This window comes from Amphiura filiformis, chromosome 4 (assembly GCF_039555335.1).
Source record: "Amphiura filiformis chromosome 4, Afil_fr2py, whole genome shotgun sequence".
Lineage (NCBI taxonomy): Eukaryota > Metazoa > Echinodermata > Ophiuroidea > Amphilepidida > Amphiuridae > Amphiura > Amphiura filiformis.
In genome coordinates this window covers 66,221,523-66,282,470 of record NC_092631.1, presented here as the reverse complement: position 1 = coordinate 66,282,470, position 60,948 = coordinate 66,221,523, and the positions used below count along the sequence as shown (strand labels likewise).

At 36.3% G+C, this 60,948-nt stretch overlaps 1 protein-coding gene across 2 annotated transcripts; it reads right to left on the bottom strand.

Annotated features, from left to right (window-relative positions):
• Window positions 1-2,287: 2,287 nt before the first annotated feature.
• On the bottom strand, window positions 2,288-42,990 carry LOC140151225 (sorting nexin-14-like). 2 transcript variants are annotated; one of them, XM_072173490.1, is made up of 32 exons: window positions 42,856-42,990; window positions 41,078-41,284; window positions 40,180-40,258; window positions 39,780-39,823; window positions 38,697-38,784; window positions 37,362-37,446; window positions 33,040-33,196; window positions 32,171-32,246; window positions 29,967-30,011; window positions 29,008-29,094; window positions 28,722-28,836; window positions 27,880-28,035; window positions 27,162-27,219; window positions 26,785-26,851; window positions 25,443-25,498; window positions 24,291-24,347; window positions 18,727-18,812; window positions 17,721-17,785; window positions 16,165-16,373; window positions 15,292-15,341; window positions 14,669-14,769; window positions 13,998-14,109; window positions 13,491-13,531; window positions 12,310-12,380; window positions 11,038-11,086; window positions 10,338-10,467; window positions 9,280-9,373; window positions 8,261-8,331; window positions 7,156-7,251; window positions 6,170-6,261; window positions 5,213-5,269; window positions 2,288-4,096 (listed from the first exon to the last, which is right to left on the bottom strand). In XM_072173490.1, the coding sequence occupies exons 1-32, from the start codon at window positions 42,966-42,968 to the stop codon at window positions 4,046-4,048; spliced, it is 2,865 nt and encodes a 954-aa protein (XP_072029591.1). In that variant the 5' UTR covers window positions 42,969-42,990; the 3' UTR covers window positions 2,288-4,045. The 2 variants fall into 2 exon arrangements, with proteins under 2 accessions (XP_072029591.1, XP_072029592.1); XM_072173491.1 differs by lacking the exon at window positions 24,291-24,347.
• Between the last annotated feature and the right edge of the window lie 17,958 nt (window positions 42,991-60,948).

The window sequence follows — 60,948 nt, the reverse complement described above, 5'->3', positions numbered from 1 at the left end:
GTGTGTTAAACATTTTGAATGAAAATGTATTGTAAATGTTGAAATACCATAGTCGCAAACATTTTATGGCAACAGGTGAAAATGTTTTGAAAATATTTCTGAACGGTTTGTTACATTTATCTTAATGTTTTCTGGCAGCCTTTGTACACCCATTTGAAAATGTGACGCCAGTGTTTGCTGGGTAGACAAGAACAGCTTAGACATTCTGTGCTTAAAAGCTAACTCTCACACCCCCATTTGATTATGGATATTGTGAACCAATGTAGTTTAGTGGTATGCTTGCAATTTACAAGTGTAATTTATAAATATTTTCCTGGATATTGTAAGTGCTTATATAACTTAAGATTTATATATTTTACATTTCAGTGTTTGTATATTTTTTTATAACTTAATATTTCTGTGTATTTCAATATGGAAAGCAGTGGTTTGTTCACTGACCTGGGCTACCCTCTATAAAGATGACATTAATAATAACCTATTGTAAAAAGATCTTTGATCTACTATTTGGAACTAGCAAAGAAAAATCAACCATTTTCGCTAAGTTTTTGTAATATGTTGTAATTCCATTCAATGCCGAAGAACAAAAATAGCCGTATACCCTGGGAGCAGACCATGATTCAAACAGCCGTCTATCTTTCTAACACAATATGCTACTGTTTTGGAAGTAGGCCCAGTATATTACATGTAATTACTCCAGAATCCTTGGTAGGCCTATCATGGTCTGTCAATTACAATGTGTGTCACCAGTGTTGCCCTACATTTCTTTTGTTATACATGGCAAAAAAATTTCAATGGTTGTATATTTTCAACACAATTACACCAAATACTTTCTTGGCACTAGCACAAGGCTTTGAAGGTTATGTGAAAATTTCATCCATGATTAAAACTCCACAGACTAATATTGCTTGCAGTGGTCTCTTAAAAATCTTTGCTAGATCAGTCAATCGACATCCAGAAGGACATGATTTGTGGAAGTGTCATCCAAATGTTTTGTTATCCTGAATTGGACACACAAAAGGGTTCATTAGGTCTTATACTAAGCTGCAATGCACATTCAATGGAATTACAAATCACTAAAACCAAACGAAAACTAAATGAAAACTAGATCAAATACTTGAATCAAACTCTTTTACAACTCTGTGTACCATTCCAGGAAATTCCTTGTATTGAATTGTAACACAACAGGACTAGACGAGTTTATTTACCTCAAGTTTTTCTCAGGAAAGATGCCAAATCAAACACTGATCCTTGTCTTAAACAATGGACATTTCAAAAGTTAGTGTAACCCTGCTGTAACTTATTTCTTGTTTATAGCTCTGTAACCAACATGCTATGCAGTGGACCAGAGCATTAAATAGAATTCACATGTTTTTATCTCCAATAAGCTTGTTACTATATCCAGTGGTGAATCATGATATATGAAGGACTATTATAGATCGGAATTTGCTCGAAAATGAGATCACATGGACTTTGAGCAACACGTCTACGATCCAAGACTTGTATTCAAAAGCACTTCAATTTAAGGCCAGCCCTGCTGTTGCATGAGAAATGTGTGAACAATATTGTTTTGAAGATATATTCACATATTGTTGATCCAAGGAGAAAGGTGAAAAATATTCTTTAGGAGATTGATGTGTTTCACTTACCATTGTACGAAAGTGCCTCTCTCATCCATAATTGACTGTGCGAAAGTTCATCATGGTTATGATGCATGTTACACATTGGAACTTCGCACTGTACATGATGCTGAAGCGGTATTTTTTCTGTACACACACTTGGGGAAATTATTTCATGCTTCGTATTCAATCGGAATGCATCATTAAAAGTCAGTTTGAAGAGGTGTAGTATATACACACCTGTATTATAGGTCAAACTCAGGCCATGTAGACAGGTGGTGTAATGTGTCAAATCGGACTTGTGTACAAGATATGCCCTATTAAGCCATTATGCCATGAGAGGGCATATTTTGAGCAAAATGAATGTTTGACATCCTAATAATACCTAGCGGGCACATTGACATTATATAAATGTTAAAAAAATGTCAAAATTTCAACATTGAAATCATGTTGTATTTGCAAATTGACAACAATGATATAATGTTGAAATTTCAACCCATTTCAAGCAACATATAGGACGAAATCAGGTTACGTGGCTTGAACTTCAAAATTGTATTAACGTTGATACAATGAAATCGTAACCTGTGCCCACTGGTTATGCTGCACATACATTGTAACACAGATTTTTTTTGTTATACAAGACACATAGACACCATGGGAGACATCATGGATATTGTTTTTAAATCCTTATAGTTTTATTGCACAGTTTCCAAAATATACAGTTTATAATATCTCTTTCTTTATAGCAATCTGAATCTGATTAATTTTCATTTAATTCAATGCAGATTAGTGGCATTATTTCCTTTTGACATTAGGAGATGGGGTTAAAAAAAACTTTCTAGAAGTATAGTGAATCCAGCACCTTTTTGCGACTGAATAAGTTTATGGTACAAATGCGTGCGACACACATTTTTTTGCCATATTGAAGCTAAAATGGTAAAATATGGTGAAAAAATGTAACTATTCCAGTTGAAATCCATACACTCCAATGGAAGACATGACCTTAATCTCCCGCAAAGGGTATTTCAAATGGAGTCATCCATTCAGATTTTTTTAAAAAGGGCAGTGATTTATAGTGCACTACGCACAGGCACAACGCCTAGACTAAATATTCACGTCACAGCGTACATTTAAATCAATGTAACCCAGGATTTGAAAGTTGCAGTAAATTCTATTGATTTGTATTTAGTATAATGGAAGGAGATCTGTGTAATGATATCTGAGTGTTTTTGTATTGTTGTAAGTGCAACTTTTAAATCTGGACCTCACTACATTAAATTGACTGGTGTTTTATTGTTTTCTGGTCTGTCATATCAAATGAGGTGTCAAAATGCGCAGAAATAAATTCTGATTCCAACAGATTTTACAGATTTGTAATACAATAGCCTGTTTCTGAATAATTGCCATTATTTAAGGGGGTTATTTACTTTTTTTTTTTTTTGTTTATTTTGCTCCTAACCAACTCTAAAATGTAAAGGAAAACATAACAAATGGCCCTCAAGCATATATGTTTAAAATGTGATACAGCACATCAAAAGGATGAACTTTGCAGCAAAATGCTTTTCAAGATATAGATTAAAATAGACAGAAAAAATTAGGAAAGAATTTGGGATGCTTTAGCAAATGAGGTGTCATTTTAAAGCTTGCAAAATGTTTTCAAAGCAGAAATACGGAACTCAAAATTGACTTCACCTGCAAAGTTCCCCTTTTGATGTGCTGTATCACAAATGTGTTTTCCCCTTTTTGGCCAACAAATAAGTCGAGAGCCCTTGTGTAGAGAGAGAGTATACATCACACCTGAAAGTACTTTGTGGTACAAAACAAAAATCATCTGAAGACATCATTATTTTCTGTTAAGTCGCATGTACAGGGTGTATCAAAATGATTGGTACCCATCAATATCCAGTGAGCATGGCCATGACTGCCACATCAAAATAGAGCATATCATCTACCAAATTGGTAGATTTATGTAATATAAGGTCATAACATACAAACGACAGTCATTTTCAAGAGGATCTAATGCTAAATTTGGGAGAAGCAGCCGTTTCATTAGACAACAAAACTGATGGGTACCAATCATTTTGATACACCTTGTACAGCTGTAGGCATATGTTATATCATCATGACATTTGTCAGATTTCGTCTTTAGATTTTTTCATGTAGCCATTTACACCATGTATTAGCACAAATGTTGTTCAAAAAATACCAAAATCTGAATTTTGATCAATTTCAGGGTGTCCTAGATTAGCACTGTGTGCCCAATTCAAATCAAATCGCCGAAATATGATCTGTGTCCCTTAATCAGGCTCAGTGCTTCCCCCTGAATCAAATAACTCGTGCTACACTTTTGAAATAGACTTGCAATTCACATTTTTGTTTCATCTGTCATGGAGTACTTCACTTTTCAGCTTGATTTAGTTCTTTAAGTTTCACGTTTTTGTTTCATCTTCTTTTTGGCCATCCTCTAACTTTTCCCAATCCTGAAAAGAACAAATATAATGTACAATTAATTTGTAAATTGTTGTTAAGGATGTGACCTGGACTAGTAATACACTTTCCTTCTTTTTACATTTTACTTTGAATTAAATGGTATCATTTTACAAAATATTGTATTATTTTTTGAACAAGTTCTGAAATACATATTTGAATATGAATATATTAAACTTTTACCATCCATTCAAGAAAATTCTCAAGAAGTCTCAGCTATCTTGATTTCTTTACCAATACTTTAGGTCCACACCACACACTGTCCTATACAATTTATCTAGCATGTTGTTTATCATAGCATACTTCATTTTCACTCAACTCCTACCTTGCCCAAACTCCTCTTGTAACAATTATTTTTAATTTTTGGAAAACACTTATTCCAATCTGTTACGACCAATTATCAAAATTAACCAAAATGTTAAAATAATGAGCAAATTCATAGCCTATACTCAAATGCTTGGATGCTTAAAACTTGGCAAGTCTTTGAATTTTGTGACTGCAATGGTAAGAAAACATGTAAAATTGCATGTTTTGGGCCCATTTTCCCTTAAATTGAAAAAAATATCAAAATTGACTTTTATTGCCAGTTAGTATGAACTCAAGGATTAGAATGTTTCATTTGGCAAAACAGGATTTTGTTTTTTTATTCCAAAAAATGAGTGCTGCATTTTTCTGGAATTCAGAGTAAATGTACCATTGATGTCACACATTCAGTGGCGTAGCTAGGAGTTGTGTCCCCCATGGCTAAGGATGCATAATGGTGCACCCCTCAATTCTTGAAACAAATGAGCATGGAGTGCATAAAAATTTGGACAAATAGGGCCTACCACTAATTAATTTTGGTTATAATGAAGTTGAATGTCAGTCTTAAAATAATCTTCCAAATGATTTCGTGGGGAAATGTGTGTGAAGCACACACAAATCTTGACTTTCACCGCTTTTTTGGAGGGGGCGCAGATTCGATGCTGAGTAGGTCAATCCGGCACCCTCCTAAAGGTGGCACCCAGGGCACATGCCCCCTTGCTATGCCACTGCACACATTAACCATATCCATATATGAAAAAATCCTACTCTAATTAATTGTCTTAATTTGGAAGGGCAAAACTTACATGAGCTATTTCAGGAAACACTTCTTGGAGAATAATATCAAGCAGTACATAAGACAGCTGAAATAAATAGTAAAAATACACAATGTAAGACTAAGTAATTTGTCTTTATAATACCATCAGAATAACCATAGAAAGTTAATAATTAGCCTTGGCCTTGGAGCAAACTTAGCCACCTGGTCATTGTTATATTTTCTATAAACAGGTAGTTTGCTACTGGGGTGGGCAAAGTGTGTTTCTTCAAAATATGCAAAATCATAATAATAGTGGCTGAAGGTTACAAACTAAACAAGTAAAGAACTCACAAAAAGTAACTCGGCCATTATAAATATGCCTGTAAATTAGAAATTATTAGCTGTATTTGGTATCTGAAACCACCAGGGGAAACAAAATTTAATTACGGTGTGACATATTTGTGACATCTCATTTGTTACAAATGATTGAGTATTGTATTCTCAGTTTACGTTTGAAGATGACCAAAATTTCATTTTTGATAAACATTGGTCGCTGCGAATGCCACTTTCAATTGTTTTTTTTCTTTACAAGCACTGTTGTATTATGTACAAAATTGGGCGACTCTGAATGGGGTATCAAAATACGAGTAAACAAACCATCTTTCTATGTTAAATTATTGTGAATACGATGATTAATTCTGAAGTTATACATGTAGGTGTATTTGTAACAGCCGACATACTTTTTGTGAGGTCTTTAGATACAGCAACATATATTTGAACTCAAGGGATCCACAGCAGGTTGGAGAAATCCAGTCTATGATTTTAAGGTCAATTATGCAGACTATAGGCACTTTTTAAAATTCCTAGCTCAATAAAGCAGCAGCTGCCATCGCCTTTGGAAATGGCACTTCATAAGTGTGCTAATGTCATGTAATTAACTAACAAGCATTAACAGCATTTGACAATTAAAGTTTCACCGATTCTCAGTTTATTGTACTCCAATTACCTGTTTGTTGAGTTTTGGATATTGCAAACCATCAAACACGACCTTGCAGCCACTGTAAAACTTGTCTTCACCCAATATCTGAGGTATGACACCTGTATGAAGAAGATATGGTATGTTACTTTCTATTCAAACTGGTATATTATTCACACTGGTATAGCCATCCTTTGGTTTGGATAATATCAATTGTGTGGAATGGGAAGTAAAGCTATTGTTGGTAACAAGGAATGTGTACATGTATGTCCTGATATTCATCATCTACTGTATATGGCCCACAATTCAAATGAGAAACTGAGAGAGCGGATAATTGAATGTGAATTCTGCCCCAGCCAGGGATTGAACCGGGGACCTCCTGCACTAGAGTACAAGACCTAAACCAAAGCTTTTGCCAAGCAGGTATTATACATCAGTGAATCATTAAAACCATGCATCAAATATTTACTACAACACTTTTTAATTATTTCAGTGTTTGGTAGTGATGTAGGAGTCTATTTCATTTGTCGCAGTATCAATCATGCGTGCTAACTGAATACATATGCAATGCGTATGTTTGTATATGCGTATTACGCATATACAAACATTCAAGGATGATTTGTTGGCAACCTTGTGACACAACCCTGCAAAACCACTGATGTCACTACTTTAGGGGAAACAAAATGTGGTATTTTGCATATTATATATCAAATTTGCTTCTGCATGCCAATTTTATTATAGGTTGGGCTACATTAGCAAAATTATGAATTATGTTACAGACATAATTGGTGTTGTGTTGGCAAATTAATATTAAGTACTCTTGAAAAGTAATAATATTTACAAGAAAAACATTAACTGTCCGGCAAGTGAAATGGGAAAATCCATCTTTTGCCAATTGATTTTATTTCACCTATATACACTCATAGACAGCTGATATTTGTAGCTAACATTATTGGTATCTACTTGAGCTATTCACGAATAGAAAAATAAAAGTGCCAATAGTGATCTAAGCTTACTTGGAAAAAACTTGGTCATTTCTTGGAATGCTTCTTTTTTACGAGCCTCTTTCTGGTCTTCAGTTCTTGGTGGGTCGGTATCAAAAAATAATGCATCTGGAAAAATTAGAAACAGAAATGTTTCAAAAATCATTAATATTGTAATAAAGAGTCATGGTTACAAAGGTTTTGCCAATGCCTTACATTACATCAAAGTTGTAACATTACAGTCTGAGCCGAAAATACCAACAGGGATCGGAAGCATGACCCATTCACCCGTGTGCAATGAGCCAGGTCTGTTACGGCTTTATGTGCATGCTCAGATCAAAACAAACTTGACAGGATGGACAAATTTGTGATTCAAACTACATATTAATGCAAAAACTTAGGTAAATTTAAAGCTGTCCATGACATAGTGTATTATTTCCTTAATGCATTGCAATGGTAAAAATCATGATGTAAGTCTCAATAATATGTAGTTTAAAGCACAAGTTTGTTCCTAATTCACATACACATCGTCCATCCTGTTACATTTGTTTTGATCCAAGCGAGGTCATTTTAAATGTCGCGTCAGTGCAGTCTAATTGGACTGCTCATGCATATTAGGTACAATTAGTTATTGAAGCGGAAAATTGGGTTGATTGATCTGAGCAAGCACATAAAGCCGTAACAGACCTGGCTCATTGCACACGGGTGAATTAGGTTGTGCTTCCGATCCCTGTTGGTATTTTCATCTCAGATTATATTATTACACCTCAAAAATATTCATGAGCAAATCATGCTACTTTATTGGTCAATCGCAAATGACACATCCTACTTCTCCTTGCGATAGTTTTCCCTATCTACAAGACAACCTCATTCCCCATCGTCTAAGTTTGGTGTAATACAACACATACTATACAATAGTTCATATCGGGGAAATAGGGCAACTATTTTCCCGCTGTACTTGCTATGGGCCTATGGGTGATAGGCCCATAGCCATTACCCCAGGAAAAATTGTTTGCTCTATTTCCCTTCTAACCATGTGGTATTTGTATAATACATGGCATTCTTTAACAGTTGCAGTGAGAAATAGATCTGGTGGGGAACGCTAAACACTATGTGCAAAAACTGACTACCTACATACCTCTGAGTAAATGGATAATCATTTCTAATTTCTCTTCTTCTTGTACTTGGTCCAACTTGCCTGCTAAATAGCTGAAATAAAATAAGTCATGCAGATTGTGAGCAAATCATGAACAAATCAAATTGTAATCTGATCAACTTAATTTGTATTTCCCCATTTTAACAGCCTTAGTACTTAACAATGGCGTAGTGTCATGAGGGCATGAAAATTTAGAAAATCCCAGGAAAATTGCCGAAAAATGGCTTGTGTCCCAATCATGCCCATTGCCCAACCAATATGACACAATTTCAGGGTTCATTAATAGACTTGAGAGCATGATTGATGATTATTTTATTACCATCTTCAATATCAACGGAAATGCAATTATGCAAAGAGAAATTGTCTCTCTATGGCCAGTATCTCATATTGTACAAATAATGTTGCAACGGTTGTGGTATTTGTTAAACAGTTCCATTTATATATATTTCTGAATTATTTCCTATGACAAATGTCTGTTTGACTGTCATAACAATGTTAAAAACTAAGTATGATAACATCCAAAATGTGGGTTGAAAAGACAAAAGGCCTGTACTCAATGAATAGTTTTAACAACTATTTTCCTTAGCTGTTTTTAACATTGATTTTACATGGCTGTATACATTTTTTAAATCTTTAGATCCATCCAAAGTGCCCCTGCTGGTCAGTTTATAGTATTTTGATGTAAACCTTGGCCGAGAGCGTATTGTAAGTGTACATTGTGTATTTACTATGTTGAAATGCACTGGTCTCTGATTGGCTACTGAGGCGATCTAATGTTGCCGAGTGAAAATTTATGAGTGAAAATTTATGAACAAACTTTGTGCCAAACACGTTGTTAGCTCAAACTTTGCAAAATCACGGTAGTACGTACTCGTCGAAGGTTTACTGCAAAATATTGTAGTTTGCCTTTTAGCTTCCATTACAGAACAAATAATATTAATTGTCCTCTTGAAATGTCTGAAGAGCCGGGGCACTAATTTGGTTGAATATAGTATTTCTACCTGTCAACAAATGTCTCCAATGAATTCTTGAAGAGTTTTCTGATCATGATGAGACCATGATGTACCCATGGAGTTACCTCAAACAAAACACGAGCTGTAAAGAATGCAGATATTCAAATCAATATGAACAAAATACTTAACATTTATGACAACAAATATTATGCAACTGATACATATATTTGAGTCTGTCATCTAATTGTTTGAACTAGAGCAAACTGTCCACCGTTTTCAGATATCACACCACCAAATAAATCCCCATAGAGATATGTAGTAAATATAAATTCGCCTCAAGAATCCACTAGTTCTTCAAAAGCTACGCATGGCGATTTTGTTCGAGATAGGCCGAACGACTCAGGCTAAGCATACATGTATCACTTACACGATGAGATACCGCAGCGTTTCCATTCATACGCGTATATACGATCTGCGCATGCTCAGTACCCCATATAGCATTGCTATTACAAGAACACTAACTGGAAATTCAATACACTCAGCTGAGATTTCTGTTTTCTTTAAACACATATATTTAACTGCATTTTCACCGTAACGTTTTTAAAACGGTGGACAGTTTGCTCTAGTTCAAACAATTAGATAACAGAAATATATGATATATTCAACTGTTTGAGAATATTATCATTATGAAAAGAACAGCATAGTCCATTCAGCTCAGACCATGCTGTCAGCACTGGCTATAGAATATTAAATACCAAGTCTATAATACAATGCACCATACAACTTTCTTTATCTGCGTCAATAATAGAATATTGATTTAAATGGAATTTAATACATCTCTACATCTGAGTTTGTACTATATCACTGAGCGATCTAGCGATCGCTTTCTAGCCAATCAGATAGGACTCCTTTTCTTGCCTTCGGAAAGGCGAGGTATCTTATTGGTGAAATACCAATCGCCAGTCACTCACCAATGGAGTAATAGGACGCGATTCATTGCAGGGAAAAATATTTATTTAGAGGCTGTCGACACTGTGCCTTGCAATATGCTTAGCACATTTCTAATGAGATGAAGCATAGAAACAGAAATATAAAATCCAACCCACCTGCATATAGTATATAATCAAAGACCCCATTGAGTGGCAAGTAGTCGGCTTCAGGGTTTGGTCCCGTCTCATGGAGACTTGTCCTGTCTATCTCTTGTCCTAGGTTGTTGTTAAATAATGCATTACTTGCCTACAACACACAAATAAAGCAAATTGTTATAATAAAACTCAGGAATAAGAAACTAGATCGTGTCTGAAGATCCTATCATTCAAACTCTATATGGCCTGTGATTGGTTAGTAGAGCCTAAAAGGGAGGTTGATTCATCTGGTGCTTTCATCGGAGAAAAGGAATCACAGAAAATGGCGGTAATTTTACAACATTCATAAAAAGCAACTATTTTAGGCATTGTTGACATGGTGCCTTCAGCAAAGAAAGTTTCCTATTATTAAAACCTAACTTTGGAGATGGTTTGTATGTTTGAAGGTGAAAAACTAACCATAGGGTTATTTCACTGCATCTGAAATTTCAATCATCACAACAAATCGTAAACCGTATCAGAGTTTGATTGACAGGTGACATCACACACAAACCTGTTTCTTTATTTCTAGCTTTTATTATAAGGAAAGATTTGTACAAAGATGTTTTCTGATTTTTCTCACACAAAACTGAACTATTTATCATCAGACCAGATTAAAAAACAATTACCTAATTTTTTATCATGGTAAATTTAAACTTTCTTCCCTTAATGTTGTAATTACCTTGTCTTCTACCATCTGCATGGGGTTCATTTCTTCATTTTCAGCTTTGCTGGAAAGAAAATAAACAAGTCATCCAGTAAATATTTTTTTCACCAAAAGCCTGACATAAAAGTGTATACTAAATCAGTTTGACAGATACACTGACATATACACAGATCATGTTGCTAGCAGACAATAAAAGAAGAAATTGTACCGTAAAACCTCGTCTATAAGCATATAGAGTGCTTTTGATGAAAGCTAAATTCATTCACACGCCATCCATCAACTAAATTATAATACATGTATTATGGAGTTTGAGCAAATTAATTACCAATACAAACATATACAAACAAGTACTACTGTAAGACTAATCTATTGTATTGGCATATTTACGGATGTCTCATTTCAATTTAGCCTTCATCAAAAACACACTATATGCTTGTAGACGAGGTTTTACGGTATTGCCCTAGAGTTCGAAACTCAATTTGAAAATCATTTGTTTCAAAATCAATTACGAATTATAAACAGGCAAAATATTTAGCAAATTTTACAAACAAAATATAAAAATTCAAAGATGAACAAATAGACCTAAAGGTTTAGAAATTTTTTCATGTTCATTTTAAACCCACATATAAATGTTAAAACGTTTATACAAATTTGTGAAATAATAAATTGTTTTGGAAACATTATTTTGTTCAGTAAATCAAAATCATCATATTTCCTGAAATAACTGACAAATTAGGGGTTAATAATTGCACATCTGTTGTTTAGAGGGTATTTTGAAATTGAAAATCCCCTCAATATTTGACTTCGGATCCAAGGAATATGCTACGCCCTAAAGGATATTGTGAGGACCAAAGCAAGATGTTTAGATTTTTCACAATACCTGAAAAACAACAGATGCAAAGTTCTTAATCTAATTCATAACCGTCACTTTTGAACTCCTTACTTAAAAAAACAAACAAAAAAACATGATCATTTCAAACTATAGTCTGTATGCCTTGCTCGAGTCAGTAATGTAAATATTATTTTTTATTGTATCTCTAAACGAAATGACGATAAACATATAAAAGTATACAGTTTCAGAAAGGTATTAATGATGCAAGAATCTAACTAGCACAACAGATTCCGGCATAAATGAGCAGGTTTTAAGACAATCCCAAAATATGATTTTACTTTACTGTTTCAAGGAAGGGATATGAACTATAATTAAAAATTCAGATTTTGTATTTTTATATTTTGTCAGCTTTTCCTTAATATTCTGTACAAAAATGAAAGGTGTTATTTTCCTACCTTGGTTTAGGCATAGGTGCTTCAACAGCATTAACTAGTGTCTGCAGAAATGGCTCTAAATGCTGCCCTCTCTAGTTAAAGAGAAACAAAACAAGATCATGAATATTTTGAAATATTTGAATTGGTAGGCTAATAATGCACAGAAGGTGACAAAAAGGCTAAAGCCTATCCTACTCCCAAGTAGGGTAGGCTGGGTGTTTTTTGCTTTTTTTAGCAAATGACTCTAGAAATTACCAAAATCTGTAAATAAATTTGAATTGTTCCCCTTCGCTTGGCTCACATTTTTTAAATCAAAATAAATCTACTTTTGGCCCAAAACAGCAAACATTTTACATGCATATAGCAATTTCCGTTAAACTTGATCCACATTTGATTTGATTTGATTTGTTCGGGTCTTTGACAACCCTGTAACCCAAGAAAGCCTCTATTGAAGCTTATTTCCATTGGGGTCCATCTTAACACCGGGACGGTTTGGGAACAGTCAGGGGTTAACACCCTACTCTTTTCGAAACTGGCTGCGAAATACATGTACAGGTATGGCTCTCTGCACACGGGACTGACGGCTTAACGTCCCCTCCGAAGGACGGGGCTATTTGGCTAATTATGACATTTGGCTAAAAAATGGCTGATTTTACATGCGTATACAGCAAATTAACCAAAATATTAAAAAACAGAAATTTGGGGGTGGTCTGGCTTGTAGAACATATTTTTCCAACATTGCCGAAAGTAATTTTTTCATTTTCAAATTAATTTTTGGCCTAATGATGCACAGGGGAAAGAAGAAAAGAATTACGATAAATCATCATTAATTTGTGTGCTAGGTTGTAATTTCTTAATGTTTCTATGTTACATTGTACGATGCACAAGCCTCTTCCCTTGTTCATATAATGGGTTATTCCATTTAAAATCCACACTACCACTGTGGAAGATTTAGCTTATGTTTTCCACAGAGGGAATATGAGTTTTTACTTGAATAGACATTTAAAATACTCACTCCAAGATATAGCTAAGGCCATAATACAGGGGGAGTGTGGGTTTCAAAATGATTACCTTTGACCAATTACATTTGAAAAACATACTCCCCCTGTGGAAGATATTTCCAAAATCTTCCACAGGGGTAGTGTGGATTTTAAATGGAATAGCCCAATGATGCTTGTACCAATAGCTGAACTATCTCTTACCTCTTTGATAACTTTCACTGAAACAGTTCTCATTAATTTACCTGCAAAACAATTACAGTACAAAAAATTAAATCAAGCATGAATTTGTTTTATGAGTTTACATTCATCATTTCTGCTACCACAAAATGAGCGTTAAGTCAAATAAACGGCCCCGGGCGTTACATTTTCCCAAGGGGGGCGTTTATTCAAGGTCAATTTTAGAACGATAATTCCTGTTAAAATCATTAGGTAAACTAAAAACACACGCTAAAATGACGAACTATGAACTAGAAACACTGACTTCAGGCTCACTTCCGGGTTTCTGATCCAGATTTTCGCCAATTATTGACGCTATTATCGACCATGTGCGCAACTTGGTAAGCTTACTACACAAGATAGCATGGAAATATCTGCATTTTTGAAACATCTTGGTTGAAAAAAGTGGTGGGGGCGTTTATTTGAGGGGGCGACTATTTGACGAAATACGGTATATATAATGTTACAGTTTGATTATGACAATTGACTTACTAAGATTAACATCTTCAAGAAATTTGTTAGAAAATTCATCAGATGTTGAAGAATAGTTGAGAAAGCTGTATAGCAGCTGGCTACTTCTTAGGATTGGTTTGGTTAGTAGGGTCTGAAAAGTAGCATGGTAATTGAAATAAAAACAAAAAACATTACTTAGGTAAAATATTGGAGTACACTCTCTTTTAAAACATGGTAAGTTTCACGCTACATTTATCTACACACTTTTCAGGTTTCAAGCTCAAATTCCTGAGACCAGAGAAGATGAGAAAGAGGCATGTACATCACCTGGCACTTGAGAAGCTAATTATAAACTTTACAATCACAAAATATGCAAACATAACAATAATACACAGTTTTTAATAAAAAAATAATATTATTTTTTGGAGCTTTGTTATCCTATATAGTTAGAGCATGTCAGCTCAAATTCCTGAGGCTGAGGCATCACATGGCGGTTGATGAGCTAATCATACTTTTACAAGCCCAAGGTATGAAATTAGGAAACAATGACAATAATATATGTTTCTTTGTATAAAATATACTCTAATTATTTTTGAACAGGGTTTGACAGTATGCTATAATCAAACCAAATTACATCGCTGGCAAAAGATTACAGCAAGTTAAACTGATGATATTAACAATAATGACAATGATGATCACAAGATCCTTACCTGAATGTACTTTTCTAGTGCTAATCTTTTTCTTTCATAGAATTCAAATGATCTAGTACTGAATGGTCTTTTCTGTGGCAAGGTTGCATCTTCAAATCCACCTGCACAAATTAATAAGAAGACAAAGAAGAAAAAAATGTTTTAAAGAAGAAATTTTTTTTGAAAGAAACATAACATTGTGGACCATGACAATAACTGGAAAAAAATGTTACAAGATTCTACAGATTTAATGATATAATTATTTAACAGCAGGTAGGGATTGTTTAGTTCCACCTACATAGGAGTCAAAACGAAAACTAGGTGAAACTAAAACTAGGTGAAACTAAACAATCCCTACGAGCGTGTGTAACTAAACCAACACAGACACCCAAGTTCCAACGAAGCTCAGAACTCCGCTGTATGCAACCACTGCAATAAGAATCTTCTTTAATCCTGAAGAAGCACTCATATAGAGGGGAGATAGAGGGGAGAGGTGGTTCGAAAAAAGAGTCAGAGAATCAATTTGGGAGGGAGTGGAGGAGCCCGCCATTAAAAAAAAGAAGTGGACTCTGCTTTGAACTGCTGGATGAATAATCTACACAAAGATATAATGCATCAATGATATGGACATCAGTGATACTTACCATGGAATTCTTTCAGTTTGTTTTCTAACACATAAAATTCTGTGTAGCGCCTGTAACAAGGAACAGCAAGTACAATATGGTGAATAAACAAGCTAGCAAAATGTTTCAAAATGTATATCGTGTACAGGAATCTAATTACATTGAGTAACAGAGTGTATCACACATTGGTAGGTTTATACACAACAGTTGCATCAAAAGCTATGAAAATTAAAGCTTCTCTTTCCTGCAGTAGAATATCATCATCTTTAATATGAATATACAGTATTTTCATTTAGTACTGATTTCCATGTTATCTACTTTTGTCATGAATATTTTTTATCAGGAAAGGCACACTGCACAATGTGCAGTGCACATGCAATGACTTGTCACATGGTTTCCATTTCACATTGACAATGTGTATGTATTCTATTATAATGGAAATAAGGCAAAAAAAGTTTGTCTCAAAGCTTGCGCGCATTTGTAAAATCGCACGATTTGAAAAAAAAATTCGGCGAAAATCAGATTTTTTCCTCACAATACCATAAAAATACCAAATTGGGAATAATAATTTTTTAAAAAATATTGCATTTCACATTTGTTTTCAAACCACTTGTGCGCTTTGAGACAAACCTTTTTGTTGGCCTAACAATAACATATTCTTTGGTACAGGAAAAATTTGATCAAGGTCAACAACGACTGTAATCTTACAGCTGAAAATATAAACTCAACCTCATATGATACATGTTTAAATTACCGTACTGACGCGAATATAGTCCCACCCCGTTTTTGGGTGAACATTTTTCAAAATTGGGGGTGGGACTATACTCGAAGGTGGGACTATACTTGTGTCAGTACGGTAATACAATTCTGTAAAAAAAAGAAGATGCCACTGACCGTGCAACCGTCCATGATGCTTTCTCTCCTGTATTACCTCCCAACTCTACATCTACCCTCTGTACTTCAATGATGTAAACAAATATCTCTTTCCTGTCCTCCAATCTCTTTTCCACCCTAGGAATACTAACACGCCAGGGACCCAAGTCATGTATCGGAGATGCAAGCTCTCTTTGGTAGTCCTCAGTGGAGTCAAATTCTGCATTGGCCTGTGAAAAATAGATCAGATATGCTTGTGAATCCATTTTAATATCATAACTTGTGCAAATATTATGTCAAACTATCTCTGCTCAGGGTTGTAACAAGTCACCAAATATTCAGGTCAAGTTGTTTGACATAATTTTTACTCACATCTCGAGTTGCTGTAAACATACAAGGGGTTAAGGAGTGTGGATTTCAAATGGAGTCACCCATTTCAAATTCACAATTGACCTTTTCGGTAAATCCCATAAGTCTTTGCGAGTATACGTGAGAACTTCGTCATTTGACGTCACGCCAATCTGCGCCGATCGTTTTCGAACATCGTTACTGCGCATTGCAAGTCGGCGTGACGTAAAATGACGTGTTCTCAGGTGTACTCGCAAAGGCTTATGAGATTTACCGAAAAGGTCAATCCCAGTGTGGAACATCAAGGTCATGTCTAGAGGTGTGTGGATTTCAACTGGAATAGCCCAGTTACACATATTACCCCGCCAGACTTCATCAGGTGTCCGATTACATTGGAAGGTCCACATTAAAGATTTTGCAAAGGATTATGTCTAATTTAAATTAAATGTAGTGTGGCACACCGACATCGCCTGGCTAATAATTATTTGGTGCAGCAGTGACATTAAAATGAATACACGGGATCGATACACGTGAATTGCTATGCACGATTTTGATATCAGACGAAAATCTTCGGATACTGAGTTAGAAAATGATGAATATCTCCGTAAATGAATTTTTCTCAAGAAACCAGATGTGGTCTCATACACTTGAAAATACGTGTTGAACAGATATTATAGTCGTTAGCGTGCGCTTTGAAAATTGGCCGTGCGCTTTGAACTCAAAATTTGACCAAGACTCTCAATTTTATATTGCGTTGGTCTTGTATGGACTACAGCGCGCAGCAGGCTATAGCGGCACTCACTCAAGTGGAGAGAGTATAACCATTGACCGCAATGTCGTATACAAGCTTGCTCACAGAGCGAGAAATCAATTACCCGTCTATGTCAGTAGCCTTAGTCAGGTCACTTACAAATAATATGCATCTCATAAGGTCCGAATAAAATGGTCATGGGTGGCTGTGGATTCAACCTACCATGGCGATTTCTACTATGAAGATATCGGGGCGATGTCACTGTGTGTGGGGAAGTCATTTGGGTATGTAATACTACTTGGACAGGTAACACAGGTTCTATAAAATTAAAACACTGATATCAAATCTCTGAGTGCTGTATCTTCTATAGCAAGTCCAATCTTTTTGGACGCAACATAGCCAAGTGAGTTGCAAACTTTAGTTCCAGTATTAGATTTAATGTCCCAAATAAAGATTAATGTGTTATAGTTTCACTTACTGTGTGTTGGTTGGCATCTGAATCAAACAAGTCAAGACTCAGGAATGAAGGATCACCTCCTTCACCTGAAAAATAGTACATGAGAAAATTATAAGACCGGTATAATTCTGAGGTAAAATGGTTTGAAATTTATGATGATATATGTTTGATTTTTCATTACATTATTGTGGTTTCCTCTAACTAGTGAGATTTTCCTATTGAAGCCAATTAAGGCTCATTCGCATATGGATTGTGCTCATCAGGTAGCACATTTTAGGATGCAGCCAAGGTGTGTGGTTTTCCCCTGACTGTTTCAACCCAGCACATGCAGATGTTGATTTTTATTGCATAAGGGGATCAGGATTCTATGATTAGTATAATACTTTATACACAAGTTTAGGTTGGGAAGAAATAGCTGGAAGATGTAGAAAGCTAGAAGGAATAATGGAATGAGCAGGCAGGATGTCAGAGGACAGGTTGGTAGTGGTATATGGAGGTTATGCATGGATTTAGTGGTGTAGGCAGTGGTAGGTAGTAAGTATGGTGTCAAAGATGCTATTAGGCTTGTGCTTCTGGAAGGCAAAGAACACAGCATGTCCAGATGCAAACATCAACAGTGTCGAATAAGCTATTCAACAAGATCCTTATATCATTTCAAGGCACAATCCTTTATTTGACCCAACAGACTTGACTTAAAGTAACACCCATACAAAATCCAAGTCAGAAACCAGGTGATACAAACAGGAAAGTCAACTTAATATGTCATTGGATAGTTAACAGGAATGCGTGGATGCTTTCCCAGCCATTGGTAGTCACTGAGGTGATTTTTTACATGAGTGCCAAAGTTGCAACCACCCATGTCCACCAGTATTCACCAAGATGTCAACCGCCAAGAGAGTTTGTGTATGACAGAAGGAATCATGGGAAATAACAACATCATACGCCCATGTTTCTTTCATGGTAATACCAATGCGGGGGTGTGTGTATGTGTATGTGTATGTTTGTGTATATGTAATAATATTCTTACCTGCATTGCCTTTGAACACTCCTTTTATTTTGCTGCCAAGGTTTTTCATTGCTGCCAAGGGTTCCGTTGCACGCTTCTGGACCACTCTGAAAGGATAAACATTATAACATCTACATAACTTATGCACATTAAGATTTAGGCCTACAACCATGCTGCGTGGCAATAACTAGATGACATACCTCACATAGTGCAGCTAATCATGTTTTTTCAGTCAAAACCAATCCTATTCTGCCCCAAAACTGCTGATTTTACATGCATACAAAAGTAAAAAGAGAAGAAAGAATCCCAATTAAGCAAAAGCAGTTTTTTTTTATTAACGCCCGAGTATAAGGGTTCAGACTAGGGAGTGTGATTAGTTTATTACTATTACAGTTAGAGGTGGGTTACATGTAGGGTGAGAGTAAGGTGCAAAGGGTCATATGGATTTTTTATTATTATTAATCCTCCTCAATGACATAAAATATATCAACAATTATGAAATAAATACAAGGACTTTTATGCATATTAAAAAATAAAAATAAAGCTAGAATATAAATGTGTTAAAAATAAAATCAAGAAGCTTATTTGAATATTCCATGAACAGTATGGGACCACCCAACTCTGACTTTTGACAAATATACCACATATCAGAAAAATAACAAAAACCTAAACAGAATTTCCCAAATGTCTTATAGTTAAAGGCATAAGTAAAGGTGCAAGTAAAAAAGGAACAGAAGTGTAGGTTTTGTTCTTCAGGAAAATAACCTGGTGAGCACAAAACAAAGATTTCTTTTAAAAGTGATATCCATAAATCCAAGGATATTAGAGTAACTTTCAGGTACCCTTTAGATACTACTACTTTTTTTACATCATTTATACTATATTCAGACTTCATCAAACACCCCCTCTTGTAAATGCCGCCAAGTGTGGAGGTGTGTGTATATTCCAACTGGGGAGATTCACACACCCACATTCAAACTGGGGAGATTTTTTTACACAAATCTCACAGCAACCGCCATACTGTGGAGGTTGCTCTAATCAGAAAATGACAGGTGGTATACCCCCCTCTATGGCTCAAAAACCCCATTTTTGAGCTTATCTTCAACTGTGGAGCTCCACGGTTGTTAGCAGACTCCGCAGTGTGAATGTGACAAAACACACACACCTCCACAGTTGGAGGCATTTACAAACGCAACAAGTGTTAATTACAGTAGCACACATGTACATGGATACACTCACAGTTGGATACACTCACAGTTGGATGCACATGCAGTAATGCATGCATGCATGGCATGCACATACATGTACATAAGAAACATTCGCAACATTCACAAGCAGCAGGAGTATTCATAATAGTATGCCTTGCAACACACGTGTTACCACCAGCACACATGTTGAGTGACACACACCAAGTTTTATTTTGATTATCTGCGGACATGCACATTGAGTTCTACCGGTCTTACCACAGACTCTTATAGAGGTTTATACGCCCCTGTAGCATGGACTAACCATACATCAACTGTAGATATTGATTAGAATGCATTTGTTATGCTACATTATGTTATTTACAATTTACCAACACAGTTTGTCACATGCTCCTGCTTGAGGGTGTTTACAAAGCACATACAAACATAAAACAGACCAATATGTGCAGACCTACACATAAAAAGTAAATGAAGACTAGCAAAAATACTTGCAAAATCAATTCTACGCACACGCTTGCTAAATTTATATTATTTTGTTGCCTACATTAACAACTTTGTGTGATGTTTTAGCTGTGTAACTGATTAACAGATGCTTCTTTTAGGAACACTCACTAGCAGCTATAACTGAAGACAGAGATAAAAGACTAGTTCACATCTGAAATTCTGACAACTAGACAGAAAATACCATACTGCCCAGGTTGGCAACCAATCATGGCACGCCTTTGCCCAGACGCGAACTAGTCTCTTTTTTTATCTGTTTTTCATTATACAATGCTAAAATTTCATTTGAATGAATACAGTATTAATAATCATATATATTTCAAAGGACAAAATGTGGGTGGAGCAAAAATACTGATCAAACCAATCAAGGAAATGATCGCAAATACCAGCCAATCAGGTGTTGAATGCTGTGTTTATTCAAATGAAATCATACTGTAGCAGTATAGAGGTTTGTGCATATGATGTATCATACCGTAAATATGGCGGTGTACTCAAATGCATTCAACAAAAGCATGATTGTAATCTACCGCGACAGTTTGTCTCACACACATAACAAATGCCCTACGATCAAATAGGTTGACGACAACGTTTGATTGAATGCACTGCACTGCGCCATGATTACGGTGAAGGACACCGGTTTAAATCCTTTGTTTGAAGCCAATCAATAATTTCATGCATAACCTCTATATACTAGCAGTTGAAGTGGTAGTAGAGAAGGTAGTATTTTTGAAGTGGTAGTAGAAGTAGGTGTACATAATCACTCAGACGTGGGGTAGTAGCAAAAACTACTGCATCCTACTACTACAGTGTCGTGACTCGGCCGCATCCCTGCTCTTTTGACCAGAGAGGGTTGCTACACACTGACGATTTTATGGATGCGGCTATTGTAAAGAAAATAGCATCTCCTCGGTAGCTTGTTGTAATCACTGGTGGATAAAAACACACGCAGAGTAGTAGTATAAATACTGTACTCTGATGTTGGCACAATTGACCAATGAGATGTTGAGATTACTTAATTATACTGTAAAAATATGATAATATATGAGGTGTAGTAACATGTTATCACAGTACCTACATAGAGAATATTAGCTGTACAATATTGTTGCAGTTTTCCCATACGGACAAATCCCAGATAATTACATACTGTGACATGGATTATACTGGCTGTTGAGGGTGATGTTTTACAGTTCAAAGCCAAGTTTGCTACTGGGCAAATCACACTTAGAGGACGGGTTAATCTGGCATTACCAATATACAGCCATTTGTTTTTCATTTTAATAAATCAACTATTATACAACATGTGCCAAGAATGTGAATTGAAGAGGATTGGACTCATCACTCAGACTAGCTATACACAGATGATATCAACACATGGACCATGCACTCTCATGGACCACAAACCACATGGCATCACAATAGAAACCCACCAAGGCAAGTAAGTACCCATTTTGGGCAAGAAATGGCAAGGCTATAAGCTAAAATAATAGTTTCTCGATCATGAGAGCTCAATAGGAACGCAATGACAATTGCGTCGGCGTACAACACACGCTTTGGGTAGCGTTGCATTTCCTGTGCGTGCACAATCGATCGTGCTATCGTGTCATTCCACTAAACTTGCCACATTACGCAGTGCACGCGGTACATTCATACTCTCATGATCGAGAAATTATTATTTTAGCTATAGGGGAGGAAAGGTAAGGTAGCCTATTAAAAAGGCAAGGAATGGCGAGGTTGAGATAACTAAATTAAGTCTTGCTCAGATTCTGGGCAAATTTGGCGAGGAAAGGCAAGAAATGGTGAGGAAAGGCGATATACATCCAGCGCATCCAGACATGCCACAGACATTTTGTCTGGACTGTAAGTAGCACCCAATTAACACAATTGTTATCATGTTGACTCAACTGGTCATAACCAATTTTATTACACTCAGCCAGAGAGCACAGGAAGATGATGTAATTATTAGTGTGAAATTCTGTTATGTTCCCCAGGATGCAGAATCCAAAGAGAGCCCACAAGCCAAATCTAGCCACCAATCTGATTGATTCAATCCAGCTCACTCTCTGACTGCACCTTGAAAATGTCTCAAATCAAATAACTTTATGACCATTCAAATTCTTATTTGTTACAATATCACATGCAGATCCTTTCCCTCACCAAACTTTTACATTTCTCTCTATCTCATGTCATGATTTATTGATTAATATTTCAAGCTTGATCATTTTTGGGAGATGTTTTTGGAAAGTGTTACCCACTGTTACCTATCTGAAGCTGCAACTGACCCTACAAAAATGAGCCTATGTAGACATGAAAAACTGATTACAATATGTGACCATCCACCACGAAGTGGTAGTAAAGTCGGCTCTGGATCATTTTCAGTTTATTGCAGATTTTGAATGAATGCACTTTCAGCTTCAAAATGACACCTCAACCAGCTTCATCGGACATCTGGAAGTGAAGTTATGGTTTATCAAAGGTCAAATTCCTAATATACTTTACATAGAAATCCATATACTGTTTTTGATTGTATCTCAAAATGGAAAATGCCGACTTTACGACCAGTTTGTGGTGGATGGGCACATATGCAACACTGAAAAACTATACAGATAAAATTTTCACATTTTCCTGTGAATTTGATGCAGAAATTGATTAAAAAACACGGATAAAGTGAACAAAATGTGCTGAAACACATCTGTAAGTAGAATCTTAATACCAATTAGGTCTTATATTTCACTATGTTGTGCAATCATTTATAATATTTTTACATTGTCACAACAATTCTATACAATGAGACATATACTGGGAGGAGTGCTAATGATATCGGTGGGATGCCGGTGCAGACTGGACAGAGTCAAAAGTGCTGATTGCTAACATCTACCAGGCATTAGGGATACCAGTATCTTACTACCATCATAGACATTAGAAATACTGTCACCAGAAGAGACAAAATAACTCAACAGGTGGCCTCATGTGCTTAATTCTTTGTCCAATCACTAGGGATGAGCCATTTCATACTGACCAATCAGACAGCTTGTTACTTCTTTTGTAGCAACGTATGATTCTGTTCATTGGTCAACATGTATTTTGTTCATTCCTAGTGTACATTGTGTCAACTATAAATTTAAATTTTCCCAAATGATTGGATGGGACAAAATCAACAAGCGAGTTGTTACATCTTTCATTTACCAGTCAGCATTGTATAACAGGAAATGTTCATACTTTTTGTGGTAAAACAGGCAACCACAAGTTTAAAACCCATCAAAATTTTTTTAATTTTAAGGTTTCAATATGTAATAACCTGTTATACACTACTGATTATTGAACGTCACAAGGTCAAATAGCACAAATCACAAATATGACATATGTGACCTGCTACCACGAAATCAGCGTAAAGTCGCCCGACTTTATGCTCATTTTGTTGAGTTGGTACTTGGTAGTTTCGAGATATTTGGTCTGACTATTTGATGTTCTTTCTTTGCCGCCACCTGTACAAGCCAGTAGTAATATCCTTTGTGAATGGCCCATTGTGCCCCCATTCACAAAGGACATACAGACATACTTAGTGGCTTTAACAGGTAAGTGAACACCAACGCAGTAGCCAGGGCGTTTTGAGTGACTAACACCTTGCGACTTTACGCCGCTTTCGTGGTAGCAGGTCATGCACATATATGTGTAAATGGTGAAAGAAAAAAATAATCATTTTAAGTTGTGTGATAAAACTGATAATTTCAAATTATATTCATGTAACACTCATCTTGAGAAACAAAAGTCTCACAAAGGTCAATTTTTAATCAAGTTGGACTATTTTGGATATATATTATCTGCCAATCATGCAAGCCACCTGCTCATGACACCGTTACACTATACTGACACAATACTAACCGCTGTGCTGAAGATGCTGGTGCTACCATATCGGAGGGACTTAGCTCTGACTCGGGACTTCACCATTGTGCAATAGGGACAAAATATGACCAGGTAGAAGATAAAATGTTTAAATACATAATATAAAGCGTTATTTACAATGAAACTTATCCACCAACATAACATGTTTTGAAGGAAAAAAACAATCAATAATAATTAGGAGTAATTAGGACGCTCACTGGCAGTGTATTCACAGAAGGCATCTTTTACTAAATGCATATTTAAACCTTGTAATTTATTTGTCACCAACTCTGACAAAACGACAAACACATTGCATTGTTGATATTATTAGATCTTGAATATAAATTAAAGAAGACAAAATACACAAATAATATATGCAAGGATAAAAAGTTAAATGTACCTCAAAAATAAATTTTGAATAAGGCAAATGGGCTACCGTAAAAACTTGATAGCATATGTGCTTACTATCGAGCGCTTTTGAAAACATGAAATTGTACCAAAGTCCGGCACTTTACCAACTGAGCTAACAGGGTTGAGACACAAATTTGCAGGTTTTCTTGTTCGTATATAACTATGTGTAATTGTATCAATGATTTGCTCAAAACCCTTTACACTTTTGTGGATGGGGCACTTCATGTTTGCATGTTTTAAAAGTGCTTGATAATAAGCACATATGCTACCTATCGAGTTTTTACGGTATTCTAATTGAAATCCACACGCTCTATGGATCTATAATCTTCCACACAGGGAGTGTGAATATCAAATGGGGTTACCTGAATGAGCGACTTCATTTGAAATTCACACTCTCTGTGTAGAAGATTAAGGCCATGTCTTTCGGATTTCATCTGAAATAGCCCATTGGACTAACCGACATTTTATTAACAAGGAGAAAATATCACAAAAAATGCAACACAAACCCAAACATCTCAGACCCCTGGTCAATACTATAGTGTAAGTAAAATAGCTTGAGACCATTATAGCATAAAAAACTTGCATTAATGTTAGGACAATTTAAGTTGTTTAATACATCAAATCAACTCAAATTCGTCCCCACAGATTAGTATACAGCCCCAGTACATGATTCATATTCCAATGTTAGCTTATAAGCCATGCACATATACCCAATGCAGTGTAGCATGCTATGGGACTTACCTCTTACCAGCCCTCATGAATATTTGCTGCCTGGGACCACACAACATGGTATAGTACTGTAAGGAGACAAAGAAAACACAAAATAATTATTGACTTATTTTGATGTCTGGATATAATTATGTGAACATAATACACATTCAGATTTTCAAGTATTTTGTTCGTAATTCCCTGTTCCAAAGAAACCAATAATTAAAGTCCCATTCAGTGATCCCAGCGAAAGTATAAAAAAAAATAAATTGTGTATAAATTCCTTAAGAGTGAAGGATAAGTCGTTGAAATTGTTATTAGGTATTTCTGAAATGAAACATTTGGGCAAAAAAAAAAGGAAACAGCATTATTGACAAAGTTGAAGCCCCATTGAAATACCTGTAGCTAATTTATATACTGTCAGTATATAAATTACAGATTCATGTAAAATGTCTTATTTTGTCTCTCTGACTCGTACACAGCTTTATAGCAGGTTATGTTAGCACATCTATGACAATGGCAAAGGTACCAAAATCTGAATTTTCATGATTTTTAGGATCGTCCGGATGAGCAAATAACTAAATGGGCCTTTAAGAGAATTATTGAGCACATTTTAGACACAGCGATATTTGGAATCTTCCTGTCCTATACAAACCAATGTTTAAGAAGAGATGTTTTGGTGATTTCAGCTGAATTTATGATAACCCTGATTGAACTGGCAACCATAATTTGGCGTTGGAATCTTCTTTTAAAGGTCTGTGACCAGATTGACAGCGTCATACTCCCATGAGATTTTGGTATCATGAGAAAGCTCAAATTTTCTCATTACCCCAGAAATGTTGTTTGCCCAATATATGTTTTGTTAGATGGCGTGAGCAAAGATATGGTAAAAAGTGGAAATCACCAGCAGAATGCACTATCCTAGGTAATGGATCAGTGGTTATACACATTTTTGCTTCTCAAATCAAAACTGCTAAAGCAATGCAACTCAAAATTTGGAAATATTGTTTCAATGGTAGACTCAATGTAAGAAAGAAAACAGAATATGAAATAATCTGATCACCCAGCTTTAATAGACCGTATCGAATAAACTCATGCGGAACGGTATAACAATTGAAATGGCAGCCACGTTGGGTCTAAGTTTTAAGTGACAGAGGGACAGGTGTCTAGTTCGATTCCAAAACCATTCATACCTATCACATGTTTTATTGTATTAACGTGCGAATTGCCCTGTGGTACCTTATGGTGAATTTTATTTAAATGATGACGAGTGACGTAGTATTCGATAGGGTCTATAGACAAGACCTAGCCATCTTAGGTGTGGAATTCTAGGCAGCAGAAATGTCAAATTTAACTCTTTTTTTTGCAGACTTACCTCATCACTTTGATGAAACAGTGGACAAAACACATTCTCAAGAAGCTTGTATGCATTCTCATAAGCTCTGCAAATCAAAATTGAAACACCATTTTGATATCATTAAAATGGGCTATGTTATACAACAAGGCATGCCATCCACAAGCTGCACCTTATTTTTGCATGTACACCATTCTCAAAATAGTCATATGGTGTCTGACAGGAGTGGCGTACCATACATACAAGTGCTCCTTAAAATGTCTTCTTGCTGATCTAAGTTTGCTGTTTACTTGCTGATCTAAGTTTCTTTGATATACACAAACATGGAGGCCATCTTATTTTGCATATATCCTTATTAAACATGGATTATTTATAATATTAAGTTTGACTGTACTTACCTAAATAAAGCAGATGATGTTCGTAGCCTAATAACCTCTTGGTACGGTCCATTAGCAACTGGAAGTATCAATACAACAAGACTAGTTAGTGGAAAAACTTTTTCCCCCAAGGTATTTGAATATGATACCCTAAATCTTTAACCTTCTAGTTAAGCCATATATTTATCACAATGAGCAACCTTAAGTATACCCATAAGTATTATGACAATGAGGCAGTAATGTCAGTGTGCATATCATTGAGCGTAACTTGAAATCACATGCATTCGCTCAAAGCAATGACGTACACATTGCACACGTTTAAGGATGCTGCAGATGCGTGCGCAAAATACCTACCTCAGCACGTTGATGCCACTGCCTCGCCAAGAAAAATAGCATAGTTCTTTAGTTTTACTTCTAGTACTTTTGCTCCAAATTTGCAATGTTCATTATTGCAAATTAGAGACTTTCCAGACTTTAGAGATTAACAAGCAGATATAATAATGTGACTTTAACTGATCTTGTGATCTCACACTCACAGTTGAGGCTCCAATATTACACTTCACCAGTCATGAGAGATTGCTTATGCCAGTTAACATCCTCATCTGGAATGATTTTCCTCATCTGAGCACACTTATAATTAGGATATACACCAGGTTTACTAAGGAATGTCAATTGCTAATTTGGCAAAAACAACCTAATAAACTCTTCAAACTTCATAGTTTTGGCGAAAGTGACTTACTGTCCCTGACTTCTTCTTCAATGTCATGTTCAAACTCAATCCTATCCACAGCACCTGGAGAAAAGTAGCTCTTATACAGACTCTGAGCTTCTTTATGAAGGGACTTCTTTTGGGCTTCTGTCATATCTGGGTCCAGGCTACGTCTATTAAAATCCTCTGAAACCAGAAATAAAAAATAAATGATTAATAAAAATGTTCTATTTTGAGACAGTATATTCCAATGGGGTAAAAAATAGCAGCTCACCCAGTATAATAGAGCTAAATGTTTTCATTTAGGTGCAGCATAAAAACTCACAAAATGAAAACTTGACTTGGACTTTCATTTATGTTTATTTACTGTGCCCAATTCTCGCATTTCACGCAGTGCATCATGGGAAAATGTCGACATCCAAAGCCTGCATAATACGAATACAATACAGGAACATACATCATTGTGGGTTTAAATGTCATTATAATGATGTTACATGCGAATGCACACTAAAACAACAATTTACAATTATAGTAGATCCATTTTCAATCTATTGATCACAGGGAATCCTTCGTGGAGCTGTTTTCAACATATTTATTATCACACTCGCATCAAAATTCAATAGCAGCTAGATCTACGATGTCAATTCTGGAGTCAAAAATTTGACTGCCAAGAGCAGCCGCTGGCGGCATATCGTACTTACTATGTACTTAGTGTAATTTTTAAGTTAACAATTTTGTTGTAATGTAAGTTTGCTGTTTTTGTTTTCTGTGCCCACAGGTGGATTTCCGCACATTGCGAAATAGTATTATTATCATATTATCACTTCATGACTATCAAAAAAGTTGCTACATGTCTATTACAACTGACTTACCTACAGTGAGACAGAACTGCAGTATATTCAGAGCTCCTTCACGTTTCATAAATTTCTGAAAGTTGTAGAGTAATGATGAGTTCTCTATCAAATTGGACATCTCCATATGCAATACCTGTAAAACAATATAATCATCAAGTCCTGTTACTCAGGCTAAAACTTAGTAGTTGTTGAATCCTCAGCATCAGATTATATACTTAACATCACCCTCATGGTTCCATAAAGCCAGGGCGGTTTATAATAACAAAATGTTAAGTCTAATTTGAAAATTATAATAAGCACTTACTGATGTTGCTTCTTTGACTGGGTGTTTCATGTCAAATTCTTCCAGGATGTTAACAAGAGGTGTAGGGGGCGCTGTGGATGACACCATCTATACGAGACAATACAAGCACATTAATTAATCATTAATGACAATAAATAGTGTACTTCCAAGTTGTTTTTGGTGAAGGCCGAAATGAGTGATAATTGCTGTCATGAGTGTTACAAAAGTTTGTGTATCGCAATTTGCACTCCCGAAATTTGCCTGTTGCGATACAAGCAACATTAGAAGTAGGTTGCAAATTTGTGGTAACACAATTTAACCAATAAACATTCTAATCCACATCATACTGCCATTTTCAAACAAAATAGACCATTTCAGCAGCTAATCGGAAATCTTCAGACATGTTGTGTGCCAAAATATACTCAACCAAACAATATCTGGCGATTTGAACATGTATTTGACCATTCAATTGACATCACATTCAATACCCTGCATCAAATAAAAGCAGTGCTATATGCAGGCATGAGAATGATCATCCATGAAAGAACCTGAAAAGTTTCAAAACACCTGAAAAAGCGTGTGAAATGAGGCTTTAAAGGCCAAAAACGGTCTGAAATTAAAAGAAAGTGCGGAAATTTGGACCACAAAGAGCAGGAAATCATGCAAAAGCAGGAAAATTCTCATGCCTGTATACATGTTTGATGTGAACAATCATACCATGCTACACACTTGTAGAACGCACTGTTGCTAGTGTGATTGCTTGTGGTGACTTTGTTTACCGTAGTTGTGCACGACTAGTTTCTTCCATAAAAAATCTTCCTTAAAAGGTCTATATAGTATGTGAACTTAAAAATTAGGGGCCAATTTGGTGACACAGGTTAGAAACGTAAGATCATTTCCCATCATAGCTCATACCGGATATCATTGATTTTTTTTCTGATACCTGGAATTTAGAATATGTTTAAACAAAAAATACTTACTGGTTCCTCATCAAAGAATATGAGCAGCAGCAAGTTAACCACATCCTGTTGGATAAAAACAAAATTGATGAAGTTTTGGTTAAGACATGATACATTTCAACAGACGTAGGGCAGGGAAATACATCTTAAAGTTGTCCCTAAATGTTTTGTTCACTCCTTCTAGTGATTCTTGGTAATCACTCAACATTCGGAAACTTTTCTCATCATGCACAGAGGTGGCCAGAGAAAATATCTTACACTTCCCAAAATGCAATTCTCCACTTCAATTTTCTGTACTGATTTGCTGTCTAGTGCAACATGAGTCGATAGTAATGAAATGTATCTCAAAAAACCAAGCACATCCAGATCTTGTATAATATGTTTATTTCATGACTATAGACCTGTGTTTAGCCAGTATATTCTCAAAATGAAAACAGGGGGAACATGTGCAAAGTAATGGGAGTGTCATTTGATGAAATGATGTGATGTATCAGGTTGCAAAGGATTCTGGGAAGGGTAAGATATCTTCTCTGAGAGACAGCTATATAAACAGCAGTCAAATAAATGCAATAATCAAGAAGGGACAAAGAAATAATGTTAACATCTTTATTTGACAAGGTAAAATGTATTGAATTTTGTTAATAAGGGCTCAGACTCACCATTTTAACTATATACCCTGCAAATTCTGAAGCTTGCATTTTGACAAATTTGGAAGACCCACTACATAGAATATTTGGATTAGTAAACTAAAATTGAGTCCTAGCTAAAAAACCCAAATGGAGTAGTTTGATGTTAGATAGCTATAGTCTGTCTTGTCTCAAGTTGAAGTAACACCAAGTTGGATTTCTCAGTGGCAGATTCAAATTGTGTGTGCTAACATAATTCTGCGGGCGTATACACAGTCCAGGCCTCCAAAAACCGCGGGAACGCGGGAACGGCGTTCCCAGAAAGGTCACAGAGGTCACAGAAAATAAAATTGCAAAAAAAAAAAAAGAAAAAAAAAAGATTTTTTTTTTTTTTTTTTTTTTTTTTTAAATTTTTTTTTCAAAGTTTGCGGCGACGTTGGAGAACCACTGGACCTATTATGAAACTTCAGGATCATTCACAGTTAATTTTTAAAAAATAAAAAAAAAATAAGAAAAAATTACGAAAAAATTACAGTTTGTTTTCCTGTATATGCAAACCATTAACTAATGTTTATTTCTTCATCTATCACATATTATAGAGGCATATTAAGGATAACAAACTGTAATTTTTTCGTCATTTTTTTCCATTTTTTTTTCAAATTATCTGTGAATAATCCTAACCCTTCAGAATAGGTCCAGTGGTTCTTCAAAGTTGCAAAATACTTCTAAAAAATGTTAAAAAATAAATAAAAAATTGTTTTGAGTTTTGACAGTAATACTTTGAAATTTTAAGTTGTGTTTTTTTTTGAAAAAGGATGTAAATTTTTATAGAAAACTGTTCCAAAATAAGGCTCAGATTGCACGAGAGAGCATCTAAACCCTGAGAGCTTCCAGGGCCCTTAAGCGGGCCCTGGACCCCGCCGTTAGGATTTCAAGCTTGGGCTCGTGATGTCGCTTCGCGCATACATAGGCCTATTTCAGTTATTTCACAGAAAATTTTCAGCACTTGTCATTAAGTTCCCAGACAGCAGAAAATTTTCTGGAGGCCTGATACACACCAAACAAGCGGTTGGTTTGTATGCTGGTGATGCAACCGCCACATAAACACATTGATTCAAATATAGGTGACCCCGGAGTGACGTCACAAGCCGTTGACCTCCGTTGACAACAAATCCGATTCAGAAGTCAAATTTGTAGTTTTCTGTGGTTTGTCCCTTTTCAAATCGGCAAAATACTACTAACTTCTCGACATGGGGCCTCCAGCCAACAACAAAAATAAAGACTCTCCTCTACATGTTCATGTGTTCAGCTTCACATAAAATGCAATTTTCGCCAAGTATTTAACCTTTATTTTACCGAAATCGGCCGAGAAATTTGCTCGATTCGAGGTCAAAACAGAACGTAAACAACCGAATGAGCTCTGCTACAAGTCTTCAAGTAGTCGCTCAGCTGCACGATCTATTGTGGGTTGAAAAGCGTAAGTGTAGCCGACTGTAGCGTCATGTAAAATAAGTACCCGGATGACCGGGGTGACCTATACCACTGGGAAATCCAACAACTGTCAAATTGAGAGGAGACACACTATAATGCTTTACTCACAGGATTAGCAATGACATCCATTGCATTCATGATAACAGATGCAGATAATACTTCTCTCACAAAGGTCCTTGTGCTCCTGAAAATACAAAATAAAACAATTGATAAAAGAGATTTCTCCAAGAACTATTTCCCCAAGCCATTCTCTTCCGGCTGACTGTCCAGAAACTATCCATTGGCAAGTATTTATATATTAGACTACACATTGAAGTACATGGTAGTCCACAGTTTGCTTCGCACAAAATATTATCCAATGACAAAAAAATTTATGTGTATTTATACACTGTGAATTTATGTGTATTTATACACTGTGAATTGATAATGATGATGATGACGACGACGACTCCGACGACGACGACGACGACAACAACAACGACGACGACGATGATGACAATAACAACAACAGCAACAACAACTTGTCTGCCGGCATCTACCTACCAAAAGACACTCATGGTGCATAAAGTAAAGGGTATTTTTATAGTGCCTTAGATCAATAATGAAACGGTTAATATTAAAGTGCTTTACATTTATTCCGCTGCCACTTGGATATAGTATACCATTTGGCAGCCAACAATATTGGTACAGTATGACAAATTGACTATCCCTAACAGCTCCCCATTTTACACCTGGGTGGAGTGGAGCAAGCAAGTTAAAATGTCATGCCCAAGAACACAACATGTTGGTCCTGACATAGTTTAAACCCACAACCTCGCGGTCATGATTCAAACACCTTAACCATTATTAGGTCACCATGCTCTAGTACTAAGTAATCTTTAATCAATTACAACTTGATATGATTTAATCAAATCACAAATAATTACTCAAATTCTTGCCGAATGTGTGACACAGGAAACACAATAGATATTACTTACTGACTATCATGAGCCTGTGGTGACAGAATGATAGGAAACAACAGCTCACAAAGATGACGTAAATATTCCAGCTCAGCTTCCCTATTCCACATGACTACATGCCGATTTTTGCCATATGCTTTGATTGTCAGCTCCTCAACATTTTCTCCCCATTTGGCTGAAATTACATGAAAGTAAACATTCTTATTGTATTGTAAATAGTATCAGAGTCAAAGACTTCCCATAGACCAGGTTAAAACTGAGCTAAGTACCACTTGGAGAACCAGAAATTCTCATATGATTTATCTGGACCAGTTTTGCATGGGGAACAAGAATTTGTTGGGTAAAAAGCCTGTAACCTGAGAACTTTTCTGTGAGGGCGCTTTTTCAAAATGGCCGCCAAAATCCAATATATATGGTTAAATTAGTCACTTTAGGGCATATTTAACCAGATTTTGGATTTTTATTGATAGCAATAATGTACTACTAAGTCACGTTATTAATATGAAGGTAACAGGAGGTCACAGCTGAGGGTGCTTTTTCAAAATGGCCGCCAAAATCAATGAAAAACATATATATGGTTAAATTAGTCACTTTAGGGGCATATTTAACCAGATTTTGGATTTTTATTGATAGCAATATTGTACTACTAAGTCAGGTTATTATTATGAAGGTAACAGGAGGTCACAGCTGTGGGCGCTTTTTTCAAAATGGCCGCCAAAATCAATGAAAAGCATTATATTTTATGTTAAATTAGTCACTTAAAGGCCCATTCAGTGATTTGCTCATCCGGACGATCGTAAAAATCATCAAAATTCAGATTTTGGTACCTTTGTAATTGGCATAGATGTGCTAACATAGCCTGCTAGTGGTTCGGTCGAAAGCCGTGTATTTTAGACAAAATAAAGCATTTGCATGATTCTGGACTTTTGATACTGACAGTACAAAAAGTCCGACTCGAGATCGAAAAGAAGCTCACTCTCCATCGCACCAACACGCGCTATGTATTGTTTCTACTACTTATTACATCAGTAGCTACTATTTTAAACAAAATACACAATTTTAACAGCTTTTAACTGTTTTTCATATTTGAATTGACCGTTAGTTTGACTCGGTGACCTTTAATTGCTGATTTTGTTTTCTACTACAAAAATTAAGCGTCTGTTTTAAATCAATTTAGACTCTACTTCCCCGTGTTAGAAACACTGGACTAGGAAGTTTTTCCAGTCGATTAATGGCGCACTGTACTGAAAATCTCGATTTTCTCGAGTCGATCTGAGTTGAAGTAGAAAACCTTTCTAAAACTTCTGTTTTAGACTAATTTGTCGATATATTTAGGGGAAAAATGGTTTAATGAAATTCTGTAGACTTATTCTTTATTTCTAAGCAACTCTGACAAATTTCCATTTTTTTTAATGTTCCTGTGAAATCACTGAAAGGGCCTTTAAGTGGTATACTTCATCAGATTTTAGATGTTGTTATTGATAGCGGTAAAGCATTACTAGGTCAGATTATTAATACGAAGGAAAGTATGATATCAACGAAAAGCGTCAGGAAATGTAAGTTGAAAAAAAGTAATAGTTGTCTTCGACTTTTTGAACTTATAATGAAGTACTTCAGGGTGGTATAAAGGTAGATTCTGATTTAAAATTGCTGCAATGATGACTACCAGAATTGCCTTTATGTATTAAAGAAGACCCCCAAAAGCAACTTGTACACTAGAATGCCGCAAAAGTTTTGCTTACAGTGTTATAAATTGTCCGTTTTTGCATGATTTCACTGATGCATTTCTCTTGTTTTAATCCTCAGGATCACTCAAATCGCTATTTTCTGAAAAATCTTCATAGTCATTCTCTACCAATAGTTCTTGGACGTCCTGAGGCATTACCGTTTCAACCCACTTAGGTTCCATGTTTTCGTTCCTCCCATTGTCAACAATGTTTTCACCATCGTATACAGTGACATCTGCTGCTCTCCACTCTCTTGCAATGAAATTTGCGCGAAGGATATGAAGCGCCAGCGCCTGCTTACATGGTGGTAGTAAGGATATATCTGCAACATTTTTATCTTTTGAAAACTTTCGATCAAAGATATCGTGTCTGGCTTCGTTGACATCTTTGCCCTTCATTCCGTATAGAAGTGAAACGTACTCCTCTAGCTCTTTGCATAAACTTTCTGACGGAAAATCTAATACTCCAAGATGCCTTCCTGTATTTGCCAGTGTATGTGTCCAGAATTACTCTGTCTCCATCATGAATGAAATGGGATAAAGCAATGACTGCAATGTCTATGTCTCCCGCATGTGAACGGATGATTGCTATACCCAGAATACCCTCGTTGTTATTCCTCACTGCATGCTTTGCATGCAAGATGACCTGTGTGTCATCTTCTTCCTGATTACTGCTAAGATCGGGAATCAAAATAGCATCTTGTTTTGTGACACGAAGGCCTTCAAATTGAGCGATATTGATTTAACAGCAGCTCAGAAGTCATCCCTGATTGGATTTCACACATTCACTGGCAATGATTACAACTCAGCTCACAACTCAGCAGGGAAAACATCAGTGCTGGAAGCTTCTGGAGTCAAAGCCAAAGTTTGTGGACACATTCTGCAACATTGGAGTATTAGATTTTCCGTCAGAAAGTTTATACAAAGAGCTAGAAGGAGTATGTTTCACTTCTATACGGAGTGAAGGGCAAAGATGTCAATGAAGCAAGATACAATATCTTTGATCGAAAGTTTTTAAAAGATAAAAAGATTGCAGATATATCCTTAAGTTACTACCACCATGTAAGCAGGCGCTGGCGCTTCATATCCTTCACACAAATTTCATTGCAAGAGAGTGGAGACAGCAGATGACACTGTATACGATGGTGGAAACATTGTTGACAATGGGTGGAACGAAAACATGGAACCTAAATGGGTTGAAACGGTAATGCCTCAGGGCGTCCAAGAACTATTGGTAGAGAATGACTATGAAGATTTGTCAGAAAATAGCCATTTGAGTGATCCTGAGGATTAAAACAAAGAGAAATGCATCAGTGAAACCATTCAAAAACTGACAATTTATAACACTGTAAGCAACACTTTTGCGGCATTCTAGTTTACAAGTTGCTTTTGGGGTTTTCTTTAATACATAAAGGCAATTCTGGTAGTCATCATTGTCGCCATTTTAAATTAGAATCTACCTTTACCATCCTGAAGTACTTCATTATAAGTTCAAAAAGTCAAAGACAGCTGTTACTTTTTTTCAACTTTAACATTTCCTGATGCTTTTTCGTTGATATCACACTTTCCTTCAATTTTGTCGGCCATTTTGAAAAAAGCACCCTCGCCTGTGACATCCTATTACCTCTGTATTAATAATCTGACCCAGTAATGCTTTACCGCTATCAATAACAATATCTAAAATCTGATGAAGTATACCACTTAAGTGACTAATTTAACAATATATATGCTTTTCATTGATTTTGGCGGCCATTTCGAAAAAAAAGCGCCCACAGCTGTGACCTCCATTAATAACCTGACTTAGTAGTACATTATTGCTATCAATAAAAATCCAAAATCTGGTTAAATATGCCCCTAAAGTGACTATTTTAACCATATACATGCTTTTCATTGATTTTGGCGGCCATTTTGAAAAAAAGCGCCCTCAGCTGTGACCTCCTGTTACTTTCATATTAATAACCTGACTTAGTAGTACATTATTGCTATCAATAAAAATCCAAAATCTGGTGAAATATGCCCTAAAGTGACTAATTTAACCATGTATATTGGATTTTGGCGGCCATTTTGAAAAAAGCGCCCTCACGGAAAAGTTCTCAGGTTACGGGCTTTTTACCCAACAAATTCTTGTTCCCCATGCAAAACTGGTCCAGATAAATCATATGAGAATTTCTGGTTCTCCAAGTGGTACTTAGCTCAGTTTTAACCTGGTCTACCAAGATCCCAATGCTTAATATAAGGGGTGTCATTTCTGCCTCATCATGTGCATGATTTTTCTTGGATGGGGAAAATGCCCAAAACTTTCATTTTTATATATATATCTGCTATAACTCAAGAACAGCTAGATCTTTGGAAATATGAATATGATTATTGGCATCATTGACTCATTTCATATAAGATCAATGTATTAATATTAAGAAGTACACTGCAGTGTTTTAGGTTAAATGGCTTAAAACTGGACAAATAAATCTCCCACCATCCCACTTGCTTTAAAAACAAAGTTTACCATGCGCATAGTCAAATCATCCTTAGGTATGCCACTATTTTCAGCCTGCATGAAAGGCATACAAACATGGCGGAATTTCAGCTCTTCAATCCAATCCCATGAATGTCTTACCTTTTCTCTGTGCCCTTAGATGTACATCCAGATGAGCAAGAGCTGCTTTTATCAGTTTATCAGTTATTACGGTTGGAAGATCAACCTGCATGGTCAAATCAAAATATTTATGCTTAAGGTGTGACTAATTTTGCAATTTTTTCAAAAAATAACTATACACTGGTAACAAAAGTTATGTATATTATAGGGGCAAGGAATCAAATTACTTCACTGAAATTTCAGTGATTCAAGACAAGGGATCATTATGTGAAGAAATGAGGTACATTCTAGCTGTACCTCTTTTCTTATCATACATAACGTACCGCTTGTGAAAAATGAGAAAAATGCAAAAAAAGTAATAAATTTCAAGGGGTGTAGTAGCACCTTAAGATTTATTATTTGTACACATCAACCTTACTCAAAGCATGTGAAATGGATTGGAAACTTTCGTAGTTGACTGAAAATATGCGCTAATCATACCATCACATTGTTTCAGTGTTGAATCCAATGGTGGGACCTTTGTTGATATAAAAACCATAGACTAAAGAGATACAGACCATTCACCAACAGACAAAGTCCTTGTGCTTTGTATGTTGAGATTTCTCGCATATTCATGAGGGCCAATCATTCAATTGCGTGTCTAACAAATCATGCCAGAGTTGTGTTCCTTCGTGTTACGCAATATAGCGTTGTGTGTCTTTGCGTGTATGTGAAAGACCTTAAGAATATGCGGTACGTGCGAAAGCAATTTTGTATGTCGCACTCCTTGGAACGATTGACCCTCATTGACAGATGATGCTGGGACTTTGCCAGTTGGTTAATGGTCTGTATTAGTTTATGTATAAAATACAAAGGTCCCGACCAAGCCATCAATGTGACAGGTACCAAGGAGGATGTCCATATTGTGCAAATGCTCTAACAAGTTTGCACTCCATTGAATATGCCAATGTCAAATGTCTTGTTACACACACTGTGTGCAAGCATGGGAAGTTTCACTTCACATACTACCATTCTATTAACAAATTGTTTCCCACTGCCTTGAGCAAGTAAAGCTGTACATTTATGATGATGAAATTAAAATAGGGGATAAGGATTTCTAAAAACTGCATTTTGGATTCTTGGGACCAAAACAGTGTACCTCTAGCTTTTTTTAAGCATAGACCCACTTAAAACAGTACTTAGCCTCATAAAAAGTCTGTAGTTTGCATAGCAATAAACAGGTTATTTATAAAACACATAAAAAGCATATCATATTATTTCTGTTATGATTATGAAGCAAAATATCTCATAATTATTTCCGATTAGTTGCTAAAAGGTTTATTACCAAAATGAGCCTATTCTTTGGTGAATGCTTACCTCCCGTATTCTACGTAAGATGACTGCCACCATAAAACGAAAGGCTGTCCTCAACTCATTCACAAACTGTTCATTTTTACTCAGATCCCTGCAAAATACAAAATTAACATTTGTTTTGTAAAATTTCTGCTTGGTACATCAGGCTGGCCTGCCTGGTAGGGGATCCTTACTAAGGGTATGGTACCCCAGGAGGGGACTCGGTACAAATGGCGAGATGGGGATGTGCCGCAAACATGGGTAGCATTTTCAGCCTTTTGGTATATATCAATGACACCTTTTGGTATATGGATGGGTCCTTTTTCGGAAAATAGCCCAAATTTGCCTCACTGCAGCCAAAAATTTTTTAACTTCCTCAAAAATTTGGGGAAAAGTTGTAAAAATTTGTGTTCAATTTGGCCAAAAATATTTAATTTTGGTATATCGATGGATCCAAATGTCTTAAAAAATTGGTATATTGATGGGTCCACAATTTTCAGTGGCACATCCCTACCCAAACCAAACTTGAGTACTCCCCCAACCCCGGATGGTACCCCAGGTATAATGCAAAGTGTTTGGTGACCAAGAGAGCAGGCTCTTATGTTTCTTGCAAAAGAAGCGGTAGAAGTCCTCTCAGGCCGCAAGTGGGTTGCGTGGGGATGCAGAGTGGGTTAATGGTCATGAGTATTAAAGGGAGTCTCCTTATATGTTAAATAATTATCAAGCACAAATCACCTAGTTTTATTTAAAACAAACTCATATTGACCATAAAAACGAATAAAAACAGTCGGCTCTCAATACGCGATATTCAAAATTCCTGCGCCAAAATTGTGTAATGGTTATTTGTTCTCAATTGTCGTAAGCCTTCATTGTATTACTGGGACGTCATTGCACTCTACAATTTTGGTGCCCGGGAATTTTGAATATCGTACGTTGAGAGACGGATGATTTTTTTTTCATTTTTATGGTCACCATGAGTTTGTTTAAAAAAAACCATGTGATTGATGCTTGATCATTTATTTCTTACGTATAAGGCATAATGTTCTGCTTGCCGGAGACGTCCTTTAAATGTTCAGATGACAGACAGGTGAAAAGGATGATACTTACCCATACCAGGAATACACATATTCTTTCAACACTAGTTCAAGTAACTGAAAAATAAATAAATGGTAAAATTTTGTAAGTTGCAATATCAGGCACTAATTTCACATATCATAATCATTCACACAAGGTCTATTATTTGACTTCATTTTTAACGAAAACAACATTGTAATTCAGAAAAAGTATATTAGTCAATTATGCGGTGCATAACATTTTTCCCTGCAGAACTATGCAATCAGAAAAGACAAGTTTGTCAAAGTATAGGACTTGAATTAATAATTTGTGATATGCTTGTGGCGAGATGTCATAAGAAAATTCTCAAAATGAAATATTTTGATATTAATCCGCGATGTTACAAGGCCTGCTGATTACGAGCTGATCAAAGTAATAATTATACAGTTCTCACCTCAGCTAGAGCTTTGTCTACTCTTTCTGGTATACGTAGATCTGTCCAGGGTTGGATGCTGGTTAATGTCAGTTCTCCTCTGAAAATAATAGGAGTTATTACAACAGAATTGAACAAAAACAATTCAAGGTCTGTGACTCGATTGACAGCTTCATCACCATATTTCTTCATCAAAACTGAGATTTTGGTATCACAAGAAAGCTCATAATTTTCTCATTATTTCAGTAACATTAAACGCCCAAGATATTTTTGGTTTAAATGTTGTGAACAAAAACATGGTGAATTGTGTTAACCACACCAGAAGTGTATGTACTATTCTTTGGGGCATTGTTATACATGTTTTTGCTTCTCATATCAAAACTGCTGGAGCAATACGACTTAAAATTTGGAAACATATTGTCTTGATGATAGGCATCAAATAAAAAACAGAACATAAAAAATCAGACCACATCTCTAACCTTCTGGTCAGTAGTGGCACCATGGGGGAATTAACTATTGGTCTCGCTATGAGTTTTAAAATATTGGACTCGATTACGTCTCGTCCAATATTTTAAAACTCATAGCTCGACCAATAAATATGGGCTCAATCGATCCATTTTTATATCAAAATTTGTTGATTTGCCCCCCTAAAAAATTCCTGGTGCCGACACTGCATCTGCTTTGTTATATATGTGCATTATGCATCCATGTAAATACCAATTGCAGAATGCAAGACTATATAGTGCTTATATTATATGCGCTTACAATAGTGTTCCATTCTCATAACGATATAATTTATGAAATTTGAATAATCAGTAAAATATTAAGATTGTATGCCATGGAAAGAAAGATGTTATACATAACCTTACATTATGAAATCAGAAACAACAAACAGTGAAAACTGGAATAGCACAATTACCTATGTCTTGTACAATTAGTGTCTCCACAAACTGGACAATCTCTACGGAACTTCATTTCTGCTAGAGACTTCTTCTTTGTTGATTGTTTCTTCTTTCTCTCATACATAATTAGCAGGTTTGGTAATGTTGAGTACTGTTTGAAGATCACATGAAATGATCCAATTCCAGCCAAGAAAGCCCAGCCAATGGCTATGATATGAATGTAACTAGAAGAAGAAAATAAATTCATTATGACTATGAAAATGTGTGCAAATATTTGTGTGTTTAACACAGTAAATATGTGATGTTTCTCGTCAAAGGTTGATATTATTACTAGCAAACAACTTACACAACAGACTTTAAAGCAAGAAGCCCATACCAAACTTATTCAATGTTTACAAATGTTTGTGACAGTTGACCATGACATTTCATTCCCCACATTTCTCACTTTTGCCCCACTAAACAACAATGGAATAATGGGGTTATATTTTGACCAATGGCATGTTTTGAAAAAGTTGGGAAGAAACCATCGTATTGTACTATTTTCAAGACTCATATGAAAACATCCATACATGGATAATTTGCCTGAGTTTCTGCACAATACATATTGGGCATTAGCGTTTGTGAAAGAGTGTTGAGAAAGTAGAGTTGCAAGTTGTTGGCTAGCTGTAAATGGGTAAAATAAGCTTAAATGCAAAATCTAAATATTGCGCCTTGTAACTCAGTATCCAATGTTATGATAAATGAAGATACTTGTGTACATTGCACACATAACTTGCCGCAGCAGGTAACAACAACAAGGATTGCATACATAACTTGGCACAGTTGGTAACGACAAGTTACAAGGTTTCACTTTACACTGCTTCAAGTACAAACCAAATCTGTGGCATTGTCACATGAATTGCGTGTTAAAAATGTGACGCATAAGAGCGTGGTGCGCTCGGCAAGTACAAACTATGCAGCAGTTGGCGTGCCAAAGAAGCATTTGTATACACACATTGTTATTCTCATACCTCCAGTTTCCGAGGTCTATTTATAAATATAAATTTCTGAGTTGACGGATTATACTCCCGGAGTATGCATTACACACAGACAGTGATTAATATTATACATAGGCACAAAAGACCGTGTTCATGCACCGTTACTCAGCCAAACATGGCAGAGTAGGACCCGTTATCAAAATCCCTCTGAAATTCCATGTGCGAGTCTCTCATCACCAAAAAATTCATATATTTGGGTCAAGTGTAGACAACATATTTATGTAGGTTTCCTTGACTCGAGCAAGCGGTTCTTTTAAATTTCAATGTAAATTTGTATTGCCGGTTTAGCTCCATTTTGGCTGACTAGCAAATGTGTTAACTGACATTTCCCTCTCATACCTAAATAGTCCGAGGTGCTCTGACGATAACACTCCGATCGCCATGCAATCTACGTGTAGTAGATAGGCCAGTGGGACAACGGAACCGCTATGACTGTGAACGAGCTAATACATTGAATACCTAAATAGTGGAATGACACGATAGCGCGACCGATTGTGCACGCACAGGACATGCAGCGCTATACGCTACCCAAAGCGTGTGTGGTAGGCGTTGCACGCCGACGCAATTGTCATTGCGTGCCTACTGAGCTCTCATGATCGAGAAACTATTATTTTAGCTATACTAAAAAGTAGCCCTGTTGTATCATGGCTTGGCTGCCGAATTCGACAGTACCCAGTCACCATCGATGATTTCCTTGACCTTAACTGATTATATCCGACATATTGTCATTGGCAGCAATAACTGACATGATAACTTACTTGTAGAAAAATAGGCTCAGGATTGTCATGCTTCCTAGAGCCCACTTTAATGGGGCATTTTCACGTAAAACTTGCCGAAACATTTCAGCATTCACGATCAACGAAGAAGCCATCTTGTTTTCTTGTTTTGGTTCCTCCCACGGAAATCAGCCAAAACTTGTTTACGTTCACGAGAATTTAGGGATGAGTCATTTTATTTACCACACGGGCATTTACAATGTTCAAGTAAAAAACAGAGACCGTCGATTGATAAATTAATCAATTAATTAATTAAAAAAAATTAATTAATTAAAAAATCAATTAATTAATTAAAAAAATGAATTAATTAAAAAATCAATTAATTAATTAAAAAATGAATTAATTAATAATTAATATTAATTAATTAATTAATTAATTAATTAATTAATTAATTAATTAATTGATTGATTGATTGATTGATTGCATGATTGATTGACTGATTGATTGATTGATTGATTGATTGATTGACTGACTGACTGACTGACTGACTGACAAACTGACTGACTGACAGACTGACTGATTGATTATTAAAAAAAATTCGTGATCCTAGCAGTAGCATCCTCTTTTTATGACATTTGTCAGTAGATACCCACCAAAAAAGCTTATTCCCAAAATTTCAGTTGATTCCGATATTGCGTTTGCGAGTAGATGTGCATTACACTGCTCCATAGACAATAGGGCCTATATTGTAATTTCAGAACGAAATTCATATTTCACGATATCTTTGCTATTAAAAAAAACGAAATAAATCGGCAAGAATTTTTTTGTACAAAAACATTATGTAGCCAGAGGTTTCCAGTGATATAAAAAATCTCAACTTTTTTTGAGAAAAGTGGGGGGATGATGCTGTGGATCACGAAATACCCTTTTAATTATTTTTTTTTAAATTAATTAATTAGGCCTAATTAATTATTATGTAATTAATGGCGGGTTAGTTTAAGGCCGTATAAAATTAATGTTTTGGTTCTCGTCCAGAGGATTTTCATGAATTGATGAGGGAGGGAGGTGTTTTTTTTTTTTTTTTTTTTCCAATGTAAAATTAGCATTGTCAGTAGTTTTCGGTCTTCTCCAACAGTGCTCGAGGAAACGATGAGGCCCTTTTTTTTTTTTTTCAAATGTGAGATTCTGGGGGATTAACCCCCTAGAGTACCACAAAAGACTTGGAAGTGATGCTTGTTCTCTAATAATTTTCGTCCTTAGGGACCGTTCATTATTTATAGGGGAGGGGGGCCGGGAGGATTTCAAAATTGAGTTCATAAAGTTTCACAACCCCCTATTAGCAGCATCTAAAATTACATACCCCCCCCTATTTGTGCCGACAAAAAAAAATACGTACCCCCCCCCTCACATCGAGAAATACATTTTGCTGGTATACCATGGCCGGATTCACCTTTTGATGGCCCCTGGGCATGGCAACATGCCACCTCTGGCTCTTCGTATAGAAGACACCCCTCTCCCCACAATTGTAATCCAAGTTTTTTCCAAGCTGTCCCCAGAAAATATGCTATTTCAATGCTAAAATTCAAAGAAAGATGTATCGGAGTCACCGAGCCGGGGGGGGGGGCAAAATTTCCAAATCGTCCCACTGATCTGCTACTAAAAGAACATTACCTGGACAGCAATTTGACATTTTGATACTAAAAAACTGGGGTTAATTTAGGGTCTAAAATAGACCAAAAGGAAGATGCATAAGTTTTGTCACAATACATCTGTCGACTGAGCAGGAGAGGGGACTGACTTGCCACCCTGCCATGGCTAATGTGCTGATAAACAGTGGCGTAGATTTCTTTATGACATGAGGTGGTTGGAAAAATTTCTTGAAGGGTATTATGTGAATCCAGCACCTTTTGGTGAGAGAATAAGTTTATGACACAAATGCGTGCGAAGGGTACAAAAATGTTGCCATGTTGAAGCTAAACTCAAAATATGGTGCAGGAATAGATTCGGGCGAAGCGCGCAAAAATTTACATTTTTGTGGCTAAAATGGCCAAATATGAGGTAAATAGGCCTATTGTAGTGAATCATACCGGTAATCATAGTGAATAATTTAATATTAAATTTCACCTGACCCCCCCTATCAGGAAAAATAAAATCACATAGCCCCCTACATTTTTCCCGCCCCCCTGTAAATATTGAGCGGTCCCTTATTGCGATGGGTTTTGGCAGTTCCAATATCTGTGGTTGCAGAATGAAAATAAAATAATCGTGCTGTCTATGTAATCAGGAAACTACAGAGGCGATAGTGTACATTTAAATTTGTCATTACTACTTCATGTTGATATTCATTAACAGTGCTATAAAGTTGTCTTACCAAGGAATGTGTTTGTATTAAAAGAAATAGGCCTAATTGTTTTACAACTTGGATGAACTAGAATTACTTTTATGCAAATCCGAAAATTGCAACAGATATTTTTCATTTCTTTAAGATTTAGCGGTATTGCCAGATTGTAGGCCTACGTACAGTTGGGCTACATTAATAGCCTCATTATAGTTTTATTGATAGGCCCCTACTGGCAAAATACTTGCCTGTATGTGCTTGTTGTTCTGCTATAGCGTATAGAATCTGTTAATGATACCACACAGTCAATTAATTTATGTCAACATGACCTTTTCACGAGGCTGTGTTTATATAACTGAATCATTTATACAAACACAACCTTGAGTAAATTAAAGAGAGTACTTAAGGGATCTGGAATGGGCGTTTCGATAGTATTTTTTTGTGGGACATGAGAGCACATCAGACATATGGAATTGCATTCCTAATACGAAGAATGTCTTTCTGATATCAAATAATTTTCATTTTTTGAAAATCACGATGTAATAGGCCTACAAATTTTATGACAAATTATTAAAATTTGATATTTTTCATATTTTTGATATATAACAGTCCTCGAAGTAAATTTTATAAATCTAATGACATATTCTTAAAGTGTATGTAGCTGGGAGGAAAAATTTTGACCTTTCATATTGAAAATATGGATTTTTTTCCCAAAATGACCTAATTTTTTTGTGTTTTGGGAAAAAGATCCATATCTTCAATACGAAAGGTCAAAATTTTCAATTGATCGTCGGCTTTTTCATCCCACCTACATACACTTTAAGTAAAAATCATCATTTGCGAATTTCAAAAAATCAAAATTATTTTATATCAAAAGGACATTCTTCGTATTCAGAATGCAATTCAACATGTCTGATGTGCTCTAATGTCCCACAATAAATACTGTCCAAACGTTCATACCCCATCCCTTAAATGGGGAAACTTAGGCAGGCGATAAAGAGAAAATATATTTACCTTAGCACTGAGCCCTGTGCAATACAAATCGCCCGGACTTATTTGCTCAGACCATGAGTGTTTGCTTATTGACCAATTACCAGGAGAAAAGTCAATAACTGGTTGCCCTTTATCTGCTAACTTGGTTGAACCTGGTATGGTGGTATACAGTTGTATACGTTGAAGTCAATGTTCAATAAATGCCAAATGTTGCTAGCAGTAAAATAATTAAATAGGCCTACTGCCTGCAATGACAATAAAAAAAGTTTATGATGTCGTCATGCATAGATCTTAAGGTGGTATTTGCGGCATATTCTAGAAATTAATAAATGGCTGAGACAAAACCGTTTGTCTTTCAGAAGATTTTAAGGTATGTAATTTGAAAATAAATTATTTGAGTTTGATTTGTTATATGTCTAATTCGTTTTAGGCCTAAATTTTTCATTAATAGTATACTCTTTATAATATAGATATTTTATTACTTTCAGAAGATTTTATTTTCATTTTGATTTTGAGTTAATAGTATGATCGCCACATCTCTAACTTAAAAGACGGAAAATAAAGTACTAGTTTTAATAACCAGAGTGACATAAAAAGTAGAAATACAATGCATGGGGAGGTACATTATTGGCGGGATTATTGGCATTCAACATGTTCAAAATAAAAGAATTTTATGCAGAGGGTGAACTTGTTCAACTGATAAATAAATTTTGTAGATGTCAGCATGAAATTATTTTTAGGTATAAATACTTTCGTTAACGAATAACCGGAGCAACATGAAAAGTAGAAATATGGGGGAGACTCACTATTGGCATTCAACAGAATGAAATAATGGATGTTTTCATTCAAGTGCAAATTATGTTAGCTTAAACTTTAATAATTGACAAGAACCTATTCATTTTTTAATCAAATTTGATTCTTTTCTTGTCATTTTGATGAGAATATCCGATTCATTTTGAAGAGAAATATGTTCATTTTGCAGGGAAATCTGTTATATCACCACCCGAATAGCTCCTCATGTCAAAAGTTTCTATTCAAAAATAATTAGATCTTTTTAAGAGTGTAGCCATAATATTCATATTATTTTTAACATGCATAGAGCACTTCCAAAATGCCTCAAATACCAGATTAATGCGAGAGCTTTTAAAAAACGACTGGTTTAGAGATTATGGCAGCGAACGAGGAAGAGCGAGGTTTATAATTATAAACAATATTTTTGAAAATATGATTTTTCACTAATCACACTGATTTAGCCATGTCAAATCGGTATAGACTACATTTACACTTTATTTAGTATTCATTGAAATATTTAAACAGATTTAATGTAACACAAAAAGTCGGGTCAAGTGGGGTATGAAAAGTCGGGTATGAGAAGTAGAGTCACCAATTGTACCAACCCCATTAAGACATAGATGTAACAAATTGTTATACGTTTATGAACATTAATAAATAGATGTATAGAGGATGTTACGCTTATGAACATGATTTTCAACATTGTTAACAATATTGCTAGTATGTCAACAAATGAAAGTTCTGTAATTTGAAATTCTTCAATGCTAAATTATTTTAAATGTCATCAAATTGTAAATCTCTTGTCACATTTTCGATGTATTAACAACTAGCTATGTAGCAAAGACGTTAACTTCATGTACAAAACATTAACGCTCTTATTTTGTAAACATTGTATACCCATAGCTACATTAATCAACAATACATGTTCTGTAATTGTTCCTTATCCTTCATTTCTATTCGACTTTCAGTGTATTAGCAAGTAGATGTATGTATGTATAACAGATGTTATTCGTTTGTAAACACTTTATTTCATAAACATAGGAGAAGCTACTTATTATGCTAACAATGAACGTTCATTGACTGTTAGGCTAAGTAAACGTTACAGGATAATATGTATTCAAATTTTGCCTCAAGGTTCCTGCTTAAATTGTGTTCAAGAATCAACTAAGATTTATTTGGCCCACCTTTTGCCAGTAAATAGGCTGTCATGAATTATCCAGTGTATTTTTATTATACGTGCCCGGTCTTATCACTTGGTACACAATAGCTCACCAATCTGAAAGCCTGCTTTAATTACAATGGTCAGAATTAAATAGCCAAAATGATTAGACAAATAGGCTACACTGTCCATACACTGACTACAGTCTCATTGCAAGATCATAGGCTAAGTACCGTAGTCCTTGTCATTTGAGGTACGTAAAAACATACTCATTATGATCGATGCGAATTATAGAAACAGTTCAAACTAGAGGCAAATGGTTGTCATAGACCACAAACCTAGCTGGGGCATGTTGGTGTTGTGGAGGTATCTGACCCCTGCAAAATGTTCCAAAAATGTTCCCCTGTCATGAGGTTTGTTGTCACCGAGTTTTGAGTCCTGTACTCCTCACAGATGTCCAGAAAATGCAATTCTAAGATTTGACCCAGATGACCTTTGACCAGACCCCTGCAAGATGTTCCATAATTCACCCCTGGTCATGAGTTGTCACTGAGTTTGAGCCCTGTACCTCTTACAGATGTCCAGATAACGCAATTCTAAGATTTGGCCCCAGAATGATGTCTTTTGAGCTGACCCGTGCAAAATGTTCCAATATGTTCCCCAGGTCAATTGCAAATCCACAGTAGGGTTGCAAATATACTATATGTCACTCGTAGTGTGACAATTTGTACAGATAAATTTATCACAGCTATTTTTCTATTAATTTGGCCATTCGTCTGCATATTACCAAAAATAACGCATTTTGGGCCACCTTTTCTCCGCGAACATCATTATGTCGACAAATTGTTCGCAAATCCACCACAGGGTTGCAAATGTACTATACGTCACTCGGAGTGCGACAATGTGTACAGATAAATTTATCACAGGTATTTTTCTATTAATTTGACCATTCGTCTGCATATTATGAAATATAACCCATTTTGGGCTACCGTTTCTCCGGGAAGGTCATAAAATGTGACAATTTATCAAAATAATTTTATAATGAACGCTTTTATGGATATTTACCAATATACCGTACATCTGACATGTACATGGTATATTAGGTATGCTAGGTGAATTCAAATTTGCCATCAAACTGCATCATTTTATATATCAAATTAAAGCTCTTAGTCTTGAGTAAACAAAGCCAAAACTGAAAACCTTTTTTTCATAGCACTTTCCGTAGCAAAGTTACATCTTGTCAAAGATTGACTTTCATCAAAAAGATTCAGCTAGCAAAATTCCCCAAAACGGCATTTCGGGGTGTTTCTACATCTTAGTCTCATTATGATAGCAGCTTTTTTTTTTAATGGAACTGCTATCAAAATCTCTCTAAAATTCCTTGTGCGATTGTCTTATCACCATAAAAATCATATATTTGGGTCAAGTGAAGTATAGAAAACATATTTATGTAGGTTTCCTTCTTCGGCCAGTTGTTTTAAATTTCTATGTAAATATGCATTTTGTCGGCGAATTTGGCTGACTAGCAAATGTGTTAACTAAGGTTTGCCTGGGATGAGTACATCATCAGGTTGTAGTAAGCTACAAATTTCAAATGTTTGAGGACTTGTTCTCATTGCTTACCTGTGTTTTCACATCATATTTTAGGTCAAAATGATTACAAATGTGTAATTTGCAATCATTTCCGACGGCTAAGTAAGATGGCCTTGAACAGGGATCTCTGATTTGAATGCACACTAACCAGGGCCGTGACACTCGTATTCAATCCCTGTATATCAGTAAGCTTAAAGACGAAATACCTAGGGGAAACTGGGGAAAAGTGGAACTTTTTTTTTTGTCCAGCCCAAACAGGATTACGAAGCAAGGCAAGGCAAAACTTATTAAGGTTTACAAGATACATATTTGGTGCATACGCACCGATATGAACCTCGCGCCAATCAGGCCGTCTTCACGTACTAGAGGTAAAGTTTGACATATCAGATATCGCACGACTCTGTGGTATATTTGGTTAACAAGATAGAGGGTTAAATGCACAAAGTGCTATATCTCATTAACCAATGATCCTACAGAGATGTGAGCACTGACTTTTTTGTTCTTTATGACCAGAGGAAAAGGTTGACATATCGCACGACTCTGTGGGATATTTGGTTAAAAAGATAGATTGTTAAGTACACAAAGTACCAAAAAAGTGACTATATCTCATTTACCAATGATCCTACAGAGATGTGACCACTACCTTTTTTGTTCCTTATTACCAGAGGAAAAGTTTGACATATCGCACGACTCTGTGGGATATTTGGTTAAAAAGATAGAGGGTTTGGTGCATAAAGTACAAAAAAGTGACTATATCTCATTAACCAATGATCCTACAGAGATGTGACCACTGACTTTTTGTTCCTTATGACCAGAGGAAAAGTTTGACATATCGCACAACTCTGTGGGATATTTGGTTAAAAAGATAGAGGGTTAAGTACACAAAGTACAAAAAAGTGACTATATCTCATTAACCAATGATCCTACAGAGATGTGACCACTGACTTTTTCGTTTTTTATGACCAGAGGAAAACTTTGACATATCGCACGACTCTGTGGGATATTTGGATAAAAAGATAGAGGGTTTGGTGCATAAAGTACAAAAAAGTGACTATATCTCATTAACCAATGATCCTACAGAGATGTGACCACTGACTTTGTTGTTCCTTATGACCAGAGGAAAAGTTTGACATATCGCACAACTCTGTGGGATATTTGGTTAAAAAGATAGAGGGTTAAGTACACAAAGTACAAAAAGTCACTATATCTCATTAACCAATGATCCTACAGAGATGTGACCACTGACTTTTTCGTTCTTTATGACCAGAGGAAAAGTTTGACATATTGCACGACTCTGTGGGATATTTGGTTAAAAAGATAGAGGGGTAAGTACACAAAGTACAAAAAAGTGACTATATCTCATTAACCAATGATCCTACAGAGATGTGACTACTGACTTTTTTGTTCCTTATGACCAGAGGAAAAGTTTGACATATCGCGCAACTCTGTGGGATATTTGGTTAAAAAGATAGAGGGTTAAGTACACAAAGTACAAAAAAGTGACTATATCTCATTAACCAATGATCCTACAGCAATGTGACCACTGACTTTTTCGTTCTTTATGACCAGAGGAAAAGTTTGACATATCGCACAACTCTGTGGGATATTTGGTTAAAAAGATAGAGGGTTAAGTACACAAAGTACAAAAAGTCACTATATCTCATTAACCAATGATCCTACAGAGGTGTGACCACTGACTTTTTCGTTCTTTATGACCAGAGGAAAAGTTTGACATATCGCACGACTCTGTGGGATATTTGGTTAAAAAGATAGAGGGTTTGGTGCATAAAGTACAAAAAAGTGACTATATCTCATTAACCAATGATCCTACAGAGATGTGACCACTGACTTTTTGTTCCTTATGACCAGAGGAAAAGTTTGACATATCGCACAACTCTGTGGGATATTTGGTTAAAAAGATAGAGGGTTTGGTGCATAAAGTACAAAAACATGTGCTATTTCACTTAGTTGCCAGCGGAAGAAAACGGGAAGATTACAGTGGTTTGTTGCCAGCGGAAGAACCCGAACGATTACAATACCTAGCTGGGGGGTGTAAACCCCAGCTAGGTAACAATAAAATAACTACACCTTTATCTTGACACTTCCTCATTTGTTCGCCCTGTTCCTGCAATGGACTGCAAAACGGCAGGCTAAGGCCAAGTAAAAATAAAAACATGTTTCTCGTCCGGGTTTTTGAAAATTAGGAGGATGAGGGGCTTTTTATTTTCTATTTTTTATTGGAAAACGACGCTAAATACCTGTATTTGGCACCATTCGACATACAGATTGATATCTGAGAAAAAGGAGGAGGCCCTTTTTATTCTATTGTTTTGAGAGGTAGGCCCCTCTAGTGATCACAAAACTCTTCTGAAATGATGTATTATGCATTTACAAAGCCGTAAAATAAGTTTCAAGTTCTGAAACATCTTTTTCAAGAAGTTATAACTGAAAATTACAAAATAAAAAGAAATTTGAAAAATCTTCAAAATAGGAGGAGGGCGCGGACGAGAAACATGTATTTGTTTTACTCGGCCTAATAAGTTGTTCTGTTGTAGCAGTGAAGCTTGAGTGGATATCAAAAATTCATAGGGGGGGGGGGTCAAACAACTAATGTAGGCACAGAAGTAGGTAAAGTTCGATGGTCAATTTCAAGGCCCACAATGGGCACAATATGTCTACCAGTCTGAGGTTAAAGTATGCGGTTGAAATCCTTGGCTATGTTGTAAGTAGGCGAGCCAATTAATTAAGGCTGAAACAATGGGTCGTAAAGGTATGTCAGGTTTGTGAATTTTAGGTATATATCATAGAACCTAGGAGCTTGACTAGAAGAGGGTAACAACCTCCAGTAGTAGTCTTGACTATCGATAGTCTTGTCATAAGCTGTCATAATCGCGAAGTCTTCTAAGAAACTGCTCGAGTCTCGCGTTCTAGTTTAGCTGTATGGTAAGATCGCGCTTGGGATGGGAGGCATGTAACTTTTCGAGCTGAGGAGTTGCTTGACTTTAATTCGAATATTGTAGCGCGTCCCTTGTCAGCAGGGAGAATCTGAATAGATTCGTTTTTCTTCAAGTTCTTCCAGGGGACTTACGACTTAAGTCTCCAGTTCAGACATACTCGATCGGCTATAGATTTGACCCGACGGTATTGCTTCAGACTATTAATACACGAATGGTGTTGCACTCAACCAGAGGAAATGTTCTCATTACTGACTAAAATGGATGGAAATGCTAGCGGTGTGCACCCGCGAATTCGCCAAAGTCAAAGCTCGGCATATCACAATATCACAAAGAAGGAATTGATCCATCAACGCAATTCTAGTAATGACCAATATTATTGACTAATGACAGGCGGATACTCAATTTATCTGATTGTGACCTGTCCAATGCAAAAACATGTGGCTTGAACTTTGCTAGTCCCCCTAAGAACATACCGCAACTTCAGATCGTCGCTGCTGTTCAGTATTTAGGTAAAGATGACCGCGAAGAAGCTCGTAATGCTGTCATTTCTATATTGAAGAATGCTAAGCCCCCTCAATCTAACATGTATAAACATTACCTTTGACGAATAACGAGCTCTGCAAGACTTGAAGAATCTATTCAGATTCTCCCTGCTGACAAGGGACGCGCTACCGTGATTCTGATTAAAGGACAATAAAAAAAATTCAGATAAAGCCAAGCAATTGGCTCGCCTACTTACAACATAGCCAAGGATTTGACCCGCATACTTTAACCTCTGACTGGCAAGACTAGACATCATGTTAAGGACTCTGGACTCACGAGATTTTGCTTGTTTTGTTTCGACTGTGACCCTCAAAGACACTGAGATGCTAGTATCTTTTGAAGTTTTGATGTAGAGTCCTTATTCACATTCATTCCTGTGAATGGAGCTATTGGTATCACCATGGACCGACTAAAAGACGACCCCACTTTAGTTGGCAGGACATCACTCCACGTTTATGACATTAGACGCATGTTGGAGTTTTGTTTGAACAATGCTTACTTCATGTTTGAAATCCTATCCTATAATTCAAACTGATGGCCTGATGATGGGATCCCCCATCTCACCACCAGTGACTGACCTGTTTATGGAGCCTTTCATACTGCAGTTACTGTCCGTTTTCCTATACACAATACACAGTGCTCTTTCCCATTGACGCGTGACCTCTACAAATAGCCCTACGTTAAAAGTATGGGGATATGACTAGTTAACGTCGCTAATTTTTAGCTAATTTAGATGTTTGGAAATATTCGTACTTTGGTGTTTTAGTGAATGTTATAGGTAATAGTACATTGCCTAGTTAACGTCGCTGTGTGAAAAATAACCGGCCAATATTAAAAGTACTCTTCTAAAATTCTAGACAATATAGTTTTGTAACATGTCCTAAATTTTTAGCTAACTTAGGTGTTTGGAGAGGGTCGCACTTTTGTGTTTTAGGAAGGATATGTAATCGACAGATAACACCAAAAATATGAAGAAATTATTTCCAAACCGTGTTAAGTCAACAATCATTATGTTGCTCATTTTCAAGAATGCTGGTTTACAAAAAGCAGACCATTGTCTCATTTCGTGAACAAAGGTACACATACCATTGTTTCCTTTCGTTTCCTTTATAATCGGTTACCCAACTGAAGCTATAATACCAGCTTTATTGCGATATCGCACATGAAAACAGACACTTGTGCACAACCAGAGAAGATCCGATTTAATCAGTTGAGCTGTTTCAATGAGTGTTATCTTGGTTTAATAGCTTTTAATGGGGTTAAGTCCTGCAAAGGTCGAGATGAATTCTACTGTAGACATGACTGCATCATGTTGAACGGGAAGCTCTTCTGACAGCTCCTAATCCACCTCGGATTTGTAAACGCTATGTTGATGACACATTCTGTGTTATCAAACGCGAACATTTACATACCTTTACGACCCATTGTTTCACCATTGGCTCGCGTAATTACAACATAGCCCAGGGTTTGACCCGCATACTTTAACCTCTGACTGGCAGGACTAGACATCATGTTAAGGACTCGCGAGATTTGCTAGTATCTTATGATGTAGAATCCTTATTATACACATTCATTCCTCATGATTCCTGTGAATGAATCTATTGGTATCACCATGGAGCGACTAAAAGACGATCCGACTTTGGTTGGCAGGACATCACTCCACGTTTCTGACATTTAGACGCATGTTGGAGTTTTGTTTGAACAATGCTTACTTCATGTTTGAAGATGTTTGTTGACCACTTTTATTTAGATTTGATTATTACCAATATCAAAATTGGTGTCAGTTCCAATTTACAATGTAATTATAATTTGAATGTAATGTTGGTAGTCTATCAGTTTGTTGGGAGTGGCCTTCTTTCCTTGTTCTTTGTCTTCAAATCTGTTTCTCACTTCTCTTTCCATACAGGCCAGCATTCTTATATAGGCTTTTTAGCCTGGCTTGAGCATTTTGTTTGAGACTGGTCCCATCATGAACCAAGCGTGTCTCCACACGGAGCGACCGTATAAACAAACAAACAAACAAACAAACACTTAAAACGAACGGGAATAGACCAAACAACGTAGACATGTTACATCAACCATTCCTTAATGTACGATCTTTTAAAATTTTTAGATTTTTCGTTTTTTCTTCCAAAATGATAATATGCAATCATTATGAAAGTTCCCAATACATTTGGACGCGAAAAACATTGGAAATTTGCAAAGAAACAACATCCTAAACTTCACCTCTATCACTCGAAATATCTCGCACTTTTTGGATTAGGACGCCGAGTGCGGCCTCAGAGTTAGTCTCCTACGCAGCCAGTTTGGTTATGCGCTCTCCACATGTGTGGAGGGAGCGTAACCAAACTGGCTTCGTAGGAGATTAAGATTTTCGATCGTTCCGACATATTATCATAATTTTTCATATTATGATAATATGTCGGACCAACAGAAAATCATCCTGTTTTACTACAAATAGGGCGAATTTGACAATTTGTTCATAGATGTAAGTTGGAACATGTATAAGTATTACAAATATGGCAAAAAAAATCGGTTTTGAAAAAATAAAGGTATATTCTGAAAAAAGTTCGTACATTAAGGCTTTAACAGCAAGATGAACACAATTCAATGAGATGCTAACAAGAGTGCAACCTAGACTATGCCATTGTCGAATTTTGATAAATAAAAATATGTTTAATATTATTATTCATGATGAACGCATTCCGTTGAACTCAAAATTATACTGAAGTTTATTACAATTAAATAAAGTGTTCAATAGTAAATGGTGCAGTATTACTCCTCTTTTCGCCAAACGACAAGTGTTTCTGGAATGCTGCTAAAATAAGAAAACTTTTAATGCTAATTTATTGCACATTCTAGGGAAGCGTGGTTACCTTTTTTAAATAGCCGAGTGAGGGTTTTCAATGAAATGTTTTTTGTGTCAAAATTAAAGCATTCTATGTATAAAAGAATATATGAATATTTACTGCACAGTGCACATCATATATAACGATTCGCCATACCCAATTGTGGCACATTTGATGTCGTTTAAGAAGCAGAGAATTTTATTTCAATTTTATATACGCCAAAATATATTTTTAATTGAGCAAGAATAAGGATAGAAAAAACGTTGAAAATTCTATGTAAAACTTACATTAGACCACACCAAAGATTACTGTTTCGTTTTTATGGTAATCTAATCTTTTATTTCCTGAAAAAAAAATTGAGGTCTAATGTGGAATTTTATATAAATGATAAAAACATTGAACGTGTATACAAGAAAAAAAATTTAGGCTCCACTATTGTACCGGTATTATATTGACACACGTGTATATACGATGTACGAGCGCACGTGTCCGGCGAGTCAAAATCGATATAATGTAGGGGCCCATTTATTGTCGGATTTCTGTATGTAGAACACGCAGTTAACAACAATTGAGCGCTATTAATACACATTAATGTTTTTAGACAAATAAAATTCCAAAATATGGTACGTTTTCTGCCTTTGCTTGTCACGTGGTAGGCCTATGTTGAAGTTGCGATTATATGTTCAAATAAGTTTCAAAAGGATACCAACAAGACAAGTGGCCGAGTGGTCTAAGGCGCTCGGCTCATAGAGTGTCCAAAGCGGTGCGCCGTGAGTTCGAACCCCGCCTCTGCCAAACTTAATTTTACTTTTTTTTTTTAAATTTCATATTGGGGAAATGTGACTGGGAGAATTTATGTATGGCGTGGAGTGGTGTGGGTGCAGTATAACCGGGAATGGTTAGTTGGCGAGTTATGTGGCAGTAAGTTAAGGGCGAGTTACTGTTAGACCATTGGGCGAGTTACTGTTAGACCATTGGGTGAGTTACTGTTAGACCATTGGGCGAGTTACTGTACTGTTAGACCAATGGGCGAGTTACTGTTAGACCACTTGGGCGAGTTACTGTACTGTTAGACCAATGGGCGAGTTACTGTTAGACCATTGGGCGAGTTACTGTTAGACCATTGGGCGAGTTACTGTTAGACCAATTGGCGAGTTACGGTTAGACCATTGGGAGAGTTATGGTTAGACCATTTGTCAAATTTGATTTGTAATTTAAATTTACAAATTTAACTTGTATTAAATTAAATTTGTAGCTTCAATATAGTAATACATGGGTTGGAACATCAGTGCGACACACTTAAAGCCATAATGTGTGATTTGGTCCACAGCAACGCCCTCAATTTTTGTTGAATTTCTACTTTTTGCATGATTGTAATACCCACTGGTGTACGGTATGTGAAAGACTAAGCTGGAAGAGCTTTAATTACAGTAAAATTTAAGTTTTTGAAATAAAACCGGAGCTCCGGTTTTATTCAGAGTTCACTGATCGAATGGTGGCTAAACACATCGCGTGCATTAATGAATCATTGAATCAGTGACGTATAAACTGTGTGCATATCGCTATTAGTCTTAAATTTTGTTTGTTCGTCCCAGCTGTGTAAAGCTACGCCAATATTCATGATAATAAGACGATCGGCAAGGTAACACACACATAAGACCCCAATCTACAGTATAACTGCTTTCCACCCTGTTCATGCACTACCATCACACCATCCAGTTTGTTTCCACATTTTGTAGTAACTCGCCCAATGGTCTAACAGTAACTCGCCCAATGGTCCAACAGTAACTCGCCCAATGGTCTAACAGTAACTCGCCCAATGGTCTAACAGTAACTCGCCTAATGGTCTAACAGTAACTCGCCCATAACCTACCGTCACTTAACTCGCCATTTATCCATCCCCGTATAACCACAGAGAACCTATTCTTGAGAGGGCACTCTATTCACGTGGTTTCTTTTCCAACGCTAAAAGATCACGAATTTTGGTGGTTTGCAAATGAAAAGTGTCTGTACTATCGATTGATTACGTAACTGTTATGAATAATTTATTAGGTTTTTCAATGCAATCGCCTCGACCCATTCATTCATATTATCTGTATTATCAAAGTACTTGGAATAGCAATCCGGTGAGTTCACTGAACTACGCCCTAATACTGAAGGAGTAGTCCACCTGATCCCTATGAAACCAGGAGGGTGAAAGTGCATAGGAACAATGCCGGAAACTACGTCATGCTATTGTTCGACCTAGGCTACATAATTTTTACCGCATGCGTGTTCGTTAATACAGCTTTAGTCTCCTCCACCTTCGCAACACGGTACGTGGAATGTCTGGAATCACACTGACGGTGGAGGAGAATACTAGCGGGTCAGACAGTTTAATTTTATCAAGCTTATAATAATACCTGAACAATCACCGTCATTTGATCGATTTACTACAGAATATAATAATATTGATTATTCAAAATATAATTTAAATATTGTAAACCTGTTAACTTGTATATTTGTGTACTAAAGTATAAGGACACGTGAATAAAATCATGTCGAAGACAAAATGGCCGCTAATCCGCCTATTGTCTAGACCTAGGATACATATTTCAACAGAGCGCAGCAGTCTAGGATGCCTATCCCTTTGTCTATTATTCCTGATGAAACTTGCTATCTCATCCCTCCATCTGACTTCTGTCTGCCTTGGTGTCTTGAGCCCAGCCAAGGCCTCCATTCTGTGACATCCTTTGTCCATCTATTATCGGCTGATCTTGCAAGATGGCCAGCCCAATGGCACTTCTTCATCTTTATTGTGTGGATTATGTCTGTAACTTCTGTTTGGCTCCTGATCCATGCCACTGTTTTCCTGTCCCTTTTGGTGAAGCCCAGCATACATCTTTCCATGCTATGCTGTGCAGTTTTCAGTTTTTGCTCCATCCTCTTAGTAAGTGACCATTTTTCAGCTCCATAGGTCATGGCTGGTAGTACACATTGGTTGAAAACCTTCCGTTTCAGACAAGTTGGCATGTTACTTCTCATGATGTCATTGAGCTTACCAAATGCACACCAACCAGCCCTAGTCCTCCTTTTTACTTCATCCATATGATTGTGAGTCATGTTGATTAGTTGTCCTAAGTACACATATTGGTCCACCTTTTCTATTTCTGTGTTCCCTACCATGACCAGCTGTTCTGTGGCGAACTGGTTAAACATGACTTTTGTCTTTTTCATGTTTATCTTTAGTCCCACTTGATTGCTTCTCTGGTTCAGATCATTGATCATTTATCTTAGGTCTTTAGCATTGTCTGTTATTATGACTATGTCATCTGCGAAGCGAAGGTGACTTAGGTTGTCTCCGTTTATGCTGATGCCCTTACTTTCCCAGTCTAGGTGACATATAATATCTTGAAGTGCCGCATTAAACAGTTTAGGTGAAATGGTATCACCTTGTCGCACCCCTCGTTGGATAGATATCTTATCACTGTCCTTGTGGAGGCGGATTGTTGAAGTGCCCTTGCTGTAGATAGTATCTATTATCTGAATGTATCCAGGATGGACGCCTTGCTGTTTGAGGGCTGTGATGACTGCCTGGATCACAATGCTATCAAAAGCTTTTTCGTAGTCAATGAGGGATGAATCCAAGGCACAGTGGCTGTCTATATTCACCCATCTTTTCAACAATTTGGTTGATGACATGAAGGTGATCCATGGTTGAATAACCGCTCCGAAACCCCGCCTGTTCCCTGGGTTGGTTGAAGTCAAGGATGATGGTAATCCGACTTGTAAGAACTTTGGTGAAAAGTTTGTATGTGTTTGAGATTAAACTGATTGGTCTGTAGTTCTTCAAGTCTTTGATGTCGCCTTTCTTGTGGATGAGAATTATAAGGGCATTATTCCAACTGTCCGGTGTCTGGTTAGTCTGGATACATAGTGTGAATAGCTTTGCAAGCTCTGCCTTTACTGCGCTGCCTCCATCCTTGAGAATGTCGACTAGCACTCCATCTTCTCCTGGTGCTTTACCTCTTTTCATGTCATTGAGACATTTGTCAACTTCATCCTCTCCAATTGGTGGTATATTCTCATCTGCACTTTCAACGTCTATAATTGGTGGAGTTATTTGGACTTTGCTGGAGTAGAGATCTTGGTAGAACTCTTCTACCCGCTTGATGACTAGTTCTCTATCTGAGATTATGTTTCCGTCTTCTCCCTTCAGTGCTATTATTTGAGATTTTCCAGTGGCAAGTCCTTGCTTTGTTTTCTTGTAACTTTTGTTATCTTGAAGAGTTTTCTGAATCATCTTTGTGTTGTGTGCTCGGATTTCATTCGTCATTCGCTTCCTTATGGTTTTGCATAATTCTGTGTACTCGATATGTTGGATTCCAATCGTGTTCTTCTTCCAATCGATTTCCCGTCTCTTTTTCATCATTTCAAAAGTTTCCTTTGAAATCTTGCTCTTACTAGCCTGTGATCACTTCCAGTGTTGAAGCGGTTTAGAACTGAGACATCTTTCACATTTTTGTGTCAGTTCCTGCAGAACTGACACCTTTAGTACAGGTTTGACGATCACGTGACAATTCGAATCATCATATCGAAATATCACGTGCTCTGTAAAAATATCAATATCGATATCGGTACTATTCGTCAATTTTTGATGTACAAAAAAAGTTGGCCAAATTTAACTATTTCGTGATTTTCTCCATAACCGTTGTTTTTACACCAAATCTGTATATTTAGATGAATTGATGTCTTGCATTCGGTCACAAACCAATTCGTTGTAGGCCTACTTTGTGCAATAACCCTCTATCTTTTAAACCAAATATCTTAACTAGAGTCGTGTGATATGTCGAACTTTTCCTCTGGTCATAAAGAACAAAACAAGTCAGCGTTCGCGTATCTGTACGTAGCCGCAGTTTGTGGCCCTCACAA

Excerpts from the sequence above, each read along its gene's own strand:
- LOC140151225 (XM_072173490.1), bottom strand. The coding sequence starts at position 42,968 with ATGGCTTCTTCGTTGATCGTGAATGCTGAAATGTTTCGGCAAGTTTTA. Across the intron at positions 28,036-28,721 it reads GCAGTTCTGTCTCACTGTAG|AGGATTTTAATAGACGTAGC; the intron begins GTAAGTCAGTTG and ends TTCTGGTTTCAG. Across the intron at positions 7,252-8,260 it reads GATTATCCATTTACTCAGAG|ATGCATTATTTTTTGATACC; the intron begins GTATGTAGGTAG and ends TAATTTTTCCAG.